At 41.2% G+C, this 57,425-nt stretch overlaps 1 protein-coding gene across 1 annotated transcript; it reads left to right on the top strand.

The window, feature by feature from the left end:
- Window positions 1-34,539: 34,539 nt before the first annotated feature.
- Window positions 34,540-51,624, top strand: foxk2b (forkhead box K2b). Its single transcript, XM_040042375.1, has 9 exons — window positions 34,540-35,477; window positions 43,846-44,040; window positions 45,139-45,292; window positions 46,312-46,458; window positions 46,553-46,746; window positions 46,840-47,042; window positions 47,154-47,399; window positions 49,100-49,300; window positions 49,949-51,624. Exons 1-9 carry the CDS (start codon window positions 35,197-35,199, stop codon window positions 50,149-50,151), a joined length of 1,824 nt encoding a protein of 607 aa, XP_039898309.1. The 5' UTR covers window positions 34,540-35,196; the 3' UTR covers window positions 50,152-51,624.
- Window positions 51,625-57,425: the final 5,801 nt, after the last annotated feature.

The following is a 57,425-nucleotide window of genomic DNA, read 5'->3' as shown; positions in this document are numbered from 1 at the left end:
ACTGGTTGTTATTTTCAAAAGTAATTGGTTACCTTATTACTTAGTCACTTTTTAAAAACATGATGCACAACCTGAATACGTAATAAAGCAATAAACCTTTCAGCCCATTTCTATTTTTCTGCATAATCCATCCTATAAAATGTAATCAAATGCAAAAGTCTCTTTTTTAAAACTTGTTTTATTGGTTTTAATCTTTTAACTTTATGCGCATTGCATCAGCAAAAATTAAATTAAATGCAACAGTCTGTGACCGGAAGTAATTTGTTTAACATTTAAACCTATTTCCTACATATTCCAGCATATAAAATAAAATAATGTTTTGTGTTTACCCTCACTCTTTCAAATAGATGCAAGTAAAACACAGCAGAAAATGAATAAAATGAAAGATTCAGCAGCTCATAAATCTATCGTCACCTGTTTAGCAGGAGTTTTGCCCGGTGCCCCAGCGGTCACTCTGTGAATGTCACAATTCTGTGGCAGCGTGGTCAGTGCTTGTTCAGATTTGAAGTTTAATTTTTCGCTGTAGAAAGAAGTTTTCCTCCCACGCAGAGTGTACAACGAACACTAATGGTTTTGTCACTTTTTACAGAATCAAATTTAAAGTAATTTAAAGAAAGTAACGTCCAAGCTTTAAACGCTTCATGGTCGTACTCTCTCCTGCACTCCATACCATCCATTGTTGATCTGCACACGTCTGTTTGCTGCCACAGACGTCGCACACTCAAAAGTCATTGTCATGAGACACTCACAAATAAAATCATGGTGGTTTAGTAACGCAGTAATGGAGCATGCTTACAGGAAAGTAACAGTGATCTAGTTACTTTTTTACAATAGTAATCCCTTACTTGTTACTTGAAAAACATAATCAGATTACTGCCCATCTCTGCTCATGATGTGCTGCATGCTGCCTTGCTTGTTGGTGTGAATGCACTTATTCAGTTTCATTGAAAACAGAAAACCTTTTTTTCAGCAATATTTTCTCACAAACTTTTTAGCATTTTAGCACGAAGACACTGCTTCAGTCTGTACCTCCTGCTGAGCTTAGATGCTAATCTGCTTCACGTGCTGCAGACAGTGGTTAGAATATTGTCATTAGTGGAGTTGATGCATCTCTGCTGGAAAACTAGGCGATAAAACAGTTTCTAAAATACTACAGTCATCTTTTCTGCAGTATGTTACAAGTTCATACTGGTGTGTATCAGATAGTATCTGTTGGTCAGTATCAGCTGCAGATATATCAGTCAGGCTTCAGTATTTATTCTCTGGATTATGAGGAGCTGTAAAGAGCTGAGATCAAAGAGATATGATCGTTACTATCCCAACTGTCACCTCTATATTAATGCTATATTGTAAGATTGTATCAAAAATATTTGGCAGTGGTTCCACATGTAAAGCATAAATCTTGAAACTACAGAGTGGGAAACAAATGAAAGACTTTGTAAACCCCACTGCTGCTGTGTTTTGTTTTACAGGTTTTATTTCCTGTTACTTTTTTGTTGACTTGTCCAGATACGTTACCAGAAAATAACACTGCAAGCTCCACCATTCAACTCTGCTATCTTTTTTAATTCACTTTCTGTGGAGCAGCTCCTGGCTGTATACCTGATGATATCACATTTTTGAGTCCTCGCTCTGTGGCTTCTGGCTTTGGGAGAATCATTCACAATCGCATGTATTGATTTGAGTGTAAGAAATTCTTAAATACATGCCTCTCACTGGATTTATGGGTTGCCTGATAAAAGACTGTTGACCTTAACTGGTATGTACTGCAGTAAAAGAGAAACTGTGAAAAAGAGGAGCCTCTTGTGGGAATTGGTGTGATGTGAATTTTCAGCTGTCCTGCAAACCCCTACGAGAAAAATGCTTTAGAAAAAATTCAGATGTTTTGATGGTAAATGGTAAAAAGATCGCCCCGTTAAGGTCAAACCTCTTTGTGTTCTCTCTATAAGTCTGGGGAGGCTTCAGAACAATTAAAATCTGGCGTGACAGTTCGGAGCAAGCTGCAACAGATTCAGGAGAAAAACAGTACACTCATGAATTATTCAAAACGATTGTCTTTCAAGCGTAAAAAAGTAAAGTCTGCCAAGAATCTTTTTCTACTGACAATGTTTGAGTCAATTACAAAACACAAGTGTGAACGTGCAGAAAGCAGTTGACAGATACAATCAGATATGTACAGTCTGAGAGTGTAACCGCATAATAAACTTGTTCAGCCAAACAATCGTTTTGGGTAAACGATGGTTTGTTTTGAGTCTTCAGACACAGACGAGCTGCTGTAATTATAATCCTGTTCCTTTTCTGAAATGAAGTGAGTAAAAAAAACAAAATCAATGGCTGTCTCAATAGAGAGATGAAAATGAAGGGAAAAAATCAATTGTATCGATGTAATCCGAGGCAGTAAGTGTTCCTCCGTTTGTTTGTCGGATAAGCGCTGAATGAAATCTTTAAAGCTCAAACAGCATGGTTGAAGTGAGACTTTCATCATCCGACAGAAATTTCATCAATAAATTGCATCAACCAAACGTCTAATGGAGCGACTCCTGGCCACAGTGGTCGGCAAACACGTTGACCGTGTTGTCATAATCTCTTCCAACAACGCTGAGATCTGCCGCACACTTTGATGCGCATCCAGATTTATCATGTGTTCATAAATTTATTGGAGCACTAAATGTAGCTCAGTCAGACAGCAGTCGATCTGGATAAGACTTCCTAAAACCCACAGCAGCCATCTGTCTCGGGAAACGTGCGATCCTTCTGAAATAACATTTTATAGATTTATGTCTTTATTGTGAAAAGAAAGGGTTTGCATAAAAACAGACAGACCAGGATAGTTATTTGGTACTAACAAAGACATTTTTGGGTCAATTTAAAGGTATTGAAAAATACAAGATGATGTAAGAAAACAATATATAAGTGCAACAAAGGCAACATTTGCATTCCCTTGTTCGGCTACGTTTGCCACCCTCAGACTGTAAATAAAAGATGAAAAAAGAGCCACTATGACATCACCAGGTTGGTGTTTGTTTTAAGACCATACCTGACCTGAGAAGCCAGTGGATACGGCTCAGTCGTACAGTAGCAGCTTGACAGTGAGAAAGTAGGTCTATATCATGGTTTACTTTGCTTGGATGTAATTGTTTATGGTAATGGTACCATAATTTAATAAATGTAAGACACAATCCCAGATACTGAGTCACAGGTAAGGTGTTTACTGAAGTCATTGATCAACTTCATTGATCATTTTCTAGGAGGATTCTATACAAATGGGCTTCTTTTTGCAGCCAGAGATGCTTGCAAGTTTATGGCACTTCTGCAATAGCTGCAAATATGTACTGCATACATGAATCAACTCTTTTCACTATTTGGTTGTTAAGTGATGACATATGAGCCCTGCATCCAGGTCAGAACTACTCTGTGTTTAATAAGGTTGTTGTGTTTTTAACATGTTTTCATGCTTTGTATCTTGTTCTGTTCTACAGGGTGGGCCATTTATATGGATACAGCGTAATAACATGGGAATGGTTGGTGATATTAAAGTCCTGTTTGTGGCACATTAGTATATGTGAGGGGGCAAACTCCTCAAGATGGGCGGTGACCATGGTGGCCATTTAGAAGTCGGCCATCTTGGATACAACTTTTGTTTTTTTCAATAGGATGAGGGCCATGTGACACATCAAACTTATTGGTAATGTCACAAGAAAAACAATGGTTTCATTTCCTCCTCACTATGAATTTATTTTTCTTTAGTCCGAACGTTATCCCGCATAACAAGAAATGCAAAAATAATCATACTCTCCTCAAACTGACACCATAATGGACCGAGGAGAGCGAGTGGTCTGACTTCATCTAACCCCGTGCCATCTACACCGTAATTAATGAAATCGCCTCACACAGACGCAAAAAGCCGGAGCAGCCCGTCATGCTGATTGCTTGTGAGATATTGCCAGTGGATGCAACTCATGGTCACACCAACAAACAATGATTTTACATCACAGAAGATAATTTTAAGTGTATTATGTGAGGTGAACCTTTACCTTGAGAAAAGAATTTTAATACCCAGAAAAGTGTCTCTGAAGTACCGAGGAGTACCTTTGTGGAATTTTATTTTTTCCAAGCTCAGTGTCTTGCTCTGACTCATCCTCACTCTTATTTCTTGGTTTTAAATGACCAATGTCTGCTATGTTCAGACCAGGCAAGCCAGTTATCACCTGCACTTCCCATCTCATGCTTTCCTACCAGCAGGCACCGTTGTGAGTCACTGCTGCGAGACTCTCAAACCCACAGATGGAAACACTCTAACTCAGCAGCCTTGGATTGAAGCTGGCGAGGGAAGTCCCGGTCCTGGATTAAGATCTGAGACGCCAGATTGAGATGGCCTCCAAGCTTGTTACAGTTCCCGGGATGTAATTGTGATATACGACGTCTCTTACTGACTGTCCTTGATGGTACAAGAAGGAAAGATCAGTCAGGTCATTCAAATGTTTTGTTGGTAAACACACAGTAGTGGATGTTTATTTAACTACAATCTACTGTGCCAAAAAAATAGACTAATATGCACGGATGAAAAATATGAAGCATGGTTTGTGTTGCAAGTAAAATTCACATGTTTGTAAAAGGCATTCAAGCCTGTAGGTACACATTGCACATTTCTAAGTTTATATTGGCGTATTCTGTGTTGAATCATTTTCTAATTACCAAGCTACAGTAAATGTCTCTTGAAGCTGAAATTGCAGAATCCAAGCAGTGAGGAGGGAAACTTGCTAATTGCTGCTTATTTTCAGAGTCCTGAACTGTTTCCACCGACTAATCTAAAGTCTGAGAGGCCTTAGAGCTCCACGGGGAGTTTCTCCAGGTAACTCAGCGGGATGGCCATATCGACTTCTCAGCACACAACAGAATGCTCCCATTTATCTTGATTAAGCTCGAACATCTGTACGGCCTCGGCCATCAAAGTATCATTGAACATTAGCCTTGGTTAGCCTGCTCAGCATCCACACAAAATCTTGGGGTTCTAAAAAGGGGGAAAGGGGACATAAAATACTAATCTATACGACTGCAGGATTGTCTCCATGCTCCTGATGGGCATGTGGATCAATATCATTGATTGGTCCCACTGCTCAGAGGGGAATTAGCATTTAAAAGGAACTTCAGCTGCACCTACTGGAGGGTTTCTCCATCAAAGGTGGGACATGACTAAGCTGTGACCTGTGATCTCTGTGCTTCGGGAGAAACTGTACCAAACACTATGCAGCTTTACAGCTCGGTTGCCGTGGAAACCTCTGCATTATGGATTACTGATTGTGAAATCTCAGCCATAAATACAGGCAGGGGTAGTGGCCTTTCTGCACTGCCTTTATCCCTTTGACCCCGGATAGATTGCTCTTATTTCCCGAGGTTCACGAAGCCAAGCCCTCTTGATATCAGAAAATTAGATGTCAGGCTCTCTCCTGTGAAGCAAGAGTCATAACTTTCTGTATATTGGTTTACTTGGTTTGAAACCTTTGCTGAATGCTTTCAACTCAGTTTCAGGGCTGACATCATTAGGGTTTTATTGCTTCCAAAGCGAGGATGACTTCCTGTAATAGACAGTGGTCGGCGACTTCAGAGTCTTCTTATAAGCTGGAGTTTCCCTCTTTTCCCCTCACTTTACTTGCGTTAGAGTGTGTTCAATTTCCACATTTTGTGTAAAATACTAAGAATAATAATTTTCATGCTGCCTGCATTTCTCTCAAGACAGCCTTATGAGTTCAGGGACAGCCTTGGTATTCACAAAAAGGGCATTCACACTCAAAAACCTGATGTGATTTTATTTGACATCTTGAACATTTGATATTCACAGCACAGGTTCACCTGCTGGCTGCCATGCCCTTTAATTACAGAAACACAAACAGGCAGGTAGCATCACTGTTCCTCCTTTTCACATTTATTTTTTATATAATCAAGAATTTCCTTGACTTTAAAATCTCCTTAACAGTGGAGGTCTGGCCACCCGAAACAGGGTTATAAACAGCTTATATAAAATGTCAGAGAAAACCCACAAAACTCTACAGGGTCCTTAAAAGAAAAACAACCATAAACCTTCATGTTTATGCTTTCAGACACTGCTGACATCTATTAATAGCTTACTGTCCAGATCCATCCTCACCGTCCTCAGTTTCTGTCTTCATGGCACTGGACATGGATGGTGCTTGTTCTCTGTCTGCTCCATCTACTCTGGCTGCTATTGTCTTCATCAGTTATTATGCTATAAATAGTTTTAACTACCTCCTGTATCATGCTAATTCTTCCATTCATCTTCTTCCACTTATCCAATTCAGGGTTGCAGGGGGCTGAAACGCATCCCAGCTGAGACAGGGTGACGGGCATAGTCGACCCTGAACAGGTCACCACGGGGTTAACACAGAGAAACAGACATCTTTTCACATTCACGTGCAGGTTATAAGACAACGTTTGAATTGAACGTTAAAGTACAAAGTGGTTTCAGATCCTTTTGTTTTCCTCTGGGCACACAGAGGAAATGAAGCCAGAGCAGGATCAAACCCCTTTCTTGCCCGTGTCTGCTCTACTCCCTGGCCAACAGTAGCAAGGACAAGGACTAGCATTTGAAATGGGTTTCCAAATGGAAACTTTATGCGAAAATGCAATTTTCTGATGATACTGTGATAACATTTGGCATGCACGCCTTCACATACTGAGTGAAAATGCAGGGGAAAAGAATGACATCATTCCCTTGAACATTATCTTCTGTGGCAATAAACGTTTGTGCAGGAAAGTTACAACTGCTGAGGAGCTGGCTTTTGTCCTTTTATTAAAGTTTCTTAATGACACACTATCACTGAGGACAAAGCCGTGAAACACCCTTTTTTCTAAGTCTCAACCTAATTCAAACAAAACTGTGACCTCCATGAGAGTCTTGAGTGTGGCTGTTTTAAGCCCTTTCAACAGCAGGAATATGATTAATATATACTTGAACCTTCTTAAACACTTTTTAGGCGGTATATGTTAGCGGGACAACCATATAGCCTGTATTAAAGGGTTGTTCATCTTAAGTACACTACACAATCTTTTATATAATTGCTGGCCTGGAAGTGCATACAACACAGCTTTTATGTTTGGCAGTTGAGTGTAGGTGCCGGTCTTCCAAACAACACTTCTGATGCTCTTTGATGAAAGTTGTATGGACTCTGAATTGGATAAAACTCTCAATTGAAACGTAGACACTGCTATTTTTAGAAGGAGAGTTTTATCATCCAGTGGCCTCCTGGGTACAAACAAACATGTTGAAATCAATCTGACCAACATCAAACATAGGACTAGAACAAGGATTTTGGTTTATTTTCAGCAATTTTAACAGTTTCTATGATTTGTTTTTATCAAAAAACACTGCAAGCCCTTCCTCCGGTGCCTTTTTTCAAAGTCAAAACGAGACGAATGCATGACTCACCATGGACTCATTCTGAGATAACGTGTTAGAAAATATCAAATTATTCATGTCAAGTGTGAAAATCGCCCTTTGAGCGTATTCTTCTGGCCAGTGTGCTTCACCCACTGAGGCTCGCAGTAATATGCAAAGCCACAGTGGCCTGTTAATTTCTCACCTGAAGCATCATATTCATGCAGACTCTCAGTATCAGTGCTGAAAGTGACCTGAGATCTTCAGGTCACATCTTCTCTTTTAAAGAGGCTATTAGGAATGCCTGTTAATTGATAAACTTTGTCATCTGGTAACTATTTCTCTGCAGGTTTTATTAATCTATAAACCCAGTTCTGAAAATGAGATACTGTGCAAAATGTAAATTAAAAGAGAAAGAATGCAATGATTTGCTAATCCTATAAAGCCACATTTCCCTGACAACAGAACTCATAAGTTTATGAAGCTTCTATAACATTTCATGAAAATATTAGCTTTTCAATTCGATGCCAGAAACACACAAAAAAGTTTGAATGCGGCAAGAAAAAGTCATATTAGGAAAAAGGAACAGCTGGAGGAACATTTTGCAACTAATTATATAACTGGCAACAGCTCAGTAACATGATTTGGTACAAAAAGAGCACCTTAGAGAGGCGGAGTTTATCAGAAGATAGCAGAGTTTCACTAAACTGAAAAAAAAAAACGGGATCTACAAACAATTTCAGAATAATGTTCGCCAATGAAAAATTGTCAGGACTTTGAATATCTCATCATCTACAGTACCAAATATCATCAATGATTCTGAAAATATGACGCATGACATAACTTTTCACCTTATCACATTAGTTTGAAAGCACATTTGCACCAAAGAGCAAACCCCGCCAGCCTCGTTGAGCTTTCCAAAGACACAAAATTCAATTTAATTTCACAAACATGCATCAGCAGCTAAACAGTCGTCACCTTGTTTTTAGTGCATAAGAATCTTTGCTGGGACAAAGCATCAGCTAGCCAAACAACTTGTTTGTATGCCCAGACAGCGCTCTCTCTCTCATATGACTGTAAATACTAAAGTAGAAAATTACACTAGGATTCCTTTTATGTGTAGACACTGTTACATTAATGACATCGTGGTTTTTATGGAGAGTCCAGAAAATGGTTGGTTTATCCAGTGTTATGATAATGATTGTGAATCCCTTTTGCCTTTGATGTACAACTATACCCATTTAAACCAGAGTACACAGAGCTGTATGGAATAGGAAATAAAGCTATGTAATATCAACAGAGTTTTCGTCTGCACGAGTACATATTGTAAGAGTCTGCATTATGGTCATGGCGATTGCTTTGCCTTGCGACTGAAATCCAGCGACATTCATGAGAGATCAGGTGAGAATGCAGCCTATTCTTATTCCTGACATGTCATTCAAAGATGTTTTAGATAAGATAAGATCACCTTTATTAGTCCCACACGTGGGAAATTTGTTTTGTTACAGCAGAAAGTGGACAGTGCAAAGTTACATAGCAAAAATGAGAAAAACACTGGAATAGGATCAGATGATAAGAATAAGAATAAGATAGCGTACACAATAGAATAGAATAAAACATGAAAAGCAACTGTCTTCATTCACACACATAACGTGTCCTTTAGTGTCTCTGGCCTAGTGCACTGGGTTGTGGAATTAGTGAGTCTAAATCTCCTAACTCGTCATCTGTCAACAAGCTGCTGCTGTGAGGAGGCGTGTTTTAACCCAAACTATGATCTTTTCCAAATCCTGACTAAGTGGCTAAACCAAGCCAGGTGAGTGAACAATGAAATCCAGTTTAATTCAATTCAATTTTATGTAGCACGAATTCACAACAACTGTCGCCTCAAGGTGCTTTCCATTGCAAGGTAGAGACCCTGAAATATAGGAGAAAAAATTCCAGCAATCAGACCATCCCCTATGAGAAAACACTTTCAGCAAGTGTAGAAAATGCCAACTTATGCATGTAAAGTAGAATCCATCTTGCTTTGCTTTCCTGCTTTGTGCTCGTAGCTAAAGCCATCGTCTAGTTTAGAGGAAATGGTGTTCAGGTTGTCAATAGATTCAGTAGATAGAGGGTTCTGTCATGTCCTGGGTTTCTGATCCTAGATTTTTAATTTTGACTTTCAAGATCTAATTATGACCTCTGCAAAGATTGTTGTGTTTTTGGTGACGTCTCATTTTGTCTGTAAACACAATTGCATTAGTAACATTTAGGACATTGAACCCAGTGGGTGTTGAACTCAGGGCTGCCTTTGTCATCAATTCTGTTCATAATTTTTACGGACAGCATTCCCACTGAAACAGTTCTCAGTGAGAGAGTTAGATGGATTGGGGCAGCATCTGCCGTGACGCTGATGCTGTATTAGTCCGAGAGAGCTGAGCACAAAAGTGAAGCAGTCTATTTTTCGGTGGATCTACGTCACTACCCTACATATGGTAACGAGCTCTGAGCAGGGACTAAAGGTGAGATCGCTGATACAAGCGGCAGAAATGGGCTTTCTTTGAAGGTTGGCTGGGTGGCCTAGGTATGGGGAAAAATTAATATATATACAAAACACAATCCATTTCCCTGCAAATGCTCCCAAGCAGCTTAGCTGCCTTGGTTTAGTTTGTTTTCTCTGATTAGTTCTTGTTATTTAAATTGTTATTTGATTCTTAGTTTGCTAGTTCTTTACATTTTCATCTGTGTGTATCTCCTTAGTGTTTTTATTTATCCGTTCTTAGTTCTTCTTTTATCCCTCAGTGTTTCTCTTTCATCGCCTTTGTTAAGTTCCTTCATGTGGCTGAGTTTCCCTGATTTTGTATTACTTCTCACTTCCTGCTTCCTTTTGATCATCACTTTTCTTTTGTGCTTCACATTTACTTTTACTTCCCCCTCCTTGCTCATTGTCTTTGATTACTATTACCTGCGACTCGTTACCCAGCTGTGTTCACTTCCCCTTTAATTGCCCTCTAGTGTATAAATGGTGATGTCTTTGTCTCAGCATCTACTAATCTCCAATTGTGTGTTCACTGTAATCGCTGGCTTTTGTTTTGCCTGTTGCATTGTGAATTTTGTATTTTTGGACTGTTTCAACTGCCAGGTTAAAAGGTGTGTTTGGAGTTAACGATGGCCTGTTTCTGAGTCTGCCTTTGGGTCCTAATTACTTGGTTCATGACAGCTTAATTCAGTCACTTACATTGTAAATATATGTCTATTTAGCCTTGCAGCTTGCTTGCCTTTAAATCCCCTCAGACTGTGCCTTTGTTCCTATTTTGTGCTTTCTCTGCACCTCGATTTCTTAGTCTGACTTAATTTTGATCAGATTTAAGATCTGACTGAAGTTACAAGCTGAAGCTAGAAGATGATAGATGATAGTCAATAACCTCTAGCTGAAAGGGGGGGTTTCCAACAGTTTCCAAGGATGAAACGGTCGAGACTGTCTAATGACTGCCCACTTTACCCCATGATTGGACAGGGTATTCACTTATTGCAAATATCGATTTTTGATTTACAACACTTCATGCAGATCTGCTCTATTCTGGCATGAATAGCCTTAATTATGAGTTTGAGAGTGAGAGAGAAATTGAAAGAAATTGCACTTTTTTTTTTTCTTTCTTTCTTTTTTTTTTTTCTCAAAAATGTGTCCACCTGCTCACTGAATGTGCCGTTGAAGGAATGACAGTATTTTCTTTCTAATATAGAACGCACCAAAATAATGAAAACCACTAAATAACAATCAATAGCCTCTCTGGAACAACAGTCAACCTAAATTTATCCTCTCCAATGACAAAGGGTCTTGCAAAAATCTTACGGGTATAATTACTGGCCCCTTTTAGGACCTTCCAGCATCTCCACCTTGAACTGAAACAGCTGTGAACCCAGAGACCACACGCAGTCAGATCAGCAGGCGCATGGCATGCTTTGTTCTTTCTCCAATTATCAGACTGAGAAAACAAATCTGTCAGAAATGATACGTGGCTGAGCTATTGATCTGTTTATACAGTCCACATCTTTTTCACTTTCCCACAGAATCTATTAGCACTGCCTGCCTTTCTCCATCTCATGCCACAGCAGGGGAGAACAGTCCAAGCCATTTACGTCATGAAGGTCCAAGGACCACTGGAGGCCAGATACCTATTCTCTAGCATGCAGGAATCAAATGTGTTATGGGCTCTATTTTCATTTGAGCTGTATGAATAAACTAGATGGCCATGACCATTAGGCTGCTCCTAAAGAAATGACACACAGAGTGAAGGTTGCATCACACCCTGATGGTGAACTCTAGTAAATAAAATGTTCCCCTATTTAATAGATGTTCACAGTTTCAAGGTGTATAGCAAACCTGTTAGTGTGTGTTCCCTTTATTCTCTAGAATTTCTTAGTCGTTAAAGGTAACCTATTATGCTTATTTCCAGCTCCAAATGTGTACTATTAGGCTTTGCTTGATTCACAGCTCAAAACGCTGGGCTTCAGTGCTTTCCGAGCTGTTTTAGCCCCGTTCACTTTAAGCCAACTTTCGTCTGACTGACTCCCCTCATGAACAAAGGATGTGAACAGCAGGTGGGTGGTTGCATCTGTGCTTGCAGCCAAAGCTGTACACTCCCCTGAAGCATGAATCATGCTTCTTTTTTTTTTCAATAAATACCATCAAAGTGACTCAAATGAAAAAGTAGGGGTATGCTTGAAAAATCTCTGATTGTCCAACGTGCATTCTTGTGCAAGATAATGAACCCCAAGTTACACCCAAAGTGTGTGTCTGTCATATCTTTGTGGGGACCAAATGTTTGAAGTTTACTATACTTATGGGGACCAAAATCCTGGTCCCCATAAGTTTGAAGGCATTTTTGAGACTTAAAATGTGGTTTTGGTGTCAGGGTCACAATTGGGTTATAGTTAGGTATAAGGATGATGTCTCTTAGTTCTCTTTCATTAAAGCTTTAGTGCACGGTCCTAGGGGCCGACTGGATCATCCAAACTATCCCTTAAATCTCCTGTTCAGCTGTTCTGCTCCTCTCCTCCCTCCCTCGTAGGTCATCTTTGGGGTTCCACTGTAGTCACTCCCATCTGACTAATTGGTCCACATGCTAAGTTATTGTGAAGCTCTTAAAGTTTTGGGCTATCAGAAAGAGTGGTCTATGGAAAAAAAAAAAATTCAAAATATATTCTATTATAATCCAAAAGGTAGACCGATCCCCCTACACCTCCGTGGAGAGGATTTAGCCTCCACAGAACAGTGTTTTGTTTTTTAAATGTCTTTTTACTTTATTTTGTGCTCTTGAATCAATTGTGAGATCATCCACTTGTTGTTAGTATTTACAACAATCCACACAATTTCATGTTAGTTGTGATTCACACTGTTTTCACACTTCTATAATACACATGCACCAGTGCAGGGAGATCTGTCTTGCCTGTTTGGTACAATTATTTTGATATATTTTATAATATTATTCTAATATTCTTACTACAAAATGAATTATAAAAAAGAATACAAAAATAATAGAGCCTTGTTTAATTTTTTTGTGCAATTTAAGTGCAGTTTGTTGGCTTAGCAATACATCGCTGTTCTTCCTCAACCCTCGGCTGCCACTTTCTCTCATCCTAACACCACCGATCCTCCATAGGTTGACATACGGTGGGAAAAACTCTTCCAAGGTCTCTATTCCGTCTTTCCCTCCTCTTTCCTAACCACACCTCTTCATAAAAAAAGAAAAAACAGGGTTTCTTCCAAAAGTACTGTGTGAATGTGGGTTTTACTGTAGAGTGTTCTGAGAAATCAATAAGAGTGGAAAAGATAAGTAAAGGTATAAATGCAACCTGTTTGTAAAATACTTTATGGGTTCAGTCTATAAGTTAGTGTTTTATTAATGCCTGGCTGCATGTTGGGCTCCCTGAGTGCTACTGCGACAGTCAAACCATAAAGGCAAACCTCATAAATGAAAAATTTGAGTAACAAGTCTTTAACTTCTTCAACAATCAAATTAAACCCAAAACAATCTGAGAAACAGTTACGCACTTCTGAATTAAACAAAATGGACAATAAAGTTTTCATAAGCATTTCTTATTTTACTCGCTTCTATCAAATGTGAACAGTCTTGTTTATTCCTGCCATCTGGACCTCAAATGATGTGTTCGTGTGAAGAGGAAGGTGGACTGGTGCAGGCACAAACCAACCTGACATTTTATTCTAATATGTTTCAAGCAACAAACTCTGAGGCTGAAAAATGAAGCCAACGCCGAAGTATTAAACATCGCAGTTCTTCTAATGGCCACCTGGAGCTTGCTACAAAAGTGAGTAAATTCCCCTACACTCCCATGTTGAAATACCCAAATTTGGAACAGAAATAATCATGTTTGCAGACAGGTAGAGTAAATTGTTTGGTCTTGATGTATCAACAGTTTTTCGGTGGGTGAATTTTCTACCAAAGCATCTAAGCTGGCTTGAAGTAAACATCGATAATTGCGCCCGTGGTGGAGGTAAACCTAACTCATTTGAGTCACTGACCTAGATCCCTTGACTGTTTGTGCTGTTGGTGCCTTTTGAAACCTTTCATTGACTGTCTGACAAAGAAATACATCTTACTATTCAGATAATCCCAGTTTTGCTGCACAGAATTCGAGGCTCATGTTTGTATGTTACTTTCACAAAGCTACTAAGAAGTGCTATCTGTGCGTTGCATCCATACACGTTGATGGATGCAGCATGCTAATGAAGCTAATTAGTATTAGCACTCCAAGTACAGCAGCAGTCAATACTACAATGTTGAGGCTGCTGCAAATGGATAACGTCATGGCAGCAACATGCAGCTGGTTTAAGTCCGTGGCTGATGCTCGATAACAGAAGCTGAAGCAGCATTTTTTTTCTTGATTACCTGCAAATAAGTAATATATGCATATGTAAAAATTATTAAAGCTGAACAGGCAAAGACAATTTGCCCTCACTTATTCTTAATAACACACTATTCCATGTTTGGGTTGACTTTAGGCAACTTTAAGTTATTGCTTTTGCACTAAGAGCTTATTAACCTATACTCAATATAAAATCTCCCCCACTTCAGATAGTGTTAGGACTCTGTATAGATATGTATGAAATTTGCAGGAGATCGCAGTGCATGGTGGAGCTGAAATGGATGAGTTTTTGCAGGTAGAGGGGGATTAGATGGGTTTATTTTCCCTAGATCTCATTGGAAACAGTGCAGGGGGATCACTGAAATGAAATCTGGACAGACACGTCACAGAAAAGTAGCAGTGGACAGCAGCATGTACAGAGAGTTTGTTGGTTGGGGAAAGAGTGGAATCCTTTACAAAGTAAATGCTTACATTTCCTCTTAATTCATTTATCATTACAGAGCACTGATATGTAGCATAGTGTTAGTGGCTGCTGTTTACCTTTCAGAAAAACAATGAATATCACATTTCCTCATGCATTTGCAAAGGTGAAAGAGCCTTTATGCTACAGTTGCTTGTATGCCTCAACCTCTGGGATTACTCTACAAAAAGCTGTAAATATGCAAAGCAGATTAATTAGTTTTCCAAGGTGACCTGTGCAAAGAAAAGGGCTCCATGTGTCAATAAATCAGTGATGTAGTACCTAAAATGTAATTTGTCTGCAGAGGAATGAATATCTGCACAATTTTATTGATATTTGCTCTGGAGTTAACGAGGCTCTGTGCGTGGCTTCATTGGCCAAAAAGTATTTCTGTTTAATCCACAGCCTTAAAAAACCGCAAGGGTTGGAGTTGTTAGAGCATCTTAGTTCTGGTGGCTTTAACCGGGGGGCGTGCGCGCTGCACCTCAAAGTCCACAGTTCATTTGAATCCCATCCTAAAGCTCCTGCCAAACCAACAAACTCAGCGTGCTGACTCAAGACGAAGCTTATTAGCTCTAATCCCTGGCAATGCTCTCTGTTTGTATTATCAAACAGGATTAGACTGATACCTGTATGTTGGTTTACCAATATACTGGCTCAACTTTTAACTTTTCAACACTACTAAGTCACATAATCTGCCTGTGATATGAGAAGTCTCTCTTTGACCGCACGTCTCGGAAACCTGGAATTATATTTTGAAATTTCACGTAATTTTATTTTACATTTCAGTGTTATTTAAAAAAAAAACACAACAACAGTGGATCTAAAGGAAAAGCTGACATAAAGAGTCTCAACACCTCCAAGCAGGGAGACCAGGCATCACGCTTTATGTGGGACTGCACAGCGTTTGCGTCCCTTGTTGATTGGACCACATACTGAGACAACGTTCCAGTTTAATTGGCTCTAGTTTTGAAACTGAACACTGCAAATCTAAGTCTGTCTTTTATCCAATGGCTAAGAAGAAAGCAGAGAAGGCTCTCGTCACTGGTCAAGTGTAGGTTAACCCATCTCGTCTTTTACTGCCTACACTGTACCCAATGGAAATCTTTACAAGGTCACCAGCTATGCAGACTACAGCGAAATATGATGAAAAATATCTCAAAGAAAACAAAATCCAGCTCCTACAAGAACCGGGAAACTGCTCCGAACTGAGCAAAGCAGTTATTTTTCACACAGTGAGGGAATATGAAGTGACGTGACAGGACACGTGGGTCCCACGAAATACGTGTGGCTGGAGAATAGATGGTCCAGTCTTGGGACGCGTCTTTGCTGAGCCCCACAGATTAGTGACATAACATAACAGTTCAGTTCAGGTTTAACTTGGACAATGTTGTTGTTGTTGGTGTTGGTTGTTTGTTTGTTTTTCAGAAGGGTTTTTCATGCATTCATTAGAAAATGCTGCCAAAAGCCTGGAAAAAAAGCGTTTGATCATATTTTAGGGATAAAACAGTTGTTAAATAAGCTTCTAATTACAAGAAAAAAGCCCAAATTCAAACCTTAAGTTCATTGGATGTACATGTTTATTACAGAATTGGGGAATTCACACTTTAGGGGATTCATACGACTTGTGATTTTAACTACAGGTTTGGCATTGTCCCATTCTTACCTCAGATCGTGTTTTATCGTTCACCTTAAACTCCATCATCGCTCTACGTTCTGCTCGGTCTTTTGGTGGCTGTTTCTCTTCATCTTATGTGTTCTTGGCGTATCCTTGACCTGCATCGGCGCCTCAGCACAGTCAACTGCAGCTCATGTCACCTTCGTAAGACCGGGCCACAGATTCTGAGCCAGTTAGACTGAAACCTTAGTAATGTTAGACCAATCGAGAGGATCATGAAGATTTGTGGTCTTAACATCAACTTCAGTGGGACTGCCATATGTCCTTTTGGGCCTCATAGCATTAGTAGTAGTATTATTGTGAGTACTACATTTGCAAAAATCAGTTAAATTATGTGCAATAATACAGTGAAATTCAAGCCCAGCAAGTAATCAACTGTTAGAGATTAATCCTGATGTCTCAGAGGAAACATGTCTACTCTATCCAGCTGTAGTGTTTTGACATAAAGTACATTTAGGCTACGTCCACACGTACCCGGGTATTTTTGAAAATTTTTATTTTTTCTGTGCGTTTGCACCTTTTCTCTACATGTAAACGGCGTTGTAGGTCACTGAAAACGGAGATTTTTAAAAACGCCTGCCAGGGTGGATATTTTCGAAAATTCAGTTTTTGCGTGTGGACGAGCTAAAAGGAGAAAACGCAGCGTCAAAGGTGTGCGCCTTTTTTGACGTCACACTGTGCGCCACGTTATTGTTTCGGTGAAATGACAAAATACTGTTACTGTTACTTGTCCTCTCTGCAGTGTTTAAATGCTTACATATACACACACAGTTACTGTCCCTCCACACATACGACTCAGTTCTGCTTCTATGCCCCATCCTTGTTTACTATTTCCCACGAGGCTTCTAGACTTCTGATTGGCCAACATTTCTACACGGTTAGGAATATATCGCCACCTGTTGCTTTGGCATGTTCCTAGCAGCGTTTTCCTTCATTTTTGCGTTTACGTGTGGACGGGATTATTTTTTAAAACAAAAATGGAAAATCTCAGTTTTCAAAAATACCCGTGTACGTGTGGACGTAGCCTTAAAATCACTCATGCGCATTGTTGTTGGGCTTCTTACAGGACTTGAGGTTTGGTTGCCTTGCAGGCCACCAGTGTTGGTCAAGTTACTTGAAAAAAAGTAGTTAGTTACTAATTACTGATTACTTTTCCAAGAAAGCAATCCTGTCACTTTACTGATTACTTATTTTTCAAAAGTAGTTAGTTACTTTATTATTTAGTTGCTTTTCAAAAACATGATACACAATCTGAATACGTAATAAAACAATAGACTTCTAGTTTTTCTGTATAATCCATCATATAAAATGTAATCAAATGCAAAAGTCTCTTTTTTAAAACTTCTTTTATTGGTTTTAATCTTTTAACTTTATGCACATTGCATCAGCAAAAATTAAATTAAATGCAACAGTCTGTAACCGGAATAAATGTGTTTAACATTTAAACCTATTTCCTACATATTCGAGTATATAAAATAAAATAATGTTATGTGTTTACACTCTTTCAAATAGATGCAAGTAAAACACAGCAGAAAATAAATAAAATCAAAGATTCAGCAGCTGTGAGTCCTGTCGCGCTTAAATCTATTGTCACCTGTTCAGCAGGAGTGGGGCGGGTGGAGGTTTGCCCACAGCGGTCGTGTCAGTGGGAGGATCCGGGGGTTTCCCTGTGAATGTCACATTCCCGTGGCAGCGCGCTCGGTGCTCAGATTTGAAGTTTAATTTTTTTGCTGTAGAAAGAAGTTTTCTTCCAACGCAGAGTGAACAGCTGACACTAAGTTTGATTCTGTAAAAAGTGACAAAAACATTAAAGTAATTTAAGTATGTCTGAGCTTTAAACGCTGCATGGTCGTACTCTCTCCATCACTCCATATTATTCATTGTTGATCTGCACACGTCTGTCGCTGCCACGGACGCCGCGTGCTTGTACATCATCGCCATGAGACACTCTCACAAACAAAATCACGGTCCAATAACGCAGTAACGCAGCGTGCTTACAGGAAAGTAACAGTAATCTAATTACTTTTTTTGCAATAGTAATCCCTTACTGTAATTGTTACTTTTTTCTAGTAACAAGTAACACATTCGTTTTAATGCGTTACTGTCCATCTCTGGCGGCCACAAGAAGACCTTTATTGTGCCTTAAGATTTTTGATTCTGTGGAACTTTATGGGATGGGTGTATCTTTTGGGATATTCCCTAATTTGGAGTTTTGATGAAGTCGGTGGAGAGTGTCGCCTACTGTATTTGTCCAGTCTGAGTATGAAGGCCATATCCCGAAAGAATCCACTCCCATCAGGACCGAAATATTTCACCAACAGATAAAGGTCATCTTTGTACTGATTTCCAATTACCCTTCCTTTAACTGACCCAAACCAAGCATTTCTTTAAATGTATCTGCCAATCGTATATCCCTAAAGGTCTAATGTGTGTTGGAATTTGTCCAGATCACTTAATGAATCATAATAAATCATTTCAAAGATGCTATAAATGCGGTGAGTCACCCTGTCTTACACAATCTTGCACAGCTACTCTTATTTAAATCGATTCCTTCACTCCATCATACAACAGTCATTGCTTTTCTGTCACATAATATCATTTCAGCATGAAATCTCAACAATGGGGGGAAAAAACGGATGTATTTGCACAAAACCAGGATTTAGAAAGTTTATTTCTATAGCGTTTCTCACAGGGATGAAATCGATTCGCAGTAAAACGCAGCGAAAACATGTTAAAATAGAATAAAATCGTAATAGAAACAGTGATATAAGTATATATAATAATCTCCGCAGAAGTCCTGCTTAAACAGGAAAGTTTTCAACTAGTTTTTGAAGGACTCCACAGAGTCAGCTAAACGTAGATGAAGTGGCGTATGTTCCAGAGTTTTGGTGCCGCAGACTGAAAGGCTCTGTCAGCCCTGGTCTTTAATCTTGTACGAGGAAGAGCTAATAAATTTTAAACCTGCGAATGAAGACTGCAAGCAGCAGAGAGTTTATAGAGCAGTTGAGATAAATAATCTGTCTGTGAAGGGCTCTGTAGGTAATTTAATTATTTAATCTATTATTATTATTTTTTACTTTCATTTAAAGGGAACTGCAGATGTAAAGAGCATAAACCAGGAGTAATGTAATGTCACGTACTGGAACATGGTGGATCTGCTGTGGAGGCCCAGTAGAGAAAGAATCTCAGTTTTTATTGTGAGCACCGGCGTTTCTTTGTACAATGAGCTGACCCGCGCTGCTTCGCTTCTAAAGTTCGTGGCTCAGCACGCCAACATACCATTCCTGGCTTTGGATTGAAGGAGAAGGAGAAAAAAACATTCATAAATATTAAAGCTTGATTAAAATTTAGGACCTCTGACTCCTGCTGCTGTCTAACAAATGATTAACCCTAAAACACTGACTCAGTTGAGATGACTCAGTTGCACAAAGCAGATTGTATTATCAGCTTCTTGTTCCTCTCTTTCTGTCAGCAAAAACTCACAGCTCCGAATGAGTAATGAGGATACAGTTGCTGTAACTGTATTTCTTTGGGCACGAGCATGTGGATCCTATGAAGCTGAAGGGAACAGAACCTCAGCTCCTCTTAATGTTTGTTCCACCCAGGAATAGCCAACATTAACCTGAGTGTCACACAGAGGTGAGACAGGCTTCCTCATGCCGCCGGCAACTCAAGCACATGAAATCACAGAAAACAACCAATGATCAAGAACAATTAACTTGATTAACGTTATTATGTATCAAACTACCCATCAGATTTATTTATCTATAAACTGAAGGTCCCAGGAACGCTACTCTGGATCGTTACAGTTAGCCTGTAGCAACACGATGCTAGAAAAGCAGGCAAAACGATTGGTGTCCAGGACAGCTATTTAGCTCAGACATTTCTCAAACGTAGGGATCAGACGTCCACACTAAAACTTTATTCTGCAGTGCTTAGTATCAAACACATTACAAGACCAGCTCTAAATCCTTTGCATGTTTCTGTGTTCATCTCCCAATGCTAGCTCATTACAGCAAGAAGGAAAAGAGCCACCACATCGTGGTTATGATCAGTTTACAGGTTAATTAATGTCAGCGTGTTGAATTCTCAGGGTGGCAGACCACTAAGTTAGGAACTGTGAAACAGACAACAATATTATCCTGTAGCATATTAGTGCAGTCATCCAAACACATCAGGGCTGCACATCCTTGTAGCTTTATCAGGTAATCTTTTGACCCTTTTACATCCTCCAACCTTTTGGCTCGTGCACAAAACTTTATGTTCAAAAACACGTTCAAATGAGACACGGTTCTTTAACTTTTGTCTAAAATGATATATTAACTCAATCTCACATCACATCTAGTCTGCAGGCCTGCTGGTGGAATATGCCCTCAGATGACTGATCAAATGAATGAGATAAAACCCATCTAAATGGGCCGTTTAAGAGAATTAGGCACGTCATGATCACAAGCACTACATGGAACGGGCAATTAATTCCTCATATGTCAGTGCAAAGTAAAAGAACAAACTAAGTTAATTAGTAAAACATTGAATTAGCTGATCAATTAACAGCTCGTACTGTTTAAAATTTCACTAAAAGTTAATGACACAGCAAGCCCGAAGTCCAATTCTAAGCCACATGGCAGCGCTGCCCTCTGCTGGATCATGCTGCTCATTGCAAGTATAGACAAGCTTCATGTATCAGCGCCACATGATGGTGCATTTTAAAGAGAGGACAGCAGTAATCTAATGAAACCAGGGAGTAGGTGCAGCCTTTGCTAAGTAGAAACAGCCCCGAAGAGCCGTCTTCGTAGCTGAGGAGCTCTCCATCGAGCGTAATTGTGTTAATGTGTGAGCTCGTGTTCAGATCAATGGCCACATAGTGGCACTTGTCTTTCCAAAAGAGCGCACGAAGCGAAGCAGACACAAATGTAATATCAGGCCGGTTTAATGGAAGCAGCAGCATCAGATTGCAGCGACACCCCTCTGACGCTGTGGTCCCCTACACACCCGAGGTGCGAAATCTCAGAAGCTCAATAAGAAGACGACAAAGGAAAATCCCAAATTTGACCAAATTTCTAAAACGATTTCCTTTACTTTCACAGGGTTAATTTTACTACACAGATCTCATGACCAGTGAACAACTTGCAGATAATTGCTCCAGGGTACTTAGAGATCAATACTGTACCAACATAACCGTCAGTATTGGAAAGCTTGCTGCATCAATCTGCCTATAACAGAGAGCCATTTCCTGCCCCTACTCTTCTTTGTATGGAAAGAGTTCAGGCTAGTAAGGTAGATATTTTCCTCTCATTGTCTTGTCCTGGAAAATTTGAGGCTTTTTTTTCTGAAAAAACAAAAAAAAAGGCTGTACTGGAGCTGTTTATTAAAGTTTTTGTAAAATCGTTTTAGAGCCCAATGGAGCCGTGAGTCTGAGTGGTTTGGGGGGAGTCTATGGATATCCTCTGGGGAAAGAAAGCCAAGCACCTCGCCCTGCATGTAATATCAGGACAAACCGCCTGCGATGGTAGAAGATGGTAAGGGGATGGTGGTCACAGGGTTCTCTTGAGTAGGTGGAGATAATGTAGGAGGGTGGGTAGATGTTTGCTAAATCTGTATGGCTGTATTTTACTGGGTTCTCTGGTCAGACGGTGGGCAGAGATTTTGTCGGCTTCTCCTTCAGGATTTGTGATTTTTCACTGTAACTTGTTGTCGGTTCTTCAAAAATACAGACTAAGAGACTTGATCCAGAATTCGAAGGTAGGTGTTTGTTGACTTGTTTGCTCCTTTCCTGGGTGTGGACTCGTTTCCAGTGGGCAAAGAAGCTGTTTGTATTTTCTTTAGAATTTCTGATTGCAGCATAAACTTCCTCATTGTACTTTTGTGGATTTGTTGTGACACAGAGTGTTTTGCTTATTGCAGTATCTTGTAAATGTTCTACAATATCCTTAGTAACGTTCGTGTATAGGAAAAAGACACATCCTCCCTTCCAGATTGATTTTTATTCCACATTGCTTCCATACAGTCAGCCAGGAAGTCATGCCAGGGAGCCCAGAGAACATCCCCCTGGGGGAGTGCACGCTGTCCCAGTCCAGGGACCAGCTCACGCCCCCGAGCCGCACGGAGAGCACCGTGTTCAGCCTGTCCCGCACCGAGTCAGTTTGGACTACGGAGAATTCCCCCAAGAAGTCTGAAGTCTTTTGGTTCCCCATCCACCTCATGTCTACCGGGGGCAGCTTCCTGGCATGTGGCATCATCATCAGCGGCCTTTACTTCGCTGGCCACTGCCGGAAAGTCACCAACATCCTGGGACCAGCCCTGCTGTCCATTGGATTGATGGTTTTTGTGGTGGGCGTGGTCCTGATTCCTATTACCAAAGAGAACAGGAAGCGGTCGAAAATGAAGAAGCCCCTGAGTTATTACAGGCCTCCGGTGTTTAACCTGTGAGGGCTGTGATGTTTTTCAGCACAACTATGTTTGGATGTAATTTCAGGAGAAACGTGGAGAACACTCTGAACTGAGGCTAATATTTTCAGCTCTGTGGAAAATGATTAATAGAAGACTGTTTGACAACAATTATGTTTATCTCTCTGGATTGACGACACTATTGTTTCTAGTGTGCATGATGTAATTTCATTAATAACAGAGGCTGTTGAAAATAGGATGAGAGCGCATGGACAGGAATGCGCTGCAGAAAATGCAATTATTTACACCTGCACAAACAATTTAGCAAGAAGATACAAGGCAGTAAAGTGTCCTTATGAATATTTGCAAAGAATAAAATAAAAATTATGCAAAGACTGACCGTGTCAGTCGAAGTCACGACATCTTCTTATTGTCACTTTGTGTTTTACTGTGTCCAGCTGCGTGTGGCTGTGAGTGTTTGTTGAAAGAACCACGAGGAAGGATGCTTTGAATCTAAATGTATTCATCCTTGAATTATGTAAAGAGTGACGATTTGACTGGTGTGACCTGAAAGCACATTTACATAAGATTTCAATATTAGGTAGCAGCCAATTTAAAGTAACCCCTTCACAGCCAGATTCCACTGTAATGTGCATTAAATATTAATTCCTTCTATCCACTGAAAATGCACTCTTTGGGCTAGCAGTGCAGATCATATTTAAAGTAACGATAATCAATATTTGTATATTTGCAAAGAATCGTATGACTGCTACAGAAAGGAATCACTCTTTGTAATGAATGAACAACGATTATCACCAAACTCCACGGTTCCCCTCGGCTCCCAGAAGCATTTTAGCCTCTTTAACTCCTTTGTTTGGTTTACTGTGTTGGTTCACCGACTGAGCTCTCATTTGTGATGACGGCAGGCAGCTTCAGAGGAAAAAGCTCCAAAGACCTGTGTGAACCCTTCCAGCGCAGCATTGTTCACCACAGAGAGTCAGACACAAGCTGAGCGAACACAATAAAGTGTTTTGCAGCCATGAGGCAGGTTTCTAACGAGAGCAAAGCCAGAGGTAATGGAAGAGGAAATATTAGATAGAGACACGTGTGCAAATATCTGGTAACTCACTCAAATTTGTTCAGAATTAAAGTATTTAATTTATATGTATCATTACATTAAATTCGAATGCCTGCTCAGCTTAAATATTTTTATTTAATATAACAACCACAGCAGATGTCAAATAATCAGAAGATGAAAATGTTAGAGAAACTCTGAATATTTAATTAGCAAAGACATTTAAGTTTGCAATCTTTGCTTTATTTAATCAGGATTATTTCTATTTCAATACCGATACTTCTACTCTATGTGTTGAATCTGAAACAATGCAATATCTGTAATTATCGATCCAATGTTTTCATGTGTCAGTCTGCTTGTGAATTAATCTTTGAGCAATTATTTATACATTTTGTCATACAGGTTGCCAGGTAACACACAAGACCAGGAACATATACAACATATAACATCTAAAAATAAATGTTAAACTAAAGAAATACTAATTTACACAAGTTGAAGTTACTGCAGTAGTGATTACTGCACCTCCAGTCATCAACATAAATCAAGTCTAAATGTACAAAATAACAGTGAAGTTGTTATTGGTGTGTTGCTACAGGTTTATATTGAGATATATTTATTATATTTAAGATTTATAGACATTTACAAATGATCCTCTGATGTAATCAGAGTTTTATTTGCAATAAACAGATTATTACAATAATTTTTTTTAATCCAAAGTTCATGGTCTTCACATTTGCCTTGGATATAACAATACAAACCTTTTGCTTTTAGACAACAAAATAGCTTTTTGAATATTTCACCCTTTTATAGAAACAAACGGATTAATTCATGCTGAAAATAATCATTATTCACAGGCCAGTAGGATGCATTCATAATGTCAGAAGCACTGTATATGCAAAGTCTTTTCAATTAGTGCCGTTATAACTTGAACTTTAGTCTTTGAAGCTTGTTCAATTTTTTGATTATATTTTATTATTAATGCTTTTGACCTTTGTGTTGAGGAGTTGTTCATCCTTTATTTTTTAAATATAATGCAGAAGACTCCTGCAAGTTAAGTGCAAAGACTCGAATCAAATGTAATAGTTTAGCTGAAAATCAAAGGTGACAGTGTTTTAATCATTATTTCAGTTATGATGCGTTTACATTTTGATTTTTGTGAAGAAGCGGTTTCAGGTTTTTATTTATTTAGCTGTCGTTACTCAGTTACGACCACGTCTGTCAGTGTTCATGCGGGGCGCAACAAGTTCTACTACTCAAGTTCTGATTACTCAAAGTTAACTTTAACTTTCCCTGTTTGGAGGTTTAGAAGTGTTAGTAAAAATGATTCAATCAAACATGTATGTGCACATACACTTATCGCAATGTGAGGGGAAAGCACAAATAAAAGTCAACTTGAAATCCCTTTAAAATTGGAAATTAAAGAAGGACGTGGTAAACCTTTCGCACTCTAAAATCAAACTAACTGGAAATTAAAATGTTTGGGGAGTTAGCAAAACAACCACGAATGAAAAAAACACCCGAAGAAGTTCTAATCCAACATCAGCACAACAAATAAATACACCTGCTTCTTCCTGATATTCACAACATACACGATGCATACATCTGTATAATTTGACAGCCAAATATTATGCTAAGGAGTCTTGTGAGTCCTGCATTATTTGCATAGCCCAGACCAGCCTGCGAGATTCTGGACTCTAACTACAATTTTGAATCCTTTATTAAATATCAATAAATATCAAAAACGAAACCTGCCTGCTGTATCTGCTTCCTCTGTCCCCTCACCACGTGGCAGATGTCTGCTCCACCTGGCTGAGCGCTTCCTCATAAGGGGTCTTTCTAATATTTCACAGCGCGCCTACAGTGAAAAGTTCCCTGAAATGACCGTTGTTGTTGTGAACTGGAGAATTCAGGATGTTTGACTTTTCAGTGTGAAAAACGAGCAAAAAGGAAGTGTGCATACGTGTGTGTTTGTTTTGTGTGTACACTGAATGCACCTGCCTGAACACATTGTTTATTTCTACTTTAAGGCGGGGCGTCTCTCTCCACAGGTGCGCAGCCTCGGCTCAGGTATAAAGGATGAAGCAGCTTGCCGTTATACAAGCTTGAAGCGGCTGTGATCTGTCTAGGATGGATGCGATCAAGTGCATCGGAAACTGCTTTCTTATGTTTCTCATCGCCGTCGTGTTTGACGTGCTCGGCGTGATCCTGCTTTTAATCGGGATCTTCGCCAACTTGCGCATCAACGGACTCTTTTATGGCGACTTCTTGATCTACACTGGCTCCCTGATCATTTTCATCAGCCTGGCCTGCTGGCTCATGTGGTACGTGGGCAACGTCCAGGTGTCGGTGGATGACGGCTGTAAGAAGAGGAACAGCATCGTGCAGCTGGCCAGGAAACTATCCGAGAGGTTAACCATGAAGCTGAAGGGAGGGGAGGAAAGCATGAAGTGTGTGGAGGATGAGGAGAGCAGCCATGGGGGATCCTCTCCACACAAAGCCAGCAGGGTGACGTGGGGCAGATCCACCGCCTACTCCAACGAAGGCTACGATACCTCATCGGACATCCCTGACGTGGAGAGCAAAATGGGCAAAAATGACACGACCTGATGTCATGATGAGTACCTCCATGTTAAAATGCGCATCTGGCCGCTTTATTGTGCCTCTTTCTGGAGCCTTCTGTACAGTATGCAGAGAAAGAGGGATGATACTACTGCAAGTTATATTTTCCAGGCTTCTCAGTCAAACCTAGATGGGCATTATGTCTGGACCTGTTCTGTCAAACATGTTTAAATAGGCTGTAAATCACAATGTTAGAAATACTGAGGCACAAGGCCCTTTATACTCTGTTCTTTCTCGCTGAGCTTATACTTTGCTTTTCTGGTCTGCAATTTCATATTAATGACTTTGTACATTTCCTGGAAAGAATTCGCCACCATTTGCAGGGAAATAAGAAAGAGAGTTCACTCGAGGCATTCTCAGCGAATCAATTCAAAATGAATTGTGAGTCCTTTTCAGTCGCAGCACAGCGGGGCACTTTAACTTGAAAATGTGTTAAAGCAGAACTTTCTTTGTTCTTTCCAGAAAACTTTTAAAAGGAATGATTAGGAACGGTGGATCTATAGAAGATAAAACACGACCTGTTGTGCTGTAGCTGCTTCAGGCCCCAGAACCTCACTGGCCCCGGACTCTAGATTCTTCCAACTAATAGTTTGCAGTAACTCTTTTTATGAATCACCTACATTATAGTCTAGTATTGTGACCCCCTCTCTCCCATTTTGTTGAGGCTTTTATCTATTAGAGCTTATTTTCTGCTTGTGTTGCAAATTTAATATATAAAATTGTGCAATAAAAAGGAAAGAATTGGGGGAAACAGTGAGGACATCAGGGGCCCTGAGCAGACGGACAGCCTTGCAGCTAGAAATACAATTCTGGATGCTCAATGTTTATTTATTTATTTTTGCTTGTATAAAAAAATGAACATTAACATTCATTTTAACAATTGTTACAGATTTAGAGTCTATGAAAATCAGACTTTTTTTTTATTTGTATTTTTTCTGTACCTGATTGTAGATTTAATATAAGCTGGATAAGCAGAGAATGCACAGATATACCTCTGAGCCACAGCTACAATTACAAGGTGAAAGGACTGATTATTGATAGCCCTCCATTACTTCATTTTTTCCACTTTTCCACTGATAACTAGACACAGTAAAGATAGGTCATGTTTGCTGTTTGCTTTGCTGTCAGTTCAAAACAAACACTGGTCAGACTGGTTTGAATAAGCGAAGCGGTGATGGCAAAGCAAAGCTAGACAAGGCGTAACTTTACTTTATAGCATTTTCCATACGCAGATATGATATGGATTTGTTTGGGAGAGTACATTTCTGATTGTACGTTTATATTTATAGATATGTTTGGGAGCAGCAGCCTCTGTTTGATCCGGAGGTTCAAGTTCCACTGACGGCACACCTTATGCAAACGCGGCCTCTGCAGGGTTCAGTTGATCAAGCACTGAAATGGCTTCTGACAAACAGAGTCAGTGTGACTGACAGCTCAGCTCGCTTTAATCAGAGCCGCGGCGTTACAGTAAATAAAGCTGAATCCGTCTCCGCTGTGCACACTTCCTCTAACAGTAGAGAGGACAGCGAGTCAAAGCCGGAGACAAAAAGGCAAATAGTGGCAGCATGACTGGTCAAACAAGGTACTCAGAGAAGTTTCCATTACGTGCATTTCCTCTTTGCGGCTGCACTTTATAATACGTGTCACTATTGTCGAGCTGCACGAACCGTGAAATATCAAATAGTTGGAAATGCTTTAATGCAGTGTATCCACCCTGCAGAGCTGCTCCCAAGACAAATACAAAAGGTAACTAGAGTATATCTCCAGGGATAAATCTCTAGTCAGTGAGACTGAAGCGACGAGGAGGCTCTGAGCGATCTGATAAAAGATGCGACGCCTCGAATCGCTTTGGTTTCATTAGCTGAACAGAAAGATCCGGGGTCCCTGAATAATTACTGCAAGCTTATCACCGTGTAAACACAAGCTCGGTGGCAGCTGATTATGAAATATATGTGCATAAATCTGTCACACTGGTTTGAGACAATGGGTTGAGGTTTCGCAGTAATGACACGTGGAAGGTGCAAAACAAGTCAGCCCTTCAGAGGAATGAAGGCGTGCTGTGGGGTTTTAAAGATCTGTTAATGAGCAAAACCCGTTGTTTTGGTTTTTAGACCAGTTTTCCCACAAAGCTCTGCTATGAAAGAAATGTAGAGGTGTGCTGGATAAAAAAAAGAATGTTCCCCAAGACAGGAAGCACAGACTTTTCAGTCTCGTCAGGCCTTCAGACGACGTCCATCTGCCCGTCTCATCCGTCCCGGCTATGGAGCCAAATAAGTGCAGCAGCACATTCCTGGTGCTGGCTTTGATTTTTGACATCGTCGGCCTGATCCTCTTCTTCATCGGGATCTTCGCCCCGTTGAGCTTCTGGGACTTTTTTGTGATATCTGGACCTTTGCTGATCTTCCTGAGTCTGATCTTCTGGATATTCTGGTACTTGGGGGACCTGACTGTGTCTGAGGAGGAGCTCAACTTACCCAAACATGACATCCTGTAACTACAGTGTGAGTGAAACTGGACTGAGTCGTGTCTGGGCGAGCTTCTGATCACTTTCCAACTGATCGCACGAGCAGGTCAAACTGAGCTGACTCTGTGGTTCTCTGGAACTCACTGAGGTTTTGTGCTTTACATCCAAATCCGGCAAAGACCAGGAGCACATCTGACTACTCCCAGGACAGAAAGAAAACTCCACCATTTGTCTTCAGGCTAAAAACAAGTTTCCGGCGCACTGGACAGCAGCGATCCCCACACTTTGATGGAAATATATTTGACTTTCATGCATTTGAAAACTTGTGCCAAGTTGATGCATTGTGCCTTATTTATGTCACTGTTATATCTGTCTATATATTGTGAGTTTATATTTATATTTATATTTCAACCTGACTTTGCACATTCATGTAAGTCTTTGAAACTAGTAACTAAATATGCTCTGGGATGACTGACGTGTGATCTTTGTGTGGTAGCTCCTCAAACTGGCCAAACTGGTACTGTGGGTTTTGGGTTGGGGTTATTTTTAGTTAGATCCACCCAGTCTAAACGCTCTCACACAAAGAAATGTAAGTAGAGAGGTCAGAAACAGCGGCACACCAGCAGCTCATTTAAAGTAGTTTACCTTAAAAAGAAACAAAAATGCGCAACCTGAATGCTGGATTCAGTTTACGCACCGCAACAGTCACTAAAGGGAGTGAAACGAATACTCTTTCTCCGCACCCAATTCTTCCCAGCCTTAATCAGCACTCAAGGCGCCATTAGCTCCCTCAGACATGCGAACTGTTATTAATGTGTCCATTTGGTTTCTGCCCCTGAGAGAGGAAATGGAGAAGAGGCGTAATGGGTCTCTCTCTCTTTGGAAAGAGATGGAAACCCCTCCTGCTCAGCTGCTCCTCTCCCCCCGGGGACACCACCTTCTCTATTATGCTAAAATCCCAAAGTTGCCTACATGGTATATGTTGTTGCAATCTTAATCACAGCCACACGTAACACAATCAATACTTGCACTTCCCATGTGACACGCTGTTTATGAGGGGGTAGAATGAGGCCATGAGACTCAAATTTCAATCCTGGGTGGTTAGCACAATATGGTAAAGCATACACCACGTCAGAGAAGCGCCTGTGGTTTTAAAGAGCTTTGTCCAATATTTTCTAGCCATTAGTGGACGCCACTCTTCCTGGATTGTAGCGAAAACTGGCCTGACTGTCACTACGGAAAGTATGACGAGCATAAAGATCAGGAAGAATAAATTTGTCTTTCGTTTTTCTGCCGTGGTTTCTGCTAGGCGTCAATGAATCGTTTTGAGTCCATAAATCATGAATTGTAACCTAATGTTTGAGAACTATCAATTACTGAAAATCTCTGTTGTGTATTAATGTATTATCAGATAAACATCAGCCCATTAGGAAGCTTTTTTTGATAAGCTGGAATCTTTGAATGTTGTTATTAAAAAGCAGATGAATGTCTGTGTTGGCAGTAGGCAGATAAATCTTTCTTTTGGCAGGCGATGAAGTGATCATAATGTGTTTATTATTTCTACTTCTCCAGCCTAACAGCTTAAAATGGCTGTTGGCTTCATGATGTCATCGTTTCAGCACCAGGGAAGGTGTATGTCTCCCCCCAGTGGTCAGTAAGGTTTATGTCCCTGGTTGGAATATTGTTGACACTACTGCAGAACGGAAAAGGAAGAAGAAATGAAACCACATGACCTCGTTTTTGGAGAGAAAGTGACCCTGTATTTATTTTGATTCTACTTACAGTTGATTGCAGTGAACTGGCCAAACTATTCCCTCTATTAAATCTGTGGAAATAATATTTGTGTTTATGAGGTGAAATACAGCCTATAAATAAAACTGTTTGAGTTATTACACTTAAAAGGTGGAAATTTACATTAACTATACTGTAAAATTACAGCTGATTATGTCTTTAATCAATATATAGTTAAATAAAAATAAAAATAGTTTGTGTTTGCGTCATTGCATTTGTACAAAATTATCTCAGTAAAACCATTTTATAAAATTAATTTTACATCTGATTTTACTGTTACATACACCCTGCTAGCTCTGGGTTGGACCCCATTTTTACTTTACTTTCTGGATTGCTTTGATTCTTCGTGGCATAGATTCAACCACCATCACACTGTTCCTGCAGATTTGCCAGCTGCGATCTCTGATGTGAATCTCCCGTTCCATCGCATCCCTACAGCGCTCTGTTTCATCGAGATCTGGTGAGCATGGAGGCTGTTTGAGTACAGTGAACTCATCGTCATGTTCAAGAAACCAGTTTGACTTAAGCTTTGTGACCTGGTGTGTTGTCCTGCTGGAAGGAGCCATCAGCGTGGTTATGAAGTAAGTAAAGGGGCCCAAGATGTACCATGAAAATACCCCCGACGCATCACAACAACAACCACCTGAACAAATGACACAAGGCAGAATGGACCCATGCTGTCATGCTGTTTACGCCAAATTATGAACTTACTATTTAAATCTCACAGCTGAAATTGAGATTTACATTTTCCAGTATGCTTTTCTGTAAACTTTGGCGGTAACTAGTGATTATTTCAGTTACTGTTGAGCTTCATATCAGCTCAAAGCAGACATTTTCCTCAGACATCTGGCATCAGCAAGGCATTTTATCTCAAAGAACTGCCACTCATTGGATATTTCCACAAACCATTAAATATTCAACAGTTTCTAAACTACTCAGACCAGTCTGTCTGATACCATAAACCATGCCACGCCCTAACACAGTGGCAGGTGCGCATGTATAACGTGTACACTGGAATAAACCAACAGGTGAGCCTTTATTTATTTTTGAGGTTTATTCAAAAAGGTTGCTTTTCTTTGTTTTGGGCATTTAAAAACAAGAAGGAATTGACCCTGAGTAACTTTCAGTCAAGGCAAATGCATTACCCTTCCAAGTGTACAAAAGCATAGTATTTTATGTGGATATCAATCTCCAACCTGTTGGAAATAACCAGTGAGAACCTCTAAAGTATATGTTTTCAACAAACCTCCTGTTCCTGTTTAAATATCTTTATATCTGTCCTGTACATTTTAGAATTTCACCAGAGCCATTTAGATGTTTCCAGAGGTATCGGTGTTTAAAACCAAATTAAAGCCACCCCCGTTTACTCTTTCATTTGTCTAGTTCCTGCATGGTCTAAATGGTCCTTTTTATTTATTTATTTTTATCTTTTTTATGTCTACTTAATCTTTACTATTATTTCATTTTATTTCTACTCCTTTTACCTCTTTTAAGCAAGCGGCAACAAAAAACTGCAGTTCCTCTTTTGGCCACGTGAGGCTGCTATAGCAGTGAGTCAGACCCCTCAGACTTCCATATTAAAATGTTCAGCTTTACAGCACAAACAAATATGTTTACAGAATGATACAAAATACCTGTCCTTTATGGATAGGTTGCTCTTGATAAACACTATAAGGAAGATTATTTTTTATAACTCAAATGTGGATGATGAAGCTAAGCCTTGATGGTATTTTCCATAAATCTGTTACAAGTCACAATGACTACATCAGTTTTTATTTGGCCATTGTGTCTCTAGCAGTTTCTCTCCATGTCCAAACCAGAGTATAATTAAAGTTTTATATTTCTTTGAAATCTTCGTGAAGTTAGCCATCTGGGCAGATGTAGTTGGTGCATCGTAATGTAAGGATGTTTGCACAACTGCGGAGTTCGAATGTGCGTATGTGTCAGTTTGGGATAATGTGGGATACGGTAAGGTACTATAGATGTGTAAAGTTCTGTACAGTCTAGCAACTAGCTGTGAAATTAACAGAAATTCTCAGTTTTCTCCAATAGTCCAGAAGACAACACCTTCTTCCTGTTTTTACTTTTGTTACTCCTGTCCCAGACACATCTGGCCAATCAGCAGACTGAATACTCAAATGTGGTCTGCGGTGATGCATGTCGGTTCACTTGGAGTTCAATTCCATTTTTCTCTGTGTGAAAACAAACCACACCACAGGGGGGGGAAAGCTACAAATTAAAAAGAAATCATCGACTGATTTGGACCAGAGTAAACAAACTATAGGTGTGAAAACACCCAAAGACTCAGTCACAAAAAACAGGAAGGCATGCAAACATCTACACGGGCCCTCTCACTCAGTACAGTAATGAAAATGATGTTAAACAGACCCTTGCATACTCACAGGTGTGACAGGTGTCCCCATGCTTGGCCCATTGACAGTCTGAAAGATGGATGTAGCCACTTGGATGTCACCCACTGGTTTGTGGAGGAACCCTGTTGCTGAGCACTTTTGCTGTTGCTGTGTTGGTGTTTTTGAAACTGGAAGTGAGGCGTGACAGCTGGATCTGAGTCTGACTGACTGGAATTGAGTTAAAAAGCAGTTCTGACTCACTGCAGTCACAGACTGCTTTGAGATTGTTTAACATAACTGCTACTGATTTTCTTCTACAATTTTCTTTCTGAAAGACAGCGGGTCAGGTTGTAATTGTCTGGGGGCCGGTGCAGGACTTATTTTACGTAGCATTGGTGGCTGCAACTTTAGTGCTGCGATTCATACTGGTTTCAGTGTTGCTTTAGTTTTTTTTTTTTCATTGATATATAACAAATCTATCAAACCTCATAAAGGGAGAAATTATGATGAGCATCCAGGCAAGAGGAAAAGATCACGGAGGAGATTCGTGGAGTGAAGGAGAGGGCTGATGTGACAGAGGAGGATGGTGTGAATAGGGTGAGATGGAGGCAGATGATCTGCTGTGAGAACCCCTAAAGAACACAGCCGAAAGAAGAGCAAGAACATAGAAGGTTTTAACGTACAAGTACAGATTACATTGCAAAATAAACAACAACAACAAAGGGGAAAAAAACATAATTGATGCAACTGATGTTGGCATTTGGTGCTATATTTCAATTTTTAAAAAAATAGACAAAGCATTGGGAAAACGAAGGGTGGACCCAAGCGTACAGCACCACATAAGTACAACAGCTGTAATTTTGTCTCAAGCAACCCCCAAAGTGAACGACCCAAAGTTTACTTTAGCCTCTTGATGTTCTGTGATATGCCATCCGGGACTAAAGGCTATATTATCAAGTCCACAAAATAAAACTGAATCTTTATTACTGCATAAACGTGGATTTCCAAGCTTTTTCTCCTTCATTCTTGATCATCTGTTTGCTTAAACTGCTGCAGATTCCAGCATTTTCCTTTTGTTAAACTTTCCCAACACTCTGACCAACTGTGTATTCAAACCATTGATATGTTAACTAACCTTGGCTTTACCTCGTGGATGCACCCACAGGCTGTTAACACCTAATTATCACTTCGCACCTGATCAGGTGTCTGACAGAGACATTGACTAGTCTCGTGCGCGCCTGTGCCAGCCACTGTTTACAAACAAGTGGCATGCAGATGGAGGGGTCAGTCACCTGCAGACCGTTACAGCGCGGGGCTACAAAGCTGCAGCAAACCAAAATGAGGTCTGCCCGTCTGTGATGGCCGCCAGATGTGTGTACTGATTACAGAGCGTAACTATAATCACTTAAAAATATATCTAACCTCATATTACAAAGTAACAAGATGCTGCAAAGGAAGCGTTGCGCAAAACCAGGCGTGGATTCTGTAGTGGAGGAGGAAGAGAAACGGCGCATGGTGGCTTTGCGCTGATACCCCTCGCAGACCGTGCCGAGCTAAATCCTTCAAACTCCCACAATATAAGCGTCAGATTCTCGCCCTGGATCCTCGATTAATCGATTATATCGACGCACACTCGCAGATTATAGATCATCGGTAGAGGGAGTGATTGCTGCGACTGATTGCACGTGTAGACCCATCGATCCGCTCCTTTGCTCGTTTTTCGTCCCCCCGCAGCTTGCAGCTCTCCACCCAGCCATATGGGCCCCTCAACCGACCTTGAATCGGTCCTCGGATTAATTCTCGCGTGTGATTGGTCGGAGACGCGGAACCGCACCAGCTTCCCTGCTCGTGATTGGCTTTTAGCGCTGTCAGTAAAGCCATATCCTCCCCTTGCTCGATTTGGTAGCTAGCCTTTCTCTCGGCGGTGGGTCGGAGCCGCTGTCCCTGGCCTCGCATGTTCCCCTTTAGATTCCTGTTTTGAATTTGATGCCCCTCTTGTAGTTTTGCTTTATTTACACGCGCCTCTGAAGGACCACAGTCGGGCGTCCGTACTCCAGTGCTTTAGTTGCCCCCTGGTATTTTTGGCGTTTAGAGACTTTAACCCGAACATGGCTGTGGTGAGCGGATCGTCTGGGCCGGTTGCCCGGCTCGAGGGCCGTGAATTCGAATACATGATGAAAAAGCGCTCTGTGACCATCGGCCGGAACTCGTCGCAGGGCTCCGTGGACGTGAGCATGGGCCACTCCAGCTTCATCTCGCGGAGGCATCTGGAGATATTCACCGACGACAGCACCGGAGATTTTTACCTGAAATGTCTGGGTAAAAACGGGGTGTTTGTAGACGGAGTGTTCCTCAGACGGGGCGCCCCTCCTCTGCAGCTACCACGAATGTAAGTTACCCCTCTCAGTGAACATGTGGGCTCCCATCTCCAGCAGCCAGGCGGCTAAAGTTAACAACATTGGGTTTATGTAGGCTAGCAGTGGAGTCGACAGCACCACGTGTTTTAGCATGTTAGCAAGAACCCCGCATCCTGTTCCCAATGCCATTTTTCTTTGTTGACATTTTTGTTAGCAGCAGTGTTATTTAGCCGCCTGCCTAACTACCACATTTCAGCCATAGTTAGCTAGTTAACCTAGTTAGCTAAAAATAATCAACTTAACTCGTAGCTACGGGGACGCTGTTGTTGACATTGAATGGTAGTGTTTTTTTCTCTTTCTGTCACGTGGACACCCTTAAGCGAGAAATGCCTTCTCGTGATACTGTAAACATCCGTCATTTCGGCCATGTCAACACGTTAGTTAGCGGTTAGCTGTAGCCTCCCTCCCTGTACTTGTGAATGGAGCTTCTGTTTGACCCCTAAACGTAAACAAACCTGGCGTCCCCGCCCTGTCTGCTCACAGCAGCTCAACCTGCAGGACCTTTGACCTCGGTCCGCACATATGGAGGTCATGACAGCTGTGTGTGCCATCCAACTGTTAAACACGAAATTCACGTCTTTTCTGACATACGTTGATGTCCTGAGAGGCTGGTTTCCGAGTTGCAGGTTGTAGCCTGCTTCTCGCCATTGTTTAACTATTAGGCTTGATGACGTTGTTTTCTTGTGAAATACTCTATCAGCCAGACCGGGGACAGGTCTGATTGGTACTTCAGTTTGGTTTCTTTGTTCCGGTAAATCCCTGTATGAATGTAGCCCATGTTGTTTATACAGACACAGTTACAGGTAATTTTTTTTAAGGCATTATTTTTTCGGGTACTGATTTGGCACTTTCAGAACTGGTACGAATTATTAGTAATTATGGAAACTGATAACTGGTATAAGGACTCAATACACATTTCCAGTTTAACCACTCAAAAATATTGATATAAAAGTAATATAGCAAGCTTAAAAATAATATTGCCTTCAGTCTACTAATATAGAAATGGTAGGATAGGCTAGCCTCCAAATCATAGGTGGAGCCCAGCCTTCACCAAATGTTACTGCAGGAAAGTTCATTATTCTGGATTTCAGTGTAATGGGGAAGCTGTTCAAAAGGAGCGTGGTTGTGGAGCTGCATGGTCACATTGTGATGTCTATTGCAACTTCACTGATAACTGCTACCTTACCTTTGAGCACAGCTCTGCTGAATGTGCTATTCTGGGCTCCGGGCTTTTTACCCGTGACATGTACTCATTCTGACAGATTTGTAGGAGCTACACTGCTGACCAGCCCGGATTGGGGACAACTGTCTGTTTTTGTTTTGTTTTTTTTCCTTTCTTTTTGTTTTAAATGCCAAATATTGAAATATGTATGCCAAAAAACAGCCCTAGCCAGGAAATAGCCAGACCAGTAAATCAATGTTTTAAATGCTCAGTTATGGTTTAAAAAAAAAAAAAAAAAGTCATTTATTGTTTAATTTAATTGGCCAGTTCCCAAAATGTGCTAGTTTTAACGATCATTCCTTCATTTGTACTGATTCGGTTTTCATAATGGTGTCACTTTATTTTGTCATGTGATTATTTACTTTATTTACATTTTTTTTCTACTGATGAATGAAATCTAAAATATATATGGATTTTAGAAATGAAGTATTTGAAGACATCACCTCGAAACATTTCTGATCTGTGAAGAGACCCAACAATTAAAATAAGTAATATTTTAATTACTATCCGAAACTCACCTTCAACATAAATATTTGTTGCTGGACACCCTTTTTAAAATTTCTATACAATAATATATGTAAATCTCTGAAACAATTTGGTAAACTTTGAAAAATATATGTAGAGTATTAATTTTTAATTTTAAAAATTGCAAGTTTGTGAAATGTCTTAAAAATGTGCTGTTTTTAGTGTATTGTATTCAACCTAGATTTTTCCAAACCTTACCTGTGCTGAATACCATCCATACTATAGTCAGTAAAAAACATAATTAGATCAAATTACAACCAAAACTAAAACAAATCAGTTTTAAACAATAAAAACTAGACTGAATTGAGTAAACCCAGTCTGGAAAGCAACTGAAACTAAAGTGAATTTAAAACAAAATGTCAAAATGAAATGATCAGAAAATACAAGACTACAGAACTTTTAGTGCGATTTTATTTTGGGTGTAATTTCAGCCTTGTAAGAAGAAGAGGGGGAAAACAACGATACATATTTTTCCTTGAACAGAAAGTATTCAGTCAGCCTTTTGCGTGTGATTCGGTTTAAAGAAAAGAAAAAAAACCTCCTGGTTTCCATTTTGCCAAAGCAGTTATCTGGGATTTAAGCGTGCCAGAAAGTCTTTACAGTTTATTCACTGCAATGTCGACAAGCCTGCAAACTTCTGCCAGCTCTGGTCAGACTTTGCACACTGCTCTCAGCTATTGTGCAATATCTCAATATGAAAACACGTTTTACACAACACGGACTTGTTTTGACTTGAAGCAATTTCCAAATTGTCCTTTTGCAGAAAAATCTTTTCTGCAGGCATGTGTTTGAAAGCTGAATACATTTCTGCACTGCTCTTTTTCGGCAGCATACAAACATCACTGCATTCCCAAATGTAAAAGGCCTACAAGGATCAAGGAAGGAACAGCAGGGGTGTCAAATTCTCATATTGATCAGGCCAACTGTGAGCTTATAATCGCGGTTAATGCGACTTCCATGAATGGAACACCACCCAGCTCGTGCTCACGTGTTTTAAAAGTAACCTTCATGTCACAGAAGACCCTTAAAAGAGCCTCGCTGCCCACGATAAGACGGGTGTAGCTGAGGAAGCAGATTGACAGCATGAGAGAACTCGTAGAGCCGCGGCTCAGGGGACAGGTCGGTTGTATTCCAGGGATTCCTTTTTGGTGATGTAAACGGAGTGAACAAAAAAGCAACAGCCTTCCCTTTCCCATCCTCCCTCCCCCTTCCCTGTCCTCTCCCACACCCCAAAATTCACTCCAAGTTGGTGCTCTTCCTGTCTTCTTTTGTTTACATTCTCTTGTGCAGGCTGGGTGGGGGTGAACATCAAGCGAAAGTCTTCAGCGAAACCAGCTTTGTTTGTTGCCGTCCTCACAGCTTAGCAGCGTAGCAACTGAGCATTTGGAGTTGAAGCCTCATTATTCACACAGAGGAAAATGAGAAATAAAAAGGCTTCTGTGATTGCATGTTAGGAGGGGGGTGTTGGATACCGTAAACAGCTTTCCCCTCTCTGAGCCTCATTCAGACTGTGAAAATGGATATTAGAGTAGCCGAGGTGATTAGAACTTGTTACTTTGTGTCTTGCAAACAATGTCATTTTGTTACCTCTGAAATTAGGCCACCTCTGATCATTTCAAACAAACCTAAAATTCTTCGGAACATATTTGAAACTTACCTGGTGATCCTTAAAGTTATGTCACTACTGTGTCTGTGACTGGCAGCAGTTTGTCTGGTAAATGTGACGATGTGTTAAATCCTCTCAGCATAGTGTTTGTGGCCTGCGTTCATCCTTTTTTGAAACTCTGTAATTTTACTTGTGGATCGAGAGTGAAGTAGCCCCTGTCATCACAATCCTTACATACCTTGTACAGCGTCTGGGTTCATTCAGTGCACAGCACTTCAGAATCTTCACTGCACGTCGCTGGAAGCTGATGATAAATGCGTCTGCCGAATGCTAATTGGTTGACATGTGGGCAGAAAGGGGAAGGGAATGGGAGGACTGTGGGGCGGAAGTTTCCGAGATCAAAAAAATACAGAATGAAAAGCGCAGACAGTGAATATTTGAAATTCAGCTCTTTTATTTTGTATACAGTAGCTTCGCTCTTCTCCACGGCTGGCTGATGGACCAACAACAGCACAAGTACGAGAGGCCCACCGACTGGTTGTTCCACATACTTTGCTCGCTGCCTCCATCTCTGCAGGTAGACGGCCCATCCCCCGACTGCTAACAGATAGCTAACGGATAGCAAACGCAGTAACCCTGCTGAACTTAAATTCCTCATAAGCCAACTTTCATCAGATTGGTTACCCTTAGCAAGCAAAAATATGAACAGCAGGTGGGTGGGGGTTTCGATTCGGGCAGCCAGAGCTGTCATCATATTAGTGATAACCCTCACTAACATCATACAGAGCTAAAAGTAGGACAAAAGGTCATTTTTGGCTCCAACAAATAGCAAGCACATTGACATTGGCGGCAATTTCTGTTAGCAGCCACAACTGGAGCAGTCTCAATGTTTGACAGGGGGAAAAAAACATTAATGGTAACATTAATGTATAAATGCTGTTATAGCGCCATGGAAACCTGTTGTTATGTGGTCAATGTTAGTGCTGTGGAACTAGGTCAAAGTTCAGAGTCCGGCTGGATTTACACTTCTGCGGGAAATCTGTCCCAACTTGTCGTTACCAGGTCCTCCAACCTTACATCACAACTGTTAAGTTATTGTTGCGTGGAAATTACAGCGTAGGGTTAAAAGGAGTTTCGGGCTACAGCTTAGATTCCTTGCTGCTGCGTAAATTATGCGACTGACAAACTTTCCCGACACGTGCCATGTACGCTAGCTGCGTGTTGCTAGTTTTTCCCACCGCTACACTTTTAAAGTTGTGCACCGCGATTATTAACAACAAACACTGGTTGCTTGGTTAGAGGCTTCAAGACGTCCTTAACATGTTTGCTTAACTTCACCCCCCCCAACTGGTCGCGGGAGATGACCGCCCCTCCCTGAGTCTCGCTGTGCCAGATGATTCTTCCTGTTAAAAGGGAGTTTTTCCTTCCCACTGTCGCCAAGTGCTTGCTCATAGGGAGTCATTTGATTGTTGGGGTTTTCTCTGTGTTATTGCAGGGTCTTTACCTTACAATATAACCCACTGAGCTGATGTTGTTGGAATTTTGTGCTGTAAATATCATCAAATTGAATTGAACTTTGGTCAAACAGTACCTTAAAAATACTCCCACTGTAAATCAAGACATTTGTTAAATTATCAAAATGGTTTCCTTCTATACTACTGCTACTTTCTGACCGTTGATTAACCAGCTGATTAATGGCCTACCTGTGCAGTATAGAAAGCAGAATAAGTATCATATATATTTCAAAATGCAGCAGTGTCCATTGACAGCAGGATGGTGTGCAGCGAAGACAAAGCAACCAAATTATTTTTAAGATTTTATGATTTACTGATATATTTAGATTTCATTGTTCCCACCCTGTCAGTTGCTACTCGCTGAAAGTGTCTGATGTTTATTTAAGGATCTTCTATATCTTTAACAGATCTACAGGGAAGGCACAACCCTTCCTGGAAAGGGTGCATGAATAATCAAAGCGTCCCCCCTCACCTCACCAGCCAGGCTCCAAAAAGTGTTTCAGTCTCCTCCTGTTAGCGACAAAGCTAATTTGAGATGTAGGTGTCGAGGATAGAGTTCTCTCAGCAGATGCCAGCTCAGTGAGGGCCTGGCAGAAAAAAACCCTGCTGTGCCTGGCAGACTTCAGCTAAGTAAAATGTGTCCCTGCACGGTCTCCAGGGCGTCAGGCAGCCATTTAGAAGAGTTCTTTCTAATCAGACTGTGACTGCTGCGAGACCTCCTCCTCGACTCTTTTCCCTTCATCTCCTCTCGTGTACGGCAGCCGTGAAGCTGAGCGTCAGTCATAACTTCACGTTCATAGATTGCATAAATAGTAACTGCAAGGTTTTATATTTGTCTGTCTTTGCCTTGCTTAGGTGGTTGCATTGTTTTCAGTCAGAACGCAGCTTAATGGTGTATTTATTTCCTGACCGAGTGTCGGACCGCTTCCCATCCAGTGTGTTCTTAGTCTTACTTCCCTTATTTTCCAATTTCTGTGTCAGTGAAATTGTCTTTTCTTCTTCTTTCGTCCTTCATAGCTGCTACAAATCACAAATGAAAAATTTGCAATGCAGGTGCTAGGCAACAGCCAGCCGGTTGGTGAAACTGAGGTAATCCTGGGCCTCGGTGAGGCCTGCGGTTCATCCGCCGACTGAAACTGCTTGTTTTAGCTCCTCTTTTTAATCACTCGCTTGTGATTAAGCTGCCCCTCGAAAACAAAAGATTTGAACAGTGGGTGAGTGGGGCTTCTGTGCTCACAGAGCTGTCTGACTGGGAGCCGTTTGGGTCTCATTGGGATTTCTTGTACATATGTTGAGACTTGGTAATGTCCAGTTGGTGCATCTGGTCGCCTGAGTTCAGAACCAACTTTTAAGCATCAATAACAGAGTTGAACAACACAGTGGCCTTACCTATAGAGATTTCCCTCATGTATCGAAGACGTGCCTATTAGGCGACTGGTGAGGCTGTTGGCCATTGATGTAAGTTAATGTATGGTTTAAATGTGACTTGTAATCTTAAGCACTAAATACATCTGAATACATTACTCTTGTTGCATTAACCAGGCAGGTGTGTGTTTGTGATGGGCTGAAATGAATTGGACAAAATTTAATGCGTTATTATAAAAAATGGGATCTACTGCAGGTGCCACTCCTGAGCTAGATAAAGACTGAATGAACCAACAGCAAGAGAGCCTAACTGTGATACCACAATAATAAAACTTCAGTCTTTTGTTGAACACTGAACGGTTTCCCAAAACGCCTGATTACTCCTCAGATGATGTTCAGCAGTATAGGGACGGATGTTGAAAAGATTGTATTGATGCCATGTCTTCATCAGTTCTGGATAACTGGTGTAACTGTTTGTATTTTTATTAGTTTTTTGAGGTGCGTAAAAGCCCCGCTGCCACGATCAAAGGAATTGGCAGCCTTTGATTCCCGTGGACTGGACCGTCAGCAAAAGCAACGTTGTTATTATATATGTATTTTTGTAATAATGAAAAGAGCAGCGATAACCTCGTTCGCTAAGAGAAAAACGGAACATGTAGCAGATCTAACCTAGAATCGAAGAGACCACAGTCGATTGAACACTTCCTCATTTGACGATGCACCAACAACAATTTCTGCATTTCCTGCAGCGAGTTGGAAGGCAATCTGGGAAAATAAATGAAGGCTGCAAGGAAGCTGGATAAAACAGATGAGTGAATTAAGTCCCACACTGTTTGCATATTACATGTGGCTGATGTGACGGTCTTAAATAACTTCCTGAGATATAACTGCTGGGATTTTAATTAATAATTACCCGTCCAATATTTAGTTTTGTTTTATGAAGCAGGCTTTCGTGCGTGCTGTGCAAACTGTGATTTTCATGATAGTCACTGTATGGCTGTGTAAGGCGTATCCTCAGAGTTCTCGGAGGATCTCAGCCCATTCATTGTTGTCAACTCTCACACCCACAACTTCTTTTTTTTCCCCCCCAGACAGTTTGAGGGTCAATGACACGCTCATTCCTTTCCTGTTCCAGCAGCACTCTATAACATTAGTCCCTCTTGTTCTTCATATGCAGTTTTGTATACATTGTGTAACTGTTTATGTAAACCAACACTCAGTATTTCTGTTTATCCTGTAGTTTGAAATAAAAAATCTGAAAATGAGTAAACAGCTGTGAGATCCACAGCTGTTGGGATTTCTTTAGATCTGCTAGATCCGCCAGTCTAAAATTCACAACCTCTGGACCACACCTGTCTGAATCTTTGAACTCCTGCTGCTGCAGGTGTATACAGTCACACACTCAGCTGTGCAGTCTGCCTGTACAAACCTTTGTGAAAGACGGGGTCACTCTAAAGAGTTCGCTGAATTTGAGTGTGGTACTGCAATAGGATGCTGCTGTTGCAACAAGTCTGTTAAATTTCTTCACTCTTAAATTTTTTCTCTTTGCAACAATAAAACTCAGAGTTGATCGTGGAATGTCTGAGGACCAACGCAACTCCACCAACACTCTGACTTTATAAGCGCAGAGCTCCAATCCTCCGCCAGCATCGGCACAAAAACTGCGCTGGGAGCTTCGTGGCTTCACGGCGTGTGGCTGTTCGTGCTGCATCAAAGTCATTGAGCAACAGATGAATCGTTAAATGACAGAAAGTTTCTTCCTTTTATTTTCCCACTTATTTCTTACAATTTAAGGAATCGCATTGACAGATTTCTTTCATTTGCTACAGCAACATTTCTCAATCATGTTTGTAAAAGAATTTGAAAATATTGAAGACTTATGGTTGTAATTGTGCTTCTTCTTCTTCTTATGTTGTGATCTCTGCGATTCAATGTGCAGTTAAAACTTCTGTTCATTGACAGACGTTGGCGTGCTTTATGTGGCCGACAGTGTAAATGAGCGCTGGATAATACCTCACAAACCTCTAAACCAAGAATGTCAGAGGTTCATGTCACCTTGAATTACAGCTGCTGAGTTTTTAAAATTCTGTGGGTTCCCTGTTTTGCAGGTGCACGTTCAGGTTCCCCAGCACAAACATCAAGATCGCATTTACGGCCCTGTCCAGCGGGAAGAAAGTGAAGCGAGAGGCGCCCGAGTCCCCCGTGAAGCCAGTGCAGCCCCAGATCTCCCCGCTGACCATCAACATTCCAGAAAACATTGCTCACCTAATGAGCCCTCTGCCATCGCCTACTGGCACCATTAGGTATTCATTACTGGAAATGATGTATTCAGCAGTAGATGTGGGATTGAAGTCTGAATTTTTTTTATTTTTTAAATGGCTTAAATATGCAAATTCTAATGTGCCTCACAGGTGAATGCTGGGTATTTAACCAGAGTGCATATTGCATAGATTTATGCAGGAGAGAGGCGTGTTAATAAGAGAACCCTGAATTTAAATGTGGGAGAATTTAAAAAAAAAAAAAGTGTTTTTAAAAAAACTATGAGTTGACCCGACACAGGCAACGATGGAAAAGAGTTAAAACTGGGACAAACTCTCTTACGTGTAAACAAACTTGTATGTTTGTATGTACTAGAATTATTTTAATAAGCAAAAATCAATATTCAGTCAATTTAACTGAAGATTACATTAGTGGCTGATCCTGGATCAGTGCACAGGGTTATAGAACGCTCTCCCACGCTGCCTTAGTTTACCTTAAGGTGTCAGCTGACCTCGACATGTTCACTGTATATTGATCAGCTTAAGCTTAGTCCTCCAGCCACAGGGCTCGGAGAGGAAAGCGGATCCATCTCTCACACTCAGATCCTCTCAGCCAGATGGCTGCTTTCTTCTGACACGTACGCCATCTGTAAAATGTAAACATTAGAGTTCTGCTGTTAAGAAACAAACATTTAGACCGACGCTCGAGGCAGCAGGTGCTGTATATGCAGGGGTCGTGAGGCAGTGCATTTTTGTTTGGTGCACCCGCATCTCCAGAGCCAGACATGAAATATGCAAATCATCCTTTACATTAGGCCTGTTCGCCCCCTGGTTTTTCGCACTGTTCACCAGATAATTAGACTTGATTAAGGTTTTAAAGCTGCGCTGCTTTAGGCCTGATTGTGGTGATTGCAGTGTTCCCGTGCGATCTGGGTGGTAGAGCGATTTGCATAGATGTCGTCGGAAAGCGTGTCACTGCAGCAAAGACTGCGGATGAGCAGAGCCAGCGAATGTAGTGACACCATTTCTGAAAAATACCAGGCGCTTATGTTGAGGTTTAATCCAAACATAATGTTGGCTGTTTATGCTTCAGCATAAAATCTCCTGGCAGCTGACTGTCCTCTTTTTGTTTTGTTGCTGCAGTGCTGCTAATTCCTGCCCCTCCAGCCCTCGGGGTGCGGGCTCCTCAGGCTACAGGATGGGTGGTCGCATGGTGAGCTCTGCAGAACTGCAGCTCATAAACGACAACTCCCAGCCTGAGAACGATAAAGAGGCCTCTGGAGGGGACAGTCCCAAGGTGAGAATTCCCAGCCCGCTCCAAACTTCAGCCTTGGTCCAACATTTAATCACTTATTTCACTTTCCTGCGTCACACTTCACTTCAGACTATGTAACTCATTCCTTGCTGCCTTGCTAGATATCTTTTATGGATAACATGCAATAGGGCATGAATATGGTTCTTGAAATATAAAATCATAATCCTTTAACTCAAAATGCAAATTATTATTGATGTTCACCGACTCGTGTATGTGTGATGTGTGGTGATTTATAGTGAAACGGCTTGAAACAACCTTTTTATTAACCTGATGGCATCTGAATGCCTCCTGGTTCGACCCTGAATTAGTATGTGAGTGTATAACCTGCGATGCACAGTTCGTGCTGGCCTGCAGGCTCTCTGCCGATGCCCCCACGGGATCAACCGTTAGACTTGAAGCCAACAACCAACTGTTGCATGCCTCTGAAAGCAGATGGTGAGAGTGATAAAGGCAGCTGCTGGCAGCTATTAACAGTCCTTCTACAGGTTCACCTATTAACACCTGATGAGTTTAACTTCTGACCAAAGATTCTCTTTTGGGCATCTCAGCTGCACTAAATGGTGACGAGCTTTTAATTTACAGCTTTTAAAGCCGCTGCTGTAAAAGAAGCAAACATGAATGTAAAGATGGAAATTAAGATGAAGACGCTGTGACGGTCAGATTAATGAGATTGAAGCATTTGTCTCCTTTTCTCCTCCTCCTCCCTCTCCCTCTCCTTCTCCTTGTCCTCCTCGGGGCTTTTGTCAAACATTACCAGCAGCTGAGGTTATTTTGCAGCCTGCAGCTGTCTCTAGTCTAGTTTCTTGCATACCTTCAGCATCGGAGCTGAAATCTATCACGACGCTCCGTCGCTGTGGGAAAAGTGGCGCATGTCTGAATGACAGTCACTTTAGGAGAACCAGCAGTGTTATGTATTCATGTCTGTTGAAAGCTTGCTTCATGTGCGCTGCACAGGTAATTTGCTCTGGTGTCTAAACCTGCGTCCTGTCCCTTCCCCACAGGACGACTCCAAACCTCCGTACTCCTATGCACAGCTGATAGTCCAGGCCATAACGCTGGCTCCGGACAAGCAGCTCACACTAAATGGAATTTACAATCACATCACAAAGAACTATCCTTACTACAGGACGGCAGATAAGGGCTGGCAGGTGCGTTTCTTTGCCTCAGTGTACAGATTCCTCCGACGGTCACACAGGTGACCTCAGTCATCAATAAGTAACTCGAGACTGTTCTCTGTTGCAGAACTCGATCCGTCACAATCTGTCTCTGAACCGTTATTTTATCAAAGTGGCACGGTCGCAGGAGGAGCCCGGCAAAGGTTCATTCTGGAGGATAGACCCGTCCTCGGAGGCCAAGCTCATCGAGCAGGCCTTCAGGAAACGAAGGCCGCGGGGCGTCCCCTGCTTCAGGACCCCACATGGACCCCTCTCTTCCAGGTTTGGCTGCGTCCTCCCGTGACAAATTTAATGGTACATTTTAGCGGACGTGGTGTGATTTTTCTCATTCCAACAACTCCTTCTGACTCTCAGGAGTGCCCCGGCATCTCCCAATCACTCAGGGGTGCTCTCTGCGCACTCCAGCGGTGTCCAGACCCCTGACAGCCTTTCCCGAGAGGGCTCCCCAGTTCCCCTGGAGCTGGAGACTTCCTCTGCTCCCACCCCAGTGTCCACCACAGCAGTCCAGCCCAAACTGGCAGTGATCAAGGAAGCACGCTTTGCACAAAACACACCAGGTGTGAGACGACACTTTGCGCCACACATGCTGACTGCGCGACTCTTTTCTGTTTCTTGTTCAATGTGTTAAAACTTCTGTGCACCTCGATTTTTTTTTTTTGCTGTGCCAGGCTCGCCTGTTAACAACCAGCCGGTACTCATAGCAGTCCAGCGTCAGTTACCTCAAACCATCAAGCCAGTGACTTACACCATGGCCTCCCCAGTGAGCACCAGCACCTCCCAGCCCACTGTCCAGACTGTCCACGTCCTGCAGCAGATCCCCGCAGGGTCGCTCAGCCCCGCCACTGTCATCGCCCAGCCAGCCACCATCATCAAGAGCGAGACGCAGGAGAATGGAGAGCACACGGAGGTCAAAGGTGAGCCAGCAGCTAGGGCATTAAATTCTCTACAAGGAGTGTTTTGGCTTTGAATTTTGTCAGAGTGAAATGTTTGGCTTCTAACCCTGCTTCAATTCTTCACCATATTACACAATATTACCGTAATCCAAGACTTGGGGATGGTTTCCCGAAGAGAGATTTTCCTCCTAACCATGTAAAATAAAGATTTCCTTCATCAGTATTAATAACTGTTGTTAATTTATTACTAATTTAAAGAAGATTTTGGCGAAATATTGACCTATAATGAAAAGATGAGCAGCGAAGGAGGTGCCAGACTTCAAACAAGACATGGGCGCCATTTTTGCTAGCTTGTAGCATTCATACAACAGCTCTGTGGGCCCGAAGATGCCGAGGGTCACCGTGATTAGCCACATTGAATCTTTTTAACTAATTAATAGGCTGGATAATTTAGTGGCTTTGCTCTTAAACTTTTATTCTTCCACAACTCTGAAACAAAGTCATGATTAAAAATATGATGGACTAATATAAGCGACCGATATTTAGACGGTTCATGAAGTTGTGTTTAATTTGAGACCCTTTAATCTGCAGGGTTATCTCATTATCTATAGCTAAAGCGGGGCGGCTCTGATTTCATGTTGATCCAGTTCCAGCAGTTTCTAACACGCGCTTTCATTTTTAGCTCATCCAGTCAAAGGATTGAGCTCATGTCATGGCAAAGTGTCCATCTTTGGATGTTTGTTCATCTTGGCTAGTTGTGCAACACAGTCAGTCAATGACAAGAGAATCTAAAGTAAAGGAAGATTTGCATTAACCTGCGATGGAAGCAGGTAAAGTTTAAGTCTCTACACAGACTTGTACTGTGCAACAAAATGAGTAATCATAATAAAATGACAGGAAATTAAAGGAGTTAGTAGCAGAACCAAGTTTAAAAGACTAACTCTTTCCACAGGAAGACATTTGAGCCCCGCTGTAGCCTTAATAACGAATTTTGATACCTCAGTAGTTTCTGGGTTTTTCCATGAGTAGCTGCAGAGACCACCGTCACTGACCTCTGATGCAAACACGCTCGTGTTGTTCTATAAGCACGTCTGATATGTGACAAACTCAACTTCAAGGGTTACTCCCAGTCTGCTTCCAAGAGCTAAAGAGTTTAGCATCTCAACCAGAAGCTTGGAAATTCGACAAACTTGTATTTATTTTCTGTGACAATATTTCTTGAACCAGACTTCACGTCTTCCAAAGTTTCACTTGGTTAAAAGCAGCAGCTTTTTAACCAGTCATTCAGCTGCTGCTGCCATTCATGGTCGCAGTATTTTTGAATGCATCAACTTTCTAATCGGATCAAGTGATCCGATTAGAAGATTTCTCAAAAATGTGACGGTCTAATCTGAGATTCTGCCTTTTTTTAAACTTTGACAGTTGTTTGAAGTCACATGATCAAACGTGTCATGTTAAGAAAGGTAAAGGAAGCGTTACAGGTTGAGGGGAAGCCCCAGGATTTGGCACAGCTTCATGAAAGTCACCTCGGTGTTGTTCTGAAAACATCTCGCTGTTTGCTGTACCCCAAACACCGAGCGCCTCAGCAGATCTGATCGCTTGCACTCGGTGTTTGTTTGGTGTCACTACACTGACTGAGCCCTGCTCATACCTCATTCTAACACTTGTGATGAGTTTCCACCACTAAAGCCGGTGTTTGTGTTTGTGTTCCTCATCCTCAGTCAAAGTAGAGACGGTTCCTACCATCACCTCTATAGGTCCCTCCAGTCGGATCATCCAGAGCTCCCAAGCAGCCACCCCCCTGCAGACTGTTACCATAGTTCAGCAGGCCCCCATGGGTCAACACCAGCTGCCTGTTAAGGCCATCACACAGAATGGCACCCATAGCATCACCACTGCCATCCAGGGACCCTCCAGCTCAGGTGAGGCACAGGAACACTTAGCAGGGACATCAAGGCTGGTTCAAGTCGAGATGTTTTAGATGCTTAGATGGAACTGAGACATTATTGCTTTTACTTCTGGTGGTGTATGGGGTATGAAGCTTAGAAACAAGCATGCTCTCGTCTCTTGTTGCTTTTGGTGTAATGTGCCAAAATAGCCACTGGACATTTAAGCAACTATTCTTTTCCTTCTGGATTTTGACATCTGGATGTTAGAGGACAAAATAAAAAATAAACTAACGCTTATTTTACTGAAACCTGTTAAATCATCTTTATAAACACGACCACAGCATCTAGAGGGAGAGATCCCTAGTGAGGCCTCCAATCAGAATAAAGCTTGCTTCAGGGGAGGGGGAAGTGGGCTGGCTTTCACAAAGGCTAATAAATGAGAACTATTTTGAACAAACCACACAAATTGAAGTTAAACACGAGATCCAGCAGCAGCGTCGCCACAGAGAATTTTTCTGCCTCCTCTGGATCTGAAAAGGTTTTTGGTGTGCTCACTTGTGGCAGCTGATCCAAACCACACTCCCCACAGGCCTTCTGCTTCTAGATGTTATTGAACCACAGCTCAACAGTGAAGTGTTTCCTCTTTTAACCCTCGTCTTCCTGCTTGTTTCCCCCAAACAGCCTCAGCTGTGGCAAGCCCCCTCCACTTGCTGGCGGCCCACGCCTCCGCCTCGGCCTCCCTCCCCACCAAGCGGCAGAACGGGGACCAGCCTGCCGAGCAGCCGGAAGCCAAGCGCAGCAAGTCGGAAGAAGAGCCTGCCCCGGCCGGCGCACCGGATTCAGTCTCGTCGGCAGCTAACGACCAAGGCAGCCAACCCAACTAGTTCGTTTCCACACGCAGCGCGCCACCACCACCACTCGCTCCCCCTCCTAATCCACAGTTTCTCTCTCTCTCTCTCGTCCTCGTTGTTAGTTTTGTTTCTCCTCCTCCTACCACAGCCGCCCGAGGTGCCAAACGGAGAAGATTCTGTTCCTTTTCATTTTGGATAATCTTGTTTTACACCATCAAAGATTAACTAAAATAAATTGTCTGCCCCTTTAAAGACTGGAATGTGGGTTGAGAAGAAAATATAGGAACGGGACAAAGGTGAACTTGTAGGTGTCCCACCCCCCTGAGCCCCTGAAACTGGAGAGTGACTGAAGCGAGACCACAGGAAGCCTTAACAACAATTAACACTTAAGAGCTGACCTTTGACCTCAAGTGATCCCACTAGGAGAGGCCCTGACTCGGCTCAGGCTGGATGCTGCCTTTCTGCCGCGTCTACCTCAGAGCGGATCGGAGACTCCGGCAGCCAACAGAGAACATCTCTCCCCACTGACCCGTCGGGAAGCGTGACGTGACCAACCAAGCGGCGAGCGCGATGAGCATTCAGTGGTTAGATTTAAAAAATGAATTTAAATTAGACTTTCAGAAAGGGATCAACTCGGAGCCAATATTCCTGAAACTCTGGCAGCTAGCCTCTCATGATACTGACCTTCCTTAATCGCAGCTGTACGTAGATATGCAGTATTTTGTTGTTCAAAATGTGGAGCGTAGGGTCCTTTTTTTTTGTTTTGTTTTGTTTTTTTTTTAAACTGTGTTTTCACTTACCTAGAAGAGAAATAATTTAATTAAAGGAAGCGTACAAAACGGTGAGGTCGGTGACATTTCGGTAACCAAGATAGAAATCTCACTTTCGGTTTTGTTCTTTTTTTTTTTTTTTTTCTTTTTTTTTCTGTTCAGTGAAACAGTGTAACTTTTTTTCATAAACTTTATTTCCCTCGTTCTGACATATCCGTATGAAATTGCTTCGTTACGCCTACATATTTTAATACGTGCACAGATAACCGATATAAGCATATGAAATCTCCTTGTGTAGTTCCAGATGTTGACCTTGCATGTGTCCGACAACAGATGTTGTTAAATGTAAATTGAAGAGGAAAAAAAAAAAGACTGCTTTGTCCCAACCAGACCTGCACTTAATTGAATGTTCGTGTTTTATTTTCCCTTTTGTTTTCTGTTTCTCCTCACACCTTCCTCCTCCTCCTCCTCCTCCTGGTCCTTCCCGGCTGTGTTGACGTTGTGGTGTTGGCTAACCCCGCCCAACCCCCCCTTTTGCTTAATTAACTTTTGCTCTGTTCTGGCGACCCAGCGAGTCTTTTTCCTTTTTATTTTTTATTTTTATTTTTTTTCTTCCTGATTGTACATGTTTCAACCAACAGTAAAAGGAAACAAATGTTTGTTCTGCTTCAGTGGAGAAATGCTTTTTGGTTTTTTTTTGATTTTTTTTTTTTTTTAAATAAATTAATTTAACGTCCTTTTTTTTTCCCCCCTTATCTTTTGCTTCCGTGGTGCATCTATATAGTGTGTGTGGTTCTTTTCCCCTTTCAGTAAATGGTAAACAGTGTGGTTATAGTTCCACTCCTCCACCAGGGGGCAGCATTGGAACATCTTCAAATATGTCAGCTGGTGAGAAAAGCATGTTTATCATGTTCTCTAACATATTAGTGCTCAGTTGGTGACCTCATAAGTCTTGAGCCACCCCTCCTTTTTTGTTGTTTTTATGTTAAGAAAACGGGGAAATAGGTTCCAACATCCATTGAAAAACAATATAAGACAAAAATCAAGTTGTTGATTTGACCAAATTAATTCTTCACAGCACCACAACTCTTTCAGACAGCTTCCTTGTAATTTAAGTATTCATAAGGAATAGCTCTCCAGGCTTCACTGACATTCAGCCTCTTTGGATGTCGGCTGCCTTTTGTTCCGTTCTAAGGATGATCCCACACTGCTTCAGTAATGGAGGTCCAGGCTCTGGAAGCCAATCAATGACTGATGGTGTTCTACTATGCTTTTGTTTTCCCCTTTTTTCTTTCCTATCCAAGTACACTTTCACTGCATTTTCAGTGGGTTTGGGGTCATTGGGGCAGCTCGATTTTTAAGCCTAAAAATGTGGATGAAAGTCTGACAGATCTCTGGGTTCATAATTCCATCATTTTGACAAATCTCCAACACCACTGACTGAAATATAGTCCCAAACCATGACACAGCCTCCATGTTTTACAGACAGCTGTCAGGAGAGATACAACAAACACTGACTTTTGCACCTCTCCTGACTTCATCATCTCTCTAGACCTATTAATTCTTCTTCAGTCTTCCACTTGTCCCGTTTCCTCAATTTTCTATCTTTAAGGACGTGCTATACACAGATGTCAGAGTATGCTGTTTGCTGTGGACTTCAGAAATCACCTTGTTGGTGAAAATACTATTTTTATGTCTATCAAACCCAAAAGGTTTGGGGGGGATGTTGACTTTTGTCTCAATCCCTTAGTCCTTGAATGATTCATAGATTACTGTTAAGTGGCTTAACAGGACAACTCCTGAAAATGATCAGGTACAAGGACTGGACTGAAGATGAGTGAAAAGTAGCCAAAGAAAATCTTTGAAAGACCTTCAGAAAGCCTGAAGAACTATTACGGAAGACCACTCAAAACAAAAAAATTAAAAGAAATTAGACGTTAAGACTTCATTCGAAAACTGTTCCTTGGAAGCAAAATCTACAGAAACGAAAAAATCCATCAGAAAACGTTGGTTCAGGTTACTTTATTTGGGGGTATTTGGTTTACAGTATGTGTCTGAGCCATCCTCACATGCACATTTTCCAAAGGAACAAACCGGTAAGGTTAGTATAACAGTGGAAAACCAAATTATGCACACAACATCGTATTAGAAAAGCTTTTACGTCACCAGTCTTCTGCACTCTAGGACTGAAATCCTCTGGAAGGAAACAACTGACACTTGTGCCAAAAAAGTGTTCAGGTAACCGCGGCCCAGCCACTGGTGTTTTTGCCTCGTGTACAGAGATGTTGGGTCAGGCTGTGGCACACCAATCAAACCCTGATAAGAAACAAACCACAAAACTGAATGCACCGTGACACTAAATGAGGTTCTGAAGGGCACTGTATTACAGAGAGCTAATAATATGAAGTCGGTCAGAAATTAATATGCTTCACATGTTTTAGCATGCAACCTTAACCTTATCAAAAAGTATTTGATAAGGTTAAAGTTATTTAAACCACTCCAACTTTAATTATACAGTGCCCAGTCTGGACAGTGGTATCCTTAAAATGCTTCAATAATTAAAGACCAAGATGGTTCTTTCAGCAAACACATGGCAACAGTGGAGAGGAAGAACGTCCTGAACAGAACTATTCTCAGAGAAAGACTGCCAACTACTGAAGACTGAAGGGATAACTCCAACCAGGATTTAAAATCTGGGACTCTTCACCGTTTGGTCTTAGAACTGAAGAAGCTTCTCAGATGAAACGTCTTCAAGAAACTTAAAGATGTCCAGTCGCTTTTCTTTCCAAGCTCCTTAAAATACTGAAAACAGAAGATAAAAGTTACTGGCATACACTCGGGACAAGGAGAATAACTAAAGGATGGTTCAGTGTAACCTGAACTCTAAGCTTTAATCATGAAGGAAAGTTGGAGATGAACCAAAGAAAAGTATTTTTGTTGTAGGATGGTGGATGCTGTAGCCTTTTCCAAGATATAGGAGCCCGGATGGTAAAAAGATCAACAAAAGGGCAGGAGGGGGGAGATTAAATCATGTTGCACAACCAAACAAAAATTTTGTGACAATATTTTGTCTAAGTTTCTGTTGCCAAGGATAAAATTTTATAACATAATTTAGTGCAGCTGAGTCAACCTTTGGGTTAGTTTGTTTCCAAACGATATTAAAAACTAGGGACTCAGTACACCTGATGTACAATACGTGACGTTTCCAAGAACAAAGACCACATTTGAGCCATCGCACACATACTGTAGGTGTTTTAGGTGAAACCGAATCACAGACCGAGGAATAAAAATTCCTGGTTTATTAGACTAAGAAGCAGCAGAGCTTATAAAACATCTGCTCGCTGATGGTTTGTTTCTGTGTCGATGTTGTTCTGACGCCCAGGCAGCGGTGAAACAATTATCCTGTCTGCGCCCTGCAGAGTTCCCACATTCCTCCTTTGTGATGAGGAGCTAAATTAAGCCGCTTTGTCGAAGGTGTTTCCTCACTTGGGCTGCCTTGTACTGTCTGGTGTAGACAATGCTGTGCAAAAACACTTTGTATCCTCCTCCACGGTGCCCTTAACTAAACTTAACTGTATTAGAGAGAAATTGGGTTTCTAGCAAGACACTGATGCAAATATTTGACCACAGTCACTCTGGGATTACATCAAAATAAAGACGGGTTTCTGAACAGGATATATGCACTTTTAAAGACACAAAAACACTGAACAAAGTTGAACACTTGAGGCTGGTTCCTAAATCAAGTCAATCCCCACAATGTGGTTTTGCTGTCATGTGACTGATAACCATCTAAGATTAAACAAATAATCAATTTTAGAGGTTTGACAATCGAAGTGATGATGTAGGGTCTGGTGAATAAAACCCTACAGACGCAGACGTAGAGACCAGTCGGTGACAGCACTATCAGCCCTACTGGCTGGCATTTGGTTCCTCGAGGTTGCTGCCTGTCATTCTCAAACAGGATCAAACACCAAAAGCATCCATACGACTGTTTTGGTCGTAGCAGATTGCCAGATTCAGATTCATCAACATAATACAGTTGGTGGTTATATCATGTCAGATATGGCAGACAGCTCTCAAGCAATAGGTGCATAACATCATATGAGAAGTTTTGAGCTTATTATCAGCTCATGTTATGATTTTTCAATAGCAGATTTGTTCAGGGGAAGTTATTGGTAGAAAAATCCTATCTGAATGCAAATGCTAGTTGGGTGTTTCATCAGCTAATACAAGCATACTAGCTTATGGGCAGAACTACTCATTTTAGCCAATAAATCAGTCATAGCCAACACATAGTCAAATCTGTTGCTCAATCCACAAATGCATTTTCCTCACAGTTACAGCTACAGTTGCCTGGATCGTCACATCTGTCAATCGAAGCAGCCTAACTTTACACCTTACCAGCATTCAAAAGGATACACTCACACACTCTGCAACTCATAGAAGCCAAAACGTTTTTTATACAAGACTGTAAACATGTTTTGGACCCTCAACAACAGTTTAGGTCTCTTTGCGTTAGCTTTGGTTTTAGCTCATGATATTGCTGTTTGGCATAAGCGCTTCTCTCTTAGGATGTGTGACATAGTGTACATGCAACAGTGCAACATGAGAGTGCAGGACAGACTGACTGCAGGTCACTGTGTGTGTCATCAGTTATGTGGAGGTTGTATTTTTTAAATTTTTAATGTCCTTTTTTATGACTTGCTGGCTCTCTTTCATAAGGATGGAAATTTATAAGAATTTAACGATTCAGATTCCAGGAAGCGGTTCTCTATTCCCATTCCTGCTCTTTCACAGTGTCTTTTGTCGTGTCTCCCTCCCCTCAACCCGAACCGGTTGCAGATGGCCGGCCCTCCTTGAGCCTGGCTCCGCAGGAGGTTTCTTCCTGTTAAAAGGGAGTTTTTTGTTCCCACTGTCGACCATGCTTGCTCATAAGTGAGTCATCTGATTGTTGGGGTTTTCTTTACATTATTGAAGGGTCTTTATTTTACATATAAAGCGCCTTGAGGTGACTGTTACTGTGATTTGGCGCTGTATAAATAAAACTGGATTAATAAAAGCATCTCTGTGCAGTTTGACCTGTAAACAAACACATAAAGAAACAAAAACTCTGAACTCCGGAAGGTTTCAACTCCAGAAGAAGATACGCATTACTTCTCAGACTTCAGAATAACAGAGTTATGTAATGACTGCAGCAGCTAACGAGTCTGCTGAGCTGATGATGAGGCTCTGACCTGTGGCTTCAGAGAGGAAAAACTGTACAGCAGAGTCTCTGCGGAGCCCAAAGAGCCTGCTGGCAGACACCATGTGGAGAGTAAGAAACAGCAGCATTTAATACACTGGAAGGAGATGGCGGGTGGGGGAAGATTGGCATCATGAACACATTTGTGTTGCCTCCACTGCTGGCTGTGTAGGTGGCGTCTCCATAGAAACCAGAGCTTGTTACGGCTGCCTGTATCGAGTGTTGATACTCTGGAAGCTGGAGGAGCTTAGAGAGATGATGAAGAGGGAACCATCTGCCCCAAAACAACCCAAACCACCAACACTCTGGATGGTTGTCTCAATGAAAGTTGTTTTCCAAAGTATCACATGTAACACATCAGTTTCCTAAAGACATAACTGTTAACAGGCACTCAAACCTAAGGAGGTAAGGAGGACACTTCGTATTCTGAGAGAAAAAAAAACATTTTCCTGGTCTCTAATCCTCTGGTTGTATCTGGTTTCTAGCTTTTTAAAGCTGCTGTTTCCATAAGGACGTCTCCAGACAACAGTGGAGGATGCGAGGGCCAGCAGAAAGTGGATATGGCTCTTTCTAGCATGTCAACATAGGAAAAAGTATACGAAATCAGAAACAGACACGTCAAGAGCGCTCAGTCCTGGTTACACAAAAATCCCTTTCCACGTGGATTTCCTCTTGTGATCCTTCTATTTTAAGAAGCCAAATCCAATTATTTGGTAATTATTTCAATCCCTGTTTTGTCATCACAGAGAAAAACAAGCCTCTCAGTCAGCTGAGCAGAATCCATTTTTATCCACTGGGAGCTGTGGTTACTGAAACCAGAGCTTGCTCTGATTTACTCGTGCTGTTTCAGTTGTTACTTATCTCTGTGGTGTGTTGTTCTAAATTGAAGATAATGATAATTAACAACAAGGCACATGTTTTATTACTAATTTTTATAAAATTTACACTCTTAATGTTCCAAATCATAGTTTAGGCAAGGCAAGGCAAGGCAAGTTTATTTGTATAGCACAATTCAACAACAAGGTGATTCAAAGTGCTTTACAGAGACATTAGAACAAATAAAAAGCATGATTTAAAATTGATTAAAACAAGCAAATAAACTAACTAACTAATTAACAAACAAACAAACAAACAAACAAAACAGTATATAAAATCAAAACAGATAAAATCAGAACAGTAGATAAAATCAGTAGTTACATGTAAGTTTTGAAATTTAAGCTTAAAAGTGTGGATTTGGTGCTTTATTCAACTGCAGCTGAGAACAGGTGAGTCTTCAACCTGGATTTAAATAAACT

Source organism: Simochromis diagramma, unplaced genomic scaffold (genome assembly GCF_900408965.1).
Source record: "Simochromis diagramma unplaced genomic scaffold, fSimDia1.1 OVJJ01000321.1, whole genome shotgun sequence".
NCBI classification, from domain to species: Eukaryota; Metazoa; Chordata; class Actinopteri; order Cichliformes; family Cichlidae; genus Simochromis; species Simochromis diagramma.
This window is presented reverse-complemented; position numbering and strand designations above follow the sequence as displayed.

What these genes read in the sequence shown, in the direction of transcription:
- foxk2b (XM_040042375.1), top strand. Translation starts at nt 35,197, where the DNA reads ATGGCTGTGGTGAGCGGATCGTCTGGGCCGGTTGCCCGGCTCGAGGGC. An exon ending in TCGCCTACTGGCACCATTAG is followed by an intron (nt 44,041 to 45,138) that starts GTATTCATTACT and finishes TTGTTGCTGCAG; the next exon opens with TGCTGCTAATTCCTGCCCCT. An exon ending in CTTTGCACAAAACACACCAG is followed by an intron (nt 47,043 to 47,153) that starts GTGTGAGACGAC and finishes TTGCTGTGCCAG; the next exon opens with GCTCGCCTGTTAACAACCAG.